The 63,212-nt window shown below is 33.3% G+C and overlaps 6 protein-coding genes and 2 pseudogenes across 6 annotated transcripts; 5 read left to right on the forward strand and 3 right to left on the reverse strand.

Annotated features, from left to right (window-relative positions):
• Positions 1-2,318: 2,318 nt before the first annotated feature.
• LOC110668168 (uncharacterized) lies at positions 2,319-7,658 on the forward strand. Its single transcript, XM_058144435.1, has 7 exons — positions 2,319-3,000; positions 3,123-3,209; positions 4,051-4,317; positions 4,806-4,976; positions 5,096-5,149; positions 6,677-6,823; positions 6,924-7,658. The coding sequence occupies exons 1-7, from the start codon at positions 2,806-2,808 to the stop codon at positions 7,299-7,301; spliced, it is 1,299 nt and encodes a 432-aa protein (XP_058000418.1). The 5' UTR covers positions 2,319-2,805; the 3' UTR covers positions 7,302-7,658.
• A 1,369-nt stretch (positions 7,659-9,027) lies between these two features.
• Positions 9,028-10,245, forward strand: LOC110668127 (G-type lectin S-receptor-like serine/threonine-protein kinase CES101). Its single transcript, XM_021829228.2, has one exon. It carries the CDS (start codon positions 9,028-9,030, stop codon positions 10,243-10,245), a length of 1,218 nt encoding a protein of 405 aa, XP_021684920.2.
• A 4,901-nt stretch (positions 10,246-15,146) lies between these two features.
• On the forward strand, positions 15,147-16,987 carry LOC110668165 (uncharacterized). Its single transcript, XM_021829304.2, has 3 exons — positions 15,147-15,555; positions 16,047-16,516; positions 16,621-16,987. The coding sequence occupies exons 1-3, from the start codon at positions 15,250-15,252 to the stop codon at positions 16,736-16,738; spliced, it is 894 nt and encodes a 297-aa protein (XP_021684996.2). The 5' UTR covers positions 15,147-15,249; the 3' UTR covers positions 16,739-16,987.
• Positions 16,988-17,822: 835 nt separating this feature from the next.
• Positions 17,823-19,127, reverse strand: LOC131178555 (putative B3 domain-containing protein At2g27410). The gene has a single exon (XM_058143509.1). The coding sequence runs from the start codon at positions 18,995-18,997 to the stop codon at positions 17,960-17,962; it is 1,038 nt and encodes a 345-aa protein (XP_057999492.1). The 5' UTR covers positions 18,998-19,127; the 3' UTR covers positions 17,823-17,959.
• A 1,327-nt stretch (positions 19,128-20,454) lies between these two features.
• Positions 20,455-37,739, forward strand: LOC131168921 (uncharacterized; annotated as a pseudogene).
• A 145-nt stretch (positions 37,740-37,884) lies between these two features.
• LOC110668166 (DNA-directed RNA polymerase II subunit 4-like) lies at positions 37,885-47,032 on the reverse strand (annotated as a pseudogene).
• Positions 47,033-48,686: 1,654 nt separating this feature from the next.
• LOC131178441 (putative B3 domain-containing protein At2g27410) lies at positions 48,687-49,730 on the reverse strand. Its single transcript, XM_058143397.1, has one exon. The coding sequence runs from the start codon at positions 49,722-49,724 to the stop codon at positions 48,687-48,689; it is 1,038 nt and encodes a 345-aa protein (XP_057999380.1). The 5' UTR covers positions 49,725-49,730.
• Positions 49,731-50,980: 1,250 nt separating this feature from the next.
• LOC110668173 (uncharacterized) lies at positions 50,981-54,040 on the forward strand. Its single transcript, XM_058143398.1, has 5 exons — positions 50,981-51,225; positions 51,813-51,887; positions 52,722-52,810; positions 53,051-53,135; positions 53,951-54,040. The coding sequence occupies exons 1-5, from the start codon at positions 50,992-50,994 to the stop codon at positions 54,038-54,040; spliced, it is 573 nt and encodes a 190-aa protein (XP_057999381.1). The 5' UTR covers positions 50,981-50,991.
• The last annotated feature ends 9,172 nt before the right edge of the window (positions 54,041-63,212 follow it).

The following is a 63,212-nucleotide window of genomic DNA, read 5'->3' on the forward strand; positions in this document are numbered from 1 at the left end:
TTAGTAATGTACTTAAAAATCTCAGTTGAATCTTGTTATTAAACTTTTGGTTGTTTAATTAAATGGTAGAACGTGCTGAGCAATTCTTCAAGGTTCAATAAGATTATTCCACTCATTATTTTGTAAGTTTCATAAAATTCAAGCATGGTTTGTTTAAGAAATTTCCCTTTATTTAAACGCATCGTCATAGCAGGGATTATATATATATATATATATGTTGGAGATTATTTCTGGGGAATTTTATTGGACATACTCAGATTGAAAATCCCATTATCATTTTCAATTCAATTTTTAGTGGTTGGTAACTTGGTGTTTCATGGTCAATGTAATCGGCTGTTTTTCTTTGGCAATTGAATGAGAGACATCCAGTTAGGTGATAGCATAATAAATATTTATCAACAAGTCACTGTTTGAGCCAAACTCTTGCCTTAGAAGCCAGTACAAACACTCTCACTCTGCAATCTCCTCTCCTTCAATAATACTCTCTCTTTACGCTGCAAAAAGTAAAATACATCCCAATACAGCCGCACCCACAATTGCCTCTGCCGCCCATATGACTATTCCCATGTTAGTCCATTCATCCCCTTTAAAGGGTAGAGAAATAGATGTAGGCAAGTTCAAGTCGTTTGCCTACTGTAGCTCAGTTCCGTTAATTAATGGCGGAACTCAAACCTGTGATAAGTGTTAGGTTTGAATCTCCCAATCCTCAATCCCCTATGCCTTGAAAAAAAAATCAAGTCATTTTATCCCCCATCAATTGATCGTAAATTTTTACTATTGTGAAAGAATTATTAAAAAGGAAAGAGACTATTTCCTATTAAGTAACTCATATGGGTTTATTTAGCCTTCTTCAGAAAAGATATAAATTAAAGGTACTGATGAAAAGGAATGGAATTACCTAGGATTGGCTCCACATTACTTGCAAGAGGTTATTCTTCTGTTCTTCCGTGTTTCTTAGCATTGAAGCTAGTTAGATCAATCAACAAGTATTAAGTGCAATAGTAAAGTTTATTATACTTTTAAAGGGAGAAGTTAAGTTTGATCATCGGAAAAGATATTGTTAAAAGAGATAGACAATAATTTCAAAGAAATTAATATTTTACAAATCATAAAACGAATATAGATATATATTCTAGCATATGAAAAAAAAAGAAAAAAAAAGCTAACTAGATCAAAGCAGTATCCCTTTGGGTTGAATTCAATTCCATTAAATCCTTTATGTAAACTGAAGATACAACAGTTCTTTAGTCGCCCTCAACCTTTTGAGGCTTTACACCTAAAATAAGGCAGGAATTCCGTTTTGATTTATGTCTATGAAACAACTAGTTATTAAATGGAACGGAACTGCCTTCATTATGACTTTGCATGCCACCTCTTTTATGGGTTCTTATCAACCAACATATTCTAGCCAAATTTATTTGTTATTAGAAAATTATTATTTAGTTGATATATTTTAAAAAGGATAATATTTAATTTAGTTTTTATATTCTCTTTCCGTTAAACTTTTCAATTTCTCTATTAAAATTTTTGCTAGTCAATTAATTTTAATTGAAAATAATAATAATTTCAATTATTATTATTTTGTTAGTAAAAAAAATGATTTTTTTTTTACAAACTATAATTTATAGATGATTGTGCCATATAAATGATCATAAGCAAATAATTAACTTTTTCATAAATCTTCCAAAAAATTATAGACAGTCATTGAATACTACAATGGTAAATAACGTAAACAATTAATTTGATACAATGATTAATTCATTATCATATATAAATTATTCAATTTTTTTAATTAAAATTTTAAATAAGAGGCTGCTCCCCCAATCTATAATCAGGACATACTCCAACTTCATTGAGAAATTACATAGGAATAGTTGTAAGTATTTTACAATAAAATTATGATTGTTGTTAAAAAATAGTTATTGATAATAATAATTATTCCTGAAAAAATTTTTAATGATAACAATAATTGTTTATATTATTACTGTATATTAACTTTATAAAGAATAAAATTAATGTTGCAGCAAAATTTTTATTGTTAATTTTACAGCTAATTGAAAAAAAAAAAGTTTTGGAAAGATGTTGGGCAAAAAAAATGCCAAGTGGGAACACAAAGCACAGAAAAAACACCAATTGAGTGGTACTTGGAGTTCAAAAAAAGGAAAAACAAGGGAATGGAGAGACTGGGAAGGAAAGAAAGCTGACAAGCCATAGCTCTATAGCTAAAGCAATAATAAATTTAATATTACTGATAATAATAGTTAAATAAATAAATAGAATATTAATGGCAAAGTTGTAAGATGGCAGATAACACATTGAAGGAGTGCAATAAAAGAGGACCTGCATAGTTGGGTAGGTTTGGGTTTTTATAGTGCTTTCAAGTCTTTGTTTGTTTCCTTTAATTTCTCTCTAATTGCCTTGGGTGCAATTCCAAAGGAACAAAATTTTAAACCTACTTATCTGATCTTCAATGTATTATATGAATCCAATGCAAGCAATCATGATCTTGATGGTGAATGCATAAGAGGGGGCCTCTCTTTGCAGGTTTAATTAACCTTCTTCACCCACCTTCCTTCCCACCATTAATACACACAGAAAGAGAGAGAGAGAGAGATAAACAAGTCCCTTTCTTTTACCTTTTCTTGCGTGTATGGGTGTTTGGTGCAAGTGATATCAAGAAAATTTCAGATTTGCTCTTCTGCTCTTTTGTTTTCTTTCTTTCTTTCCTTTGCTTTTGTTTTTTCTTGCTAACAATGATGTGTTAGTTTTCTCAGTTTCTTTCTTTTTCTTGAGACTGAATGAGAAATGGGTTTTGTAGAAAGGAAGAGAAGATTTCCTGTTCTTCTTCTTCCTCTTATTCTTGCCCTTCTTTTCCTAGAAAAATTTACTTTCATTTCTGGTCTAAATTACACAAATTATAGGCATGTGAGTAGCTTGAGACTTAAAAGGATTCAGAGACACTTGGACAAGATTAACAAGCCTAGTGTTATGACCATAGAGGTATATTTATGCAGTTTTCTTTCATTAAGCATCATAGTTTTCAGTATATATTGAATCTTTCTCCATGTTATCTCATGTGGGTTTTCTTTCATTGGTATGTTTTTGTCTTTGATCCTTTACAGAGCCCAGATGGAGACATCATAGATTGTGTTCATAAAAGAAAACAACCAGCTTTAGATCACCCTCTTTTAAAGAATCACAAGATTCAGGTACAAACCCTTCAGGATGGTTTTCTTCTTCTTCCCTTTTTTTTTTTTTAATATATATCACTCTTTTCTTAATAATTTCTTTTTTGGATTTAGTTATTCTAATCTGATTGATTAATTCAATAAATTTTAATTACATGGTATTTTTCCTTTTTCTTTTTCTTTTTCCCTTCATATAAATATCATTTTTCTTTTCAATCATAAAAAAAATGTGTTACTTAATTTTGTATAAAAAAATGCAAGATATCTTATTTAATATTTAAAAAATTTATAATTTAATCTTTGAATTTTATCATATATTATACTTTAGTCTCTAGATTTTGAAAATTTAATTATTTAGTCCTAGATTTTACACTATTTTATACTTTAATTTCTGAATTTTAAAAAATAAATTAGTTAGTCTTTTAATTTTAAAATATAGAATAATTTAGTCCTTAAAATTTTAATATTTATAATAATTTTATCAATTGATAAATAAACTAAATTATTTTATATATTAAAATTATAGAAACTATATTATGATACAATGTAAAATTTAAAGAATAAATAAATAATTTTTAAAATATAAAGATGAAAGAGTAATATAATGTAAAAACTCATAAATTAAATAATTAATTTTTTAAAATTTAGATATTAAAATATAATATAGGGTAAAATTTAGGAACCAAATTTTAAATTTCTCATTATTATTATTATTATTATTATACAATAATAAAGTTACTTATATGCATTAAGCTTAAGAGTAAAGAAGACTTTTTCTCTCTCCAAATAATAAGATGAGCAAAGAAATTAACTTTGGTGCTAATAAATAATCAATTAGTAATTATGATTATTGTAATTATAGAGAGTGCCATCACAAATGCCAAAAGTGAAAAAGATAAAGGAAGAAGAAATGGAGATGAGGAGCAACGAAGCAACGGAGAAAGGTGCATGGCAAATGTGGCATAGAAATGGGACAAGGTGCCCTAAGGGAACTGTTCCAATACGGCGGAGCACAGTCCATGATGTTTTAAGAGCCAAGTCATTGTTTGACTTTGGGAAAAAGCCGCCTCCTACCTCTCTTTTTCGACGCTCCGATCCACCCGCTGTAGTTAGTGGCAATGGACACGAGGTATTCTATCTTTTCTTCTTCTTACATTATAAGCTCAATCTTACGTTTAATAATTTTTAATTTAATTATATATATTTTAATTCAAATTATATATAAATTTTAATATAAAAATTTAAAAATATGCACCCTTTTCTCATTTAAAATTGAAAAAATGATTTAAAAAAAAAAAATGAATTAATTAATGAGGAAACCGCAGAGAAATGAATTCATTCACATGCATTAATTTCAATCATCTTCCTTTTCTTTGCAAATTGCAACCGAACGAATCCATTCTATTAATTGCCTTTGCATTCATTTCGTTATAAAGTCAAATTCTCCTAAACTCAAACAAAATCCTAGCCGCACGATCTTTATCTTTCCAATAAGGGTCCCACTGCAATTCTCGAAACTCCTTTTACTTTTATTTTCTACCTTTGACCGTTCGTTCTTTGATTTTTTTTTTTCCCTCAATAAATACGAGTTTTCTGAGGCGATCTTCACATTGGCAGCATGCGATCGCCTACACTGGATCATCACAAGAAGTGTACGGAGCAAAGGCAACTATAAACGTGTGGGATCCATCCATCCAAGTGGTCAACGAGTTCAGCTTATCGCAAATTTGGGTTCTTTCGGGATCATTCGACGGCTCAGATCTCAACAGCATAGAAGCTGGATGGCAGGTACTTCTTCCTTTCCCTGTCCTCGCATGCACGTAATTCAATAAATATTAAGATTATATAAAACAAAAAATTATGTTAAATATATAATTTTCTGAAGCTCTAATTATTCTACTAGTCAGGTTAGTCCGGAGCTTTATGGTGACAGCAGGCCCAGATTGTTTACATACTGGACAGTAAGATCTCCCTTTTTTATATATATTTTTTAAAATTAATGCATTAATTGCAATAAATTATAAAATTTCATCAAGATTCAATTAATGGTTTTATTTTTATTATTATTATTTTTTTTAATTTCAAGCCCTTTAAGTGCTCGATAATGGACAAGGGTTTCACCTACTAAAATGTGTTGGCAAAACCATCATAATTTTTACCTAAATGCAAATAATTATAGGTCCAAAACTAAAGAAAAACAAAAAGGGGGGCTAATTAGGGCATGTCATAATGGAAGAAGACAGCCACCCACATTTCATTATAGTTGCGGATTCTTAATAGGTTGATAGTTGAGAGGACAATCTCATGACCATTTGCCCTATAATAATTTATTCAAAAATTTAATCCAACCACCCTTTTGAGAAAATTATTTAGTGAAGTTATTATATAATATTTCATTCTATTATTAATTATAATAAATTTTAAATAAATTTAATATAACTTTTAATTTTATGTAAAAATGAGTTTTAATAATCATCAAATTAAATATTTATATATAATTAATTAAGTTATATATAATGAGTGTATGAATTTAAATATAAATATTTAATTTAATAATTATTAAATTTATTCACATATAAAATTAAACGTCTGTCTATTTTTATTATAGTTTAAGGTTTTTTTTTATAGAAATTAAAAAATAATTAAATCATTTAAATTATAATAAAATACTCTTTAGTTTGATAAAATTATCCTTTATCTCACTTAATTAAGAGAGATAGAGAGAGAAAGGTGATAAATTGGATTTTAGGAAAATATAGAAGTAGTTATTGTATTTAGCGGAGTTAAGGGTAAAATTGAAAAAAATTACTCTTTTCATCCACCTTCATTTGTTGCTTTTTAAAAGTTATTTTGTTTATAATTATTTGTTATTATGAGAAGAATAAACAGTATTAATTATTAACTCCATCTACTTTTATCTTCTTTTTAAGTTTTTATACGGTGATTAAAAAATTAATTAAATTACTTAAATTATAATAAATTCTTATTAATTTGATTAAATAGCTCTTTATCTCACTTGATTAAAAAAGAAAGAGACAATGTTAATATGAGTTTTAGAAAATTATATAAATAGTTTTTGTATTTAATAGGGATAATGCTACTAGCCAAGGGCAGACACAATAGGATACAACTAATTCTTGCAATGCACATTTCATAGCTTTTGAGTAGTAAATTTCAGTGCCAAACCAAGAATGATTCCTAACTTCTACAGGGTCAATTTTAGGATTTTACACAGCATTTGCTAGGGTCAGTTTCTTAAGCATGGGCTTGAGGATTTTTTTTAGGTCATATTGATAAGGTCATTTATGATTTGAGTATGGACTTTAATTAATTTTATCATTTTGTTACATTCTATTGCTTGGAAAAGATATGGGCTTCCCAAAAACACTCCTCTTGAAAGTAATGTGAATTAATATGATGATTATTGTGGTGGGTGTTGTGGGGACAGTGTCATCATCTAATATAACTCTGTTGGTCTTATTTTGCAGAGTGACTCATACCAGGCAACAGGATGTTACAACCTTCTCTGCGCAGGGTTTGTTCAAAGCAATAGCAGAATAGCCATTGGAGCTGCCATTTCTCCTGTATCATCATATGCAGGCAGCCAATATGACATTACCATTCTCATTTGGAAGGTAAAATAAAATAAAATAAAATAAAATTTTAATTTCAAATTACATAAAACTATTAACTTTAATTATTTAATACCATTGTAAATTAAAATTTTCATTATAGGATCCAAAAGTAGGGAATTGGTGGTTGGGATTTGGTGACAATACCCTAGTAGGGTATTGGCCAGCGGAGCTATTTACACATCTAGCAGACCATGCCACCATGGTGGAGTGGGGTGGTGAAGTGGTGAACTCTAGGGCCAATGGCCATCACACTTCAACCCAGATGGGCTCAGGCCACTTCGCCGAAGATGGGTTCGGAAAAGCAAGCTATTTTCGGAACTTGGAGATTGTTGACTCCGACAACAGCCTCAGCTCAGCCCATGCTATCTCTGTACTAGCTGAGAACACAAATTGCTACAATATCCAGAGTTCCTACAACAATGAATGGGGCACATATTTTTACTACGGAGGCCCTGGAAGCAATCCGCAGTGCCCGTAATCACATCTATATCATCACCACTACCATTATTATTATCATCATTGTATTTTAAAAAAATATAATTTCTTAGGAGTTCACCAGTAAATTTCTTATTATCAAATTCTTTAATCATGTAATTATAGTTTTGCTATTTCCGTTCTTGTTTCTGCTAGCTCTTCTAACATGTGAGAAAGGAATGTACCATGCCATTAACTAAACAAGCTAGACAAAAGTATAGCAAAAACAGGCATGAAAATAGCATGTTTTGGATAGATATCTCTTACGTTGATTGCTAGTTGCTTGGAATGTAGCTTCAATTGCAAAAGAAAAAGTTTGTGTCTTGATATCTCGTTCCATTTATTGGTTTATCCTTTCCAATTATGAGCAGATACCTTCTAATAATTGCTGTTTCTAGCAACGGATTATGCTTTGTCTTTTGTTAAAAGAATCAGTAACAAAAAATTTTCCCGATATAAGTCGGCAGATTATTGTATACATTAACTGTAATATTTTCTCACTGATTAAAATATGATTCCTAAAACAAGATATATTTCTTTTCTTATATTTCAGCTCATAAATAATATAATAATTTAAAAATTAAATATATTTTTTAAAATCTATTTGCATATATACTAAATCACTAACATTTTTGCATTAAACCAACTATAAATTGATGATTCTAGTTAACCAAATTAAGGAGATCAAAGACTTTTCAAGTCAATATCCAACAAAAGAGAAAAGGAAATCATCCAATATTCAAGCTCGGGAACCCCATTCCAACCCTTTGGCCATAAGGTCAATAAAGGTTAGATCAGCAGTCCAATCAACATGCATGTGGGGGTAGACTGACTCTTAAAGTACGGAACAATTGATTGATGGTCACAAGTCACAACCTAGAGATGACAATCAGTCGGTAATGCGAAAATTATCATATTTAAATATATTTTAAAATTAATTAAATTTTATTTTCAATTATGTAAATTTATTTTAAATTTAATTATTATTATTTAAAAAATATTTATTTAATATTATATATTTTAATTAATAATCATTTTTATTCATAATTTATATTTTAAACTTAATAATTCAATAAAATATTTTATTTATTTATTTATTTAAAAAATAATATATAAATAAATATATATTTATAAATATTATTATAAAAAATATTTTATATTTAATTAATTATTTATATAAATAAATTTAGGTAACATATTTTAATATATAAAATCTAAACTCGATATAAATATTATTTCTTAAAATTAAACTTGTACATCTATTACAAGGTAGAGCCCTGGGTATAAGTGGAAGCTTCAGATACCAAAAATGTAACTGAACTTTTGAATTGTGGTTTACAAAAATGGTAATTCATTCCCGCAAAGAAACAGGCTTCTGCCATATTCGTTTAAAAGAAGAAGTAAACGTTTCAGTAAATGAACAGTAAAGAAGATTAAAGTTCAAGGTGGTCCATTCCATTCCAATTCTCTTTTTCAAACTTGATCCAGCGTACAAAATAGTTTACTTTTCAAAGTAAACAAGTAGAATTTTCTGCTCCAATTCAATAAATGATACGAGGAAAAATCACCAAGTTTTAGGACCATTATATCCGACATCCATGAACGTATATATCAATGTTGTCCCCTTAGGATACCTTGAGAGGCTAAAGAGAGCATTTTCTTGGGTATAAATACAATCCAAGAACACACAATTCTCGCACCAAGCAACCATTTTCTTGCACATTGTACTCATGGCCTGTGCAAGTATCATTATCCTTATTACCATTCCTTGTCTTTTTAGTCTAAACTGCATATCCTATGCTGAAACTAATACACTCAAACAAGGGCAGATGCTCCGGGACTGGGAGCAGCTAATTTCTGCTTCAGGGGTCTTCAGGTTGGGATTCTTTAGTCCCAACCCATCATATTCAGCTCAGCTTGGCCCTTCAGGTCCTCGACACTTGGGAATATGGTTTGATCGCATACCATTTTATTCAGTGTGGGTGGCCAACCGAGAAGATCCTGTTCCTGATTCCTCTGGTGCTCTAACCATAGATGGGGATGGAAAACTGAAGATTACATATCAAGGAGGCCAGCCAATAGTTATAAATTCCAATAGGGCTGTAATGACTGGCAATAATATTATTGCCACCCTATTAGATTCAGGAAACCTTGTCATTCAACAAGTTGATTCCAGTGGTATTGTAGGACCTATTTTATGGCAAAGTTTTGACTATCCCCATAATATGTTACTGCCTGGAATGAAACTAGGCATGAATCTCAAGACTGGACAGAACTGGTCACTCACTTCATGGTTAGGTGAAAAAGTTCCTGCTCCAGGGGCTTTCAGGCTAGGCCTGGATCCAAGTGGTGCTAATCAGCTACTTGTTTGGCGGCGAGACGACATTTATTGGTCAAGTGGGGTGTGGCAGAATGAGAGTTTTCAATCAGCACCTGAATTGAGAAAAAGAAACAACATATATGACTTCAGGTTTGTAGCAAATGAGGAGGAAATGTGCTTCTCATATACTATCAAAACCAAGTCTGTTTTATCCAGGTGGGACTTGGACACTCTAGGACAAATTACAGTGTTCACTCTGGAACAGAGCGATAATTCTAGTACTTGGATATTTGAAACTAGTGGTCCATGTAAGTACAGTTCCAAGAATTCAACCGCAGTTTGCCTAACTGAAAAGCCTACCAATTGCAGGAATGGTTCTGAGATTTTCATGCCGAAAAGAGGGTATATCGATTTCAATGAATATAATACATATTTTGATTCTGATATGAACTCTGCTCTTAGTGATTGTCATGCCAAATGCTGGAAAAATTGTACTTGTGTGGCCTATAACTCTGTATCTGGTGATGGAATTGGATGCCAGTTTTGGAGCAAAGGATCCAAGTTCACCGCAAACGATAACTTTGACTTTATTTACCTTCTTACTCGTGAAAATAGCGAAGGTAATTGAGTTTAAGATGTTGTGTGTGTGTGGAAAGATTAAAAGAAAAAAAAAAAAGAAATTATTGTAAAAATAAAGGCATAATTAGCCTGTTCTTGAGCTCTGTAAGCTTTTCTTGATCGTATGATGTTTTATTTTAATCAACTACTTATAAGTTTAAGAGAAGAAATTTCTGAATAGATGAAGAACAACTCCAAGCCAACTGATGTACAACAGTTTGATTATTACTTTGCAATTAGAATAGCCAAGACCAAAGACTTCTATGCTTTTTCAAGTTCTTTTTCTTTTATTTTTTTATTATACGATAAATAATTTTAAAACAGATAAATAAAAAAATTTGAATTTATAAGAAATTATTATATACATTTAGTGTATGTACAACATCTCTCATAATAATGTGAGATTCATTCTCTATCTTTTAGAAATGATTCACTTTTATGTGAAAAAAAAAATATATATTTTAATACTCTTAGTGTATCTAATAATTAATCTAAATTTATTTGTTTTATTACGTTGACTGATCGTATGGTGTAAAAAGCTAAGTAAAAAGTCCACGTCCCTTGTACCAAACAGTTAAATAGCCTTTAATAAGACACGATGCCGTATCAATGAATTTTGAATAAGTCATAAATTCTTAACTACGAAATTAACATCGATTAATTATCATAATTAGATAATTTTACGCTAATTTTACTTATGAAAAACGCTCAATTTAATAAAAAAGCCTAAGCCTCAAAGTTTCTGCGTATTCAGAAGCCTAAGCTCACTCGGTTTTTGAAGGCCCAAAGATTTATATTAACTAGACGCTTAAGTTATTAATAGAATAAAAAAATAAAAATACAGTATTTAAATTTAGAAAAATACTAAAAAAATGTTAAAAAAATTAAAATTTTAAAATATACTATTGTAAATATTCATAGAAACTCTTGTTCATCTTACTGTAATTTTCAAAATGTGATAATAGAAATTTATAATGATTTAAATTTATATAAGTTTTTTTCATTAAAATTTATTGAAATTATTTTTTTAATAGTAATTTTATTTGGTATTGGTTTGTTAAAATTAATCTATTTATCTTTTTATAATAACTTAATTTTATATTATGGTCTTATTTCGTAATTTAGTTTTATAATATTTATATAAACATTAATTATATTAAGAATTAAAAAATCAAAAAGTCACACTAACAAGCGACTAGTAATAATAATATGACCATAAATTTAATGATAAATAAATTTTATTTAATATATACATATGAGTTATTAACAATTAATAATAAAATATGCTAACTCTATTTACTTTTATTTATTATTTAAGATTTTTAAACAGTGATTCAGAAAGTAATTAAATCACTTAAATTATAATAAAATATTATTTACTTTGATTAAATTACCTTTTATTTCATTTAATTAAAAAATAAAAGTAGAGATATTAATTTAAATTTTAGCAAATTGTACAAATAGTTTTGTGTTTAATAGAAATCAAGATAAAATTAAAAAAAGTTAATACTCTTTAATTTTTTCAAAACGATAAATAACTCATAAATATAGATGTATATTAATTTTAATTAAATTTTAATATTATTTTTAAAGAAACTAAAAAGTTATATATTATAATGGTAATAATAAGATCAATTAATTATTATTAAAGATAAAAAAAATACGTATTTAATTATTATTAATAACTTTATTTAAATTAATATATACATATTAGAAATTAATTATTAATATATAATTAAAAAATAAATTATTTTTGTCAATACTTAAAATTTTTAATAATATTATTATTTTGATGAAAAACCTTAAAACAATAATAATAATAATTAAGTGATTGTCTTACGAGATAATGTCAAAAATTAAAAATTTAAAAATCTCATCATCCTTTTTGTAATTTTTTTTTTTACATTTTAAAAATTAAATCTACCATTAAGATTTATTAACAACAATTACTTTATATTTCAATGAATTTGAATTAACAATTATTAACTAAAAATACTAAACATCAACTTCTTTGGAAGCGGCATAAGATAATTTTTTTTTTAATTCAAAAAATATAAAAATGTTTGCAGAAAAAGGAAAAATTGCTCCAAAATAGAAACATGCTCCTTACTGGGAAAAAGATCAATTTTGCCCCTAAAGTTTTGAAGCATGTCCCAAAAAATCCAAAATAAACTTTTGAATCCAATAAACCCATAACTTTGGATTAAGAGCAATTTAACCCAAATCTTGAAAGAAAATTAGGCGTGATTGATGCGCGCCTATGAACAAAATAAAAAGGTTTTTTTTTTTTTTTTTACTAATAAAAAAAAAATTCAAGATCTCAAAAGCAAAACAGAATTAGCAAATATAGATCAAATTAATCAACAATAGTACAACAAATTTTCAAACAATTTCTTTATTGTAAAGTGCATCTCGTCTTCAATTAATCAATTTGAGCCTCCTCTTTTTTAATTAATTTGAGCAACCAGTGTGTTGTTTAAGCCTCCTCTTTTTCAATTAATTTGAACAATCAGAGTATGTTGATACCTCTTCTTCAAAATCACAGAGGACTTTCATCAAATAGCTTCAGAGTGTGTTGGCAATGGATGATGGTAATTGAAACTTGGCCATTCGTCTCCTCTTCCCCCATCATCATCAGAATCAAAAAGAGATGCAACAGTAGCAGCCATTGAGAACCATGAAAGAATCTAGCTTATCCCTGCAATCACCTACGCCTTATGTAACCCAACAAATGTAGACTCCCGTAGAAGTAAACTCCCAGTCCGTGACACTTACCACGAGGAGACCCATCAGTCGCGGCCATCAATGACACCTCACCATGAAGTGCTCCCCTTCACTATCAAGAACCATAAAAAAAACCTAGCTTACCATTGCCATCAAATGCCATGTAGAGATCCTTCACAAGCCACCATGAACCCATCAACCGCCATCGCATGTCGGAAAGGAATCCATACTATCGCCATTGCTATCAGCAACAAGCCCTTGGGATGGCAGGTTAAGTGAGTGATGAGACTGTTGAAGAAAAGACTAAGATTGAGTGAATGGAAGATAACGAGTAAAAAATTAAGCATTTGATATTGATTGAGTTTGCAAAAATTATTTGTTTTGGAGAAGAAGACCGTGTTATTTTTTTAATTCTCACCCTTACATATACGAAGTGTGCAGAATAATTTGTAAGACGGCAAGAGTGATCAAAGGTTTGTATTTTCCTCACTTTAATTTCTGGCAGGCAACTAAATCTCGGAAAAGTTCTTGAATTTGGAAGAGTTTGCTTGAGGGGAGAGATGTGCTAAAGCAAGGCTTCCAGTATAATATCGGTGATGGGCAGAGTACTCTAATTTGGGAAGATCCTTGGGTTCCAAACCTCCTGGGTTTTAAAGCATCTAGACCTGCCCATTGTCCTCTGCAAGTGAATTGGGTTGCAAATATTATTGATCATGAAGCTTTGGAGTGGCGGCATGATGTTGTTTGCCAATTATTCAACCCAGAGGAAGCTCGGGCTATTCTTCAGATCCTTGTAGGCCCTCGAGGGTGTGAGGATTCTTCTTGTTGGCGCTTTGAGCATTTAGGTAGCTATATTGTGAGATCTGGATGTAAACTTCTAGTATCTAGAAGCACTGCAAATGGAGCTAATAGGCCTGCTCGTTCACATTAAATTTCTGTTATAGTCTGGAAAAGAACGTGAAACTTGCCTTTACTCCCGAAGATAAAAGTCTTTATCTAGAGAGCTATGCTTACTGCTCTTCAAGTTAAATCACAGGGGAATACAGATCCTACATGTTCTATTTGTAACATGAGCAATGAATCAGTGGAGCATGCTATGTTTTGGTGTGATTATGCACGTGCATCTTAGTTTATCAGTCTTGTTGGTTTTGAACTAAGTTCTATTGGGTTTCCGTCTTTTGCAAGATGGTGGTCTTGTGTTATGGAAAGTATGGCAGAAGGGAAAATATCTCAGGAGGTAGGGATATCTGTGGCTATAACATGCTGATGCATATGGAAATCTAGAAATAAAGCAGTGTTTGATCATATTCAGCCCAATCCTAAAATTACAGGCCATCAATTCTATTTTTCGTCAGCAGAATTGAGAACTGTTAATATGTCTTAAATGTAAGTTGTAAGAGACAGTAGTCCTACAATTGGTCAATTACAGGAGGATAGGTGGCGATCTCCCCCATGAGGTTGGTTGAAGTTCAACGTTGATGTTGCTTGGAAAGAAGGGATGCCTGAGCCAGTGGCAACTATCATTGTGAGAAATTATCAAGGTAGAGTGGTTGATGTTTTGACTACAAGAATTTTGAGCTCTTCTCCTTTGGCGGTTGAGGCAATAGCGATGCTGCAAGCAGTCCTTTTAGCCAAAGATATGGGTATAGAATCAATTATTTTAGAATCTGATTCAGCTACTTTAATTTCAGCTTTAACAAATGGGAAGACTGGGTGTAATTGGGAAATTCGAGCTACTGTTCACGCCATTCAATCTCTTATTGTGCATTTTTCTCAAGTCAGGTTTTCTTTTGTTAAGAGGAAGGCTAATGCAACAGCTCATTTGTTGGCCAGCCTTAGGTACATTCATAAGTTACCTTGTAATTAGATAGCAGTTTTTCCTCATTCCCTTAAGGTTGTTTGTGATGCTGATGCCCATGGGGTCTTGTAATGTTATTGCAGTTAAAAAAAAAAAAAAAACTAGTATTCAAAGAAGAAAAATAAAAAAAAAAATAATTACTTACACCCAAATATAATTTTATACACTCAATTAATCTGAAATTAGAATAATATTATATTTATAAGTGAGCTGTATCACATTTTTAAAAAGATCTGCGATGATTTGAATAACATATTAATTTCTGATTTGATGAGTGCATAAATTACCAGAATTTCTCATAAATAAAATGAAAAATTAATTGCAGAATCTGATTTTGAATCTGGAGAAACGCTGTGTCGTTCGGTGCTTTTAAGGCCAATAATCCAAAAGCTTTCAACATAGAACATGATCGATTAAACAATAATCCCACAAATGGGAACTTACCTCCTCCTTCAGCTCTCCTTCACTACGCCACCATCACAGCCACTTCTAAACCCTAACAAATTCGCTGATACTACTTGGCCAATTGCCACTACTGTCCCCAAGAACTCGTGGTGTACTTCATCATCAGCTGGCCGCGTCAAAATTAATCTCCAAGATGAGCTTTACACCGACGGTGATGATGACTACGATGAGTTTGGGTTCAGTGGTGGTGAGAAGCAGAGAATCTGGTGGTCTAATGACGACGAGGATATATGGGTCGATGATGATGAGGAGGATGGCTTCTGGATTTTCAAGGTGACAGCTTTTCCTTCATATCCTTGATAATTTTTCAAGCTAGGTTATTTAAACTAATTATGGTAATGTTATAATTGGATGTTGATTTTCTTTTACCCCTTACTTCTGGATTAGTTTCATGGCTTGAATAGGTAGAGTTTGAGAAATCTGAATTGTAACGACAAATTTCAGTGATTAATCTGACAATAAGCTAACGTTAGCTTGGATTTGAACTATAGCTTCAAATTCACAGTAATTTGCTAAACCCGAAGTAAACATGACTTGTGGAGCTTTGTAGTTTTAAGAGAAATCTATAATTTAGCAATTTTTTTTTTATTCCAGGTATGATCCTGTGACCATCAAAAGTGAAAGAATAGGATAATTCTTGAAGCTATGAGTGGAAATGAAATCAATTTGAGGCTTCTGCTTATTGATTTGAAACGTTGATAATTCGAGATTATGTTTGGCGTAATTGACTAGACAATGTCATGATATTTTTTCCTTTAATGCAGGTGATTAGAGCTTTTGGTTGGATGGTTCCCGCCATTGGTATATCATTGCTGCTGGGAACGGGCCCTAGTGCTTTCTTAATGGCATTAGCTGTTCCACTAGGACAGACAGCACTCTCTGCACTGATGGATAAGGTCAGCAGGCCTAGACCCAAAACTGAAACCGGAAGGACTAAGAAGAAAACATTTGTTAGATCATCCAAATTCAAAAGGGGAGAAACAAGCAGGAGACGAGAAGAAAATAAGTCTCAAGAGGAAAAAGGAAGTTATCAATCGTGGATGGCAGCTGATGGTGTTTCATATAAAAACAGTGGCAAAAGAGTGCGTAAGTTTGGTGGATGGGATGAGCTAGATGCCACTTATAAGGTTCCCCGGGAGACGCCAAGACAAAAGGCAGATGAGCTCCCAAAGCAACAAACCAAAGGCAAAATGAGTCGGACGAGAATAATAAGGGATACACCACTTCTGCTTAGGTTGTTGATTGCTGTTTTTCCATTTTTGGGCTCTTGGACTAAATTCCTATTTTGATTCTGTTTCTCCTTGACTTGTGGAAATTATACAACTTGTTTGCTTACAGAGAAAATGATAAGGGGATTGACAAAGAGCCAGACCCTAGAGCATTTAAAGTCTATTCCAGAAGAGGGAAAATGAGCTCTAACAGAATGGAAGGGGAAGAAACGATAGTCTGTTACTAACAGAAGATTTGTGAAGATGGTTGATAGAGGAAGACTTGGAAATTAGTGTAAGAAGGCGTGTGGAGATATTAGGTTATAAAAGGGGTAGAGGAATGACAATATGGGATATGGAGAGAATTTCTTTTCAATAAAGGGGAAGAGTTTCTTCTGCAAGGGGATTGAATCCAGGGGGCTTCACAAATTTTATTTCCTTGTTTCCTTTCAATTTCTTCAATGAGAATGTTGAGTTGTAGAGAGTTTGTTGGATCATTGTAAATGTTGTTCTGTCAAAACTCCCACCATCATCATATCAGCAAGAACTCTCGCCATCTTAATTAATTTCTCTCTTCTCTAGCAAAAATGTCAAGAACTGTAGCAATAAGATTGGCATCTGGGGTCAGTTAAACAAGAATTAGATAGAGAAAGATTGTAACTTGATTCTCAAGGTATTAACTTTGACAACTATTTTCTTGAGAGGAAGGAAAGACAAGGACAAGATTAGGGGTATTTTTAGTTGCGATTAATGACACTAACTACAATGGAAATTCAGTGGATTTGGTATTGGATTTCTTCAAAATTAGGATTTATTAATAATGATACTGAAGTCACTGCAAATCTTTTACTATTTTGATTTTAATTTAGCTACTAATTAAATTAATCAGTCATATAAAAATTTCTTAATTCACTTTCCATCTAACCTCTTCACTTGCTCACAACAGGAATTTTACTTAAAAAGACTGAAAAGGAGATCAAATAGTGCAGTTATGTTTTTTCAAGCTATATAAACTGGAAACTATTTAAAAGGTCATATATGACAAACTAATTGGTAAATTTTTTTAGTTATGTAACGAATTCATCATATAGTAAAATTTATATAAAAATTAATATAAATTGATTGTTAAAATTAACTCATTGTACAAAGAATGCAACTTAAAAATTTTCCTGTAAAAATTCAATTTATCTATATCCTCTACAGTGATTAAAAAATATCAATGCAATAGAATTACTTCATAAATGAGATCATAGATGTATAATTGTAGAAACTTAATAAAAATATTATTAGGAAAGGTACAAGATTAAAAAGAAAGAAGACAAAACTCCCAATTACACGCCATATTTGCTTAAACTAAACAAAAAATTAATACTACTTAACGACAATTAAATGTAAATAAAGCAACTAGATAAGTATTAACCTTCATAAGCAAGCAAAACTACGATGAAAATTTGAAACCCTCTAATTAATTAATCTTGTTCTTGGTTCTCCACATTAATATGACTTGCACTTGCACCGGCACCATCTTGGTTCTCCATAATATTGTGACTTGCACCAGCAGTAGCAGCAGCACCATCACCATCTTGGTTCTCCGTGATACTGTGACTTGCACCTGCACTTGCAGTAGCACCAACACCAGCACCATCACCATCACCATTATTCCCTCCATCCAAGGCAACCTTAATGAGTGCCAAATGGAGTTCTTCTTGGACCCTAAATGACCAAAGCTGGATGACGTCGTTTTGCTTGAACTCCTTCCTCGCCAAAACTTTATTCCAACTAGTCAACACATAGGAACTGGTAATTGCCAAATTCCACTTCCTAAGACACAATTGAGACTCTTCACCACAAGGTTCCATGACTGTAACAGATATGTTCTCTTGCTTTTCTAACTTCTTCTTCTCCTTCTCATTAAGAAAATCAGAATTTTTTATCTGGTTGAAGGGGATTGAGAGACGATCATGGTGAGTGTTTAAATCTGTAGGAAACATCTGTTTCATTATCACCAACTTAATATCAATGCCTCCTTTGTTTTCAATTTTAGCTCTCCATTCACGAGACAAATCCGGTGGTGGATCTAAGTGCAGTTTTTTAAAATCGAGTCTCTCAGGCCTCTTGCTGTAGGTTTTCTTCAGCGATTTCCTTTTCTTTTGTTGATGAACTTCAGTAGTAGTATTGACACTTTCAAAGGATCGCTTCTTTTTCTTGTTCTCGATCAAGCTTTGAGAAGCCTTTACATGGGCAAGTAAAGAAGAAGAAGAAGAAAAAAAAGGAGGACGAGATATGTTGATAACTCTGCGCACTCCATGGGAGCCCCTCCTTCCTTTGGGTACATAAGCAGCAAGCAGGTCCTTACTTCTCATGGTTTCTTCTCTAAGGCGTTGCATAAAAGCAAACATAATATCTTCTGCAAGCAACTTGATTGCAGCAGACTCAACTTTAGCCTTTTCCACCATTCTATCGAAATACCCATCATCATCAAAATCATAAGGAAAAGCTCTCGCCATCTTAGGTTTTTTCTCTTCTCTACAAGGGAAAAAAAAATCAAAACTTTCAACCAGTAATGAGGCATAAACATCTATATAATATACTCAATTCAGATAGGTCATGCTGGGATAGAATGCAATTGCTGTTCTCAACAAAGTTTGAAGAGGGCGGATGAATTTCTTCTTTCCGAGACGTTTCTCTATGCTCAACTTCCTAAGCTCCAACAAGCCTCACTCAACACTATATATAGTTTACAACGGACCCATTAATGTAATTAATGTATATTAATATAATCTGTTTGATTTGACAACTATATATTCTAATTAAAATAGGAAAGAAATAAATATATTTTAATTAGTTAATGATTCTTATGGTAAATTAATAATCAATGTAGAAACTTTAACTATATCACAATCCCTTCAAGATTAGGATTTTATTTGATTGTATCTTTTACTTAGCTTTTATTCTTCTTCTTAGTTCCAAACTTACTAAACGCAGATAAGAATTAACGTCACAAAGTCCGTAAAGTTCATCCTACCTATAAATTAATAATAAAAACATTTAATAATTTAATTTTTAATTTTAGACTATGTGTTTTTATTTGTAATATGCATAATATCATTTAATACTGTTTGTTATGTGCGTGTATATACATATAAAATACTTTTTAAAAATTATAATTTATACGTAAAATATAATTTAATAATCAATGTAAGAGTTTTAATTGATATGGGATTTTATAATCCTTTCAATATTAGGATTTTATTTGAATAAATTTATTGATATCTATCTATAAATTTACTAAACATAGTAATAATAGCCCTAGACAATGTGAATAGTGAATTCTTGTTCAAATAGGTTAATATAAATATATTATAAATTAATTAATGATTAATTTACAATTAAAAAAATAAATTACTTTTCTCTCACTTAAAATTTTTTTATAATATTATTATTTTAATAGAAAACCTTAAAATAATAATTAAATAATTGTCTTATGAAATAATGTCATATTTTTAAAAATTTAAAAATCTCATCATCGTTTTTGTAAAAAAAAAAATGATAACTTTTTTTTTCACATTTTTAAATTAGATTGAAATTGAAAATATTTGTATGTAGAGTTTAAAGGAAGGGGTGAGGAATTCGTGGAGGAAGCTTGGATAAAACAAAAAATACAAGTGTAGTGAGCAATTAATGTTAGTTAATATAATATGTTTGATTTGATAATTATGTATTTGTAATTAGAATAGAAATAAGTTAAAAGGTATTTTAATTAGTTAATAATTCTAATGCTAAATTAATAAGGTATTTTCACGAGTAACCTGCCTACCCGTTTCCATCTAGAAGAGAATCAGACAGAGACAGAATCAGAGAGAATGCAAGACGAAGAACAAGAAGAAGAGATGGCGACACCAGGAGTCAGGAGAGGTGTTAGGGAGAGCAGCTGAAGTGAAACCAGGGAAAGGTGCCTACTTGACACCCTATCGTAACACTGAAATCCTCTACGTCTACTCCTCCCTCACTGGTCTCCGCCGCACTCTATCACCTCCCCCGGACTCTCCCGACCAGGTCTCTAATCACTCTGTCCCTTGCTAACAAGGGTTTTCTTGCTTTTTACGTTATTTCATTTACTTTATCGTAGGTTCAATGCTGCTAACTTCTTTGTGTTCCTATCATTATGTTATTGTTTTTAACTTCAATGTTCAATTGAGCTATTTGGGTGATGAGTGAAATGGGGAAAATCAGATAAATTCAAATCTTCTTTGCATTTTTGTGCACTCGCTTCTGTGGTTTATGTGAATTGAAAGAGAATTTTGTTTTGGTTTTGCTTTTTTGATGTTTGAATCTTTTCTCTGTTCTTAATTCATGGTAAAGTTTTTTGGGGTTGCTTGGAGTGACGAGTAAGAAGGGAGTTGTTTTTGGGGGTGGGGGGGTCGGTGGGGTTCGGTGGGGTGGGTGCGGTGGCGGGGTTAAATGCCCTAAAATTCGGGTCCCTTATGCATTAGTCGGTTGCTTAGAACAACGCAAGAGAAGACGAAATCTTTTTTTTTTTAAATCAGCCTTGGAATGAAAATTTTTAAATGCAGGAATGTGGAAATAAAAGCAAAATTTTGTGCCTTTTTGCTTTCTTTGGTTATTGAGAAGTTGGAGAAAATAAATTAATAATATAATGAAAATTAAGGTCTGCTGTGAAAGCAGACACAAATTCTCAAGTTTTTGAACTTTATACTTTAATTTAACTGAAGTGTACGCCTTAGTGTATTTTGCATTATTATTGTTGATGATTCTAATAATTTCACAGATCAATTGTGGAAGTAATTGGACACAAGGCTCAGGGTGCTGTTCCAGAGCCTGGTTATGTTGTCATTGCCCGAGTGAGTTTCTTATTATGTCTTAACTCTTTAAGGTTATTCATCTTTTGCATCTGAAAGACCCATGAACAGTGGCGGATCCAGAAAATTTATTCACTGGGGGCAATATGCGTTAAGTATATAACACTATACACATGTATTCAAATCAAAATAAATATGAAAAATATCAAGAATAAAACTAATAAAGCTTATTAGAATTTTTTATATATTTTATGAATTGTTGAATTTCCATTTTTTTTTATTCCATCATCTAATAAGCCATTTATTATTCTGTAATTAACTATTTGAATTTTCACGTGAGAGTGAATTTAATTCTTTAGGGAAAGTTTTTTTGTTGGAAAGATAATTGAGAAAAAAACTAATATGTAATAAATATAAAGATTTTATAATATGCATAGAAAAATTTTTTTTTCTTTAGTTTAAGGATGAAGATTGACACATATAAGTTTGAACCTGGCAAAAATATATATTGCAATGAATAAATTAATCTAATTTAGTGGTAATTCTATTTATTTTCTAATTTTTACTAGCATTCTAACTAAAATTAAAATAATGATTTGTATTTAGTCTAAGTATAATAAATAAACAACTTAAAAGAATAAGTGAACTATGGGCCATAATTGATAAATTTAGTGGGGGCAAAATTAATAAATTTTATGGGGACAATTTTTAAATTTAGTTGAAAATATTAAAAATATTCTACCTATACAAACCCCCATTGTAAATCCGCCCCTGCCCATGAAGGTTCATGTAGAAATAAATTGTTAATGAGATTACTTCACCTTATAAGGTTCATTTAGAAATAAATAAATCTTATTTTGGTCCTTACAATTTGGATGGGTTACTGAAGTGATGGCTAAAATGGCTTCAGCTGACATTATGTGTGTTGGTCCCAAGTCTGTGCGAGAAAAGTTTACTGGCATAATAAGGTATTTAGTTCAGTTTCATCTGTTAAGTAAAACATTATCATGTTGAGTTGATGCCTTGTGGAAATAAAAAACTGTAGTTTGTATAGGACTCCTAGTAATCTTCATACCATTAACACAATAGAATAATTGTATTATTCCGTCTTGCATTTGCACTAATCCTCCTTTTCGTTAGAATTACAACAGGATGCGTTATTTTGGGAGCTTAGTTGTATGTGATCTCAAACTCATTATTTTAACAGGCAACAAGATGTAAGAGCTATTGAGATTGACAAAGTGGATATGCACTTATCATTTCGCCCTGGTGACATTGTCAGAGCTCTATTGGTATCCTTTTCACTTGAAGTTCTGCTATTGTTTCGCAAAAGATAGATGTAAATATACATTTATTATCACGGTATTACAACAGATCATTGTGCAGGCTAACCATGATACACTTAAATAAATCATGCAATTTTATTTTATTTTTTTCTGTGTGTGTGTGGTTTAAATGCTTGGACAAGTTGGTTCCAAATAAAAAAATTTATTGAATTATAATAGTTATTGACAGTTTTAATAATTGAGGTGGAATAATTAAGAGTATACATGTGACACTCTTGATATCCTATATCACAAACTAATATTACTGGATTATAACAACATTATGACTGGGGACATATGGACATGTCACAGCTGGAAAGGGCAATGGTTTATCCATGATGTCAATGGGTTCTTGCAGACATCCATATCAATGGTTTTACGTAGAGTTTAGAGGAAGGGAGGAGGAATTCGTGGAGGAAACTTGGATAAAACAAAAATAGAGTTTTTAATCTTGGGAATTAGGTACATCCTGGCATGCTAGCTTTATTGACTGCATAGGAGTGAAATGTCTTGGTGGACCATACTAGTTGCTCTTAGTTCAAGCGCATAACCAGGGAATTGTTGAATTGAGCATATGTGGCAGAAAAAGGGTCTATTCTGTGGATTATCCCAAATTAGAAGTTTGGCCCCTCTACCCCTCCCCCTCCTTTTTATTCTCTCTCTCATTCTCATCTGATTGCATTTTATGATTGTTCTTAAATTCTTTATGTTATTACATCAATTTGTATTTACTCTGACTTTTAAAGTTAGTCGTTACCGTATAAAGTTTTCTTTGATACTAAATAGCTGTCCCTTGGAGATGCACGGGCTTATCACCTTTCTACTGCCAAGAATTAGTTAGGTGTTGTATCTGCAGAGAGCACAGCAGGTAAATAATTGTTCCATTTTGGATTATTGAACTGATTCAGCCAAATAAAAAACATCAGCAAGCATGTTTTTTTGCTCGAATGTACGAATCACAAGTATTTATGTCATTACCATGTTTTCTGGAAATAGTCGAAGAAGAGTAAAAAATTGGGTTTTAATTGTCTCATTATATATGAGTTCCTTTTTCTTTATTTTTTATATAGAGGTTTTCCCTGTCAACATAGTGATATTGTGTCCTATTATTTGAAAGTCCAAGTCTAAATACTCGCAGGCTTAGAATTGCTTTAATTCTATAGATGTTTATGCTTTTATTTCTTTTACATTTCAATAGAATAGAGAGCACAATTTTTAAAGATTTGAAAAAAAAAATGCAGTTTTGCTTTTGAGTTCACATAATACAATTTCAACCCCAAGTGCCAAAGGGATGATAAGGCTGATACTGAAGAAATTGCGAAGCTTAGAATATTTTATTTGCTCTTTTTTTTTTTTTTTTTTTTTTTTTTTTTTTTTTTTTGTTTCCCTACTCCTTTTAAACTAGGTGAAACAATAAAGACAACCACTTACATGAATTAAAGCGATGATCAAGAATAAATCTCTGAACTCGTAGTAGGTTTATGATGCTGCAACAAAGTTTAAAGAGGGCGGATGGATTTCTTTTTTCCTATGCTCAACTTCTTAAGCTCTAACAAGCCTCACTCAACACTATATATAGTTTACAGTCGATCCATTAATGTAATTAATGTATATTAATATAATCTGTTTGATTTGACAATTATATGTTCTAGTTAAAATAGGAAAGAAATAAAGGTATTTTAATTAGTTAATGATTCTTATGGTAAATTAATAAAGAACCCTACCCAATCCGAATTGCATTTTGTTTCCACTCATTCAAACACATCACAATTGGTCCCAATTGACCATTTCTAACCTCAATTAAGGTCATTTGCATCAATTGACCATTTTCTCCAATTTTTCTCCCAATTTCAACACTCAAGAACCCTAATTCTAATTTTTATTCACTTTAATGAAATCAAAGTGTAGATCTTTAATCTGCATACTTCATTCAACCTAATTAACACTTCAATTTCATCAAATCATGAAATTTCTACCCCCCCTATTGCTGGCCGAATTTCACTATGAGTCCTCCCACTTGATTTATTTCATTTCTTTCATCAATTCTAAGTTGCATTTACTAGAAACACATAAATTAAACTAGAGATTACAAGTTTAGCTCACTAACCTTTGTTTGATTTTCCAATTCCTCAATTCTTCCCTTTTCTCCTTTCTTTTTCCTCTTCAATCTTCTTCTCAAGTGAAGATAGCAAGGATTTATAGAGTAATTATGGGGAATTTAGGGCTAATTTATGGGATTAAAAGCTTGCATCAAGCTTTAATGGAGGATGGAAATGGAGGTGGGAGTGAGGGAGGAGTTGGCCGAAACTCTTGGGGTAAGACAAGTGATTTTTCCTTTAATTTTTATGTATTTTATGTCTAATTTAAGTTAATTTTGACTTGGTCAAAAATTCCAATAATTAAAATTTCATTTTGACATCATACATGATGTCACCTAAATGATGTAATAAAATCAATTTTCATTGTTTTTCCTTTTCCCTTAATTTTTCTATTGTTCTTTAATTTAATTCTAGATTCTGAAATTTTCGTTTCTTTAATTTTATTGGACAGTTAGGTAAGGAGTCACCTCTAGGGGTGAACTGACCAATTTGCCCCTTGCCGGTCTGATTCGGTTTGTAAATAATTTGATACTTCTTCCGAATTTCTGACCTAATTATTTGACCTATTTATCAGCTCTTTTCTGTGAGTTTCTCTTTTCTGCTAGGTTCGCAATAGTCCTTAGGATCGCGGCGTCACATTTTCCGGTTCAAAAGTAGGGTTAGGACTGACATCGTAGTCACTTTTCGGTAAGGTCACCCATCGCTGTGACCCTTGGCTCATTTAACCTTTTATGCTCTGTTTTTCTTATTTATACTTAACTATCTGGCAATCACTATTTATTTTCATTCAGAATTTTTCTAAGTGTCTTAAATGTGGTTCTAATCCCCTTAATTGTCCGGACCGACACCTATCTCCGAAACAGTGTAATATGCCAGACTATGCATATAGGGGTGTTATAATTCTTCCCCCCTTAAAATAAATTTCGTCTTGAAATTTTACCTGGTATTAGTCTCTGAATAGCTGTGGGTACTATTTCCTCATGTCCGCTTCTCGTTCCCAAGTAGCTTCCTGGCCTAAGTGATGGTTCCACAGCACTTTTACCTGCGGTATCTGCTTGTTCCTCAGCTGCTTCACCTCATAAGCTAGAATCTCTATGGGTTCTTCCTCATATGTGAGGTATGGATTTACTTCAATCTCTGCTACTGGTAGTACATGAGATGGGTCTGATCTATACCTCCTCAACATGGATACATGGAAGACGTTATGTATCTTCTCTAACTCTGGAGGTAGTGCCAAACGATATGCCAAAGGACTCACTCTTTCCAGAACCTCATATGGTCCGATAAAACGAGGACTTAGTTTTCCTTTTCTGCCAAATCTCATAATTTTCTTCCAAGGGAAAACCTTGAGGAATACTTTTTCACCCACTGCATATTCAATATCTCTCTTCTTCAGATTAATGTAGGACTTTTGATGGTCTGCTGCAGCCTTGAGTCAATCTTTGATCAATCTAATTTTCTCCTCTGTTTGCTGAACAATTTCTGGCCCAATCATCTTTCTTTCGCCCACTTCATCCCAACACAAAGGAGTTCTGCACTTTCTGCCATACAAAGCTTCATATGGAGGCATCCCAATGCTTGATTGGTAGTTGTTGTTATAAGCAAACTCAATCAGAGGCAAGTGTGTATCCCAATTACCTTCAAACTCAATTACACAAGCCCTTAGCATATCCTCTAATATCTGTATTACCCTCTCAGACTGACCATCTGTCTGTGGGTGGAATGCCGTGCTGAAGTTCAACCTAGTTCCTAGGGCTTTCTGAAGACTACCACAGAATCTAGAAGTGAACATAAGATCTCTATCAGATACAATTGATACTAGCACTCCATGTAACCTTACAACCTTATCTATGTACAATTTGGCCAATCTCTCCAGGCTATAGTCCATTCGGACTGACAGAAAATGAGCAGACTTGGTCAGTCTGTCAACTATGACCCATACTGCATCATGGTTCTTCTGTGTCCTCGGAAGTCCCATCACAAAATCCATAGTTATCTATTCCCATTTCTACTCAGATATTGGCAATGGATGTAACAAACCAGCTGGTACTTGATGCTCTGCCTTCACTTACTGACAAGTTAGGCATTTGGAGACAAAATCAGCTACATCCCTTTTCATACCCATCCATCAGTAATATGAAAAATATCAAGAATAAAACTAATAAAGCTTATTAGAATTTTTTATATATTTTATGAATTGTTGAATTTCCATTTTTTTTGAATCCATCATCTGATAAGCCATTTATTATTGTGTAATTAACTATTTGAATTTTCACGTGAGAGTGAATTTAATTCTTTAGGGAAAGTTTTTTTGTTGGAAAGATAATTGAGAAAAAAACTAATATGTAATAAATATAAAGATTTTATAATATGCATAGAAAAATTTTTTTTCTTTAGTTTAAGGATGAAGATTGACACATATAAGTTTGAACCTGGCAAAAATATATATTGCAATGAATAAATTAATCTAATTTAGTGGTAATTCTATTTATTTTCTAATTTTTTCTAGCATTCTAACTAAAATTAAAATAATGATTTGTATTTAGTCTAAGTACAATAAATAAACAACTTAAAAGAATAAGTGAACTATGGGCCATAATTGATAAATTTAGTGGGGGCAAAATTAATAAATTTTATGGGGACAAAATTTTTAAATTTAGTTGAAAATATTAAAAATATTCTACCTATACAAACCCCCATTGTAAATCCACCGCTGCCCATGAAGGTTCATGTAGAAATAAATTGTTAATGAGATTACTTCACCTTATAAGGTTCATTTAGAAATAAATAAATCTTATTTTGGTCCTTACAATTTGGATAGGTTACTAAAGTGATGGCTAAAATGGCTTCAGCTGACATTATGTGTCTTGGTCCCAAGTCTGTGTGAGAAAAGTTTACTGGCATAATAAGGTATGTAGTTCAGTTTCATCTGTTAAGTAAAACATTATCATGTTGAGTTGATGCCTTGTGGAAATAAAAAACTGTAGTTTGTATAGGACTCCTAGTAATCTTCATACCATTAACACAATAGAATAATTGTATTATTCCGTCTTGCATTTGCACTAATCCTCCGTTTCATTAGAATTACAATAGGATGCGTTATTTTGGGAGCTTAGTTGTATGTGATCTCAAACTCTTTATTTTAACAGGCAACAAGATGTAAGAGCTACTGAGATTGGCAAAGTGGATATGCACTTATCATTTCGCCCTGGTGACATTGTCAGAGCTCTAGTGGTATCCTTTTCACTTGAAGTTCTGCTATTGTTTCGCGAAAGATAGACGTAAATATACATTTATTATCACGGTATTACAACAGATCATTGTGCATGCTAACCATGATACACTTAAATAAATCAATTCAACTCAACTCAACTAAGCCTTTATCCCAAAAATTTGGGGTCGGCTATATGGATTCGCTTTTTCCACTCTGAACGATTTTGGGTTAAATCCTCAGAAATGTGTAATGCTTCTAAGTCATGTTGTACTACTCTCCTCCAAGTTAATTTAGGTCTACCCCTTTTTTTCTTTCTATCCTCTAACCTAATGTGCTCTACTTGTCTAACTGGAGCCTCCGTATGTCTACGCTTCACATGACCAAACCACCTCAATTTCCCTTCTCTCAATTTATCTTCAATTGACACCACTCATACCTTTTCTCTGATACTCTCATTACGGACTTTATCTAGTCTAGTATGGCCACTCATCCACCTTAACATTCTCATCTCTGCAACTCTTATCTTAGATGCATACGACTCTTTCAAAGGCCCAACACTCACTACCATATAACATAGCCGGTCGTATGGTACATGCGGTAAAATTTTCCTTTTAATTTATTGGGAATCTTACGATCACATAAAACTCCCGTGGCACGTCTCCACTTCAACCATCCGGCTTTAATCCTATGACTAACATCCTCCTCACATCCCCCATCTACTTGAAGGACTGAGCCTAGATATTTAAAGTGATTACTTTGGGACAGTACCACCCCACTCAAACTAACTCCTTCCCTATCACCAGTTTGGCTTTCACAGAACTTACAATGCATGTATTCTGTCTTCGTTCTACTTAACTTAAAACCCTTTGACTCTAGAGTACTTCTCCAAAGTTCTAGCTTCCTATTGACTCCTTCTCGTGTCTCATCTATCAGAACAATATCATCCGCAAACATCATGCACCAAGGAATACTCTCTTGTATATGTTTCGTCAGTTCATCTAAAACTAATGTAAAAAGGTAAGGGCTTATGGCTGATCCTTGGTGTAATCCAATTGAGATCGGAAAATCACTTGTGTCCCCTCCCACTGTGCGCACAATAGTAGTTGCTCCTTCATACATATTGTTATGGAAAGTCAATCACTATATTATTTCTCTGTATATTCTGTATTCTGTATTCCTATTTAGGATTTATTATTTATGATTTCTTCCTAATTAGTAGAACACAATTATAGGAATCAATTGTATATATATACCCATGTACAGATTAATTGATATTAAGGAGAATCATCTCGTTCTACATGGTATCAGAGCAGGTCATCTATCTAGGGTGACTATTTGTTCTCACCACCCAGCTCAGGAGAGACCTTAGCCGCCGACCGGCCGTTTCGACTCCGATCAATATCGCCAGCGTCGCCTCAACCCTCCTGAGGTTTGGCTCTCAGATCCTATTTCGGTATTTACTTGATTTGTGATTTTGGGTTATTTTGCTGCTGTAAGCACTTTGGATTAGCGTTTCGGTTAGTTTTCTCTGTCTCAACAAATGGCAGACAATAAGAATATTATTTCTGATGTGATTCCGGTGATGACTAAGATCACGGAACACAAACTTAATGGTTCGAATTACCTGGAGTGGAGTAAGACTGTTAGGGTCTATTTGCGTAGCATTGATAAGGATGATCACCTTACTAAAGATCCACCTACGGATGATACACGACAAACCCGCTAAGAGAGGATGCTCGGTTGTTTTTGCAGCTTCGGAACTCGATTCACAGTGAGGTAATTAGTTTAATTAATCACTGTGAATTTGTTAAGGAATTGATGGATTACTTAGATTTTTTGTATTCTGGTAAAGGGAATATCTCCCGTATTTATGATGTTTGTAAGGCATTCTACCGTGCTGAGAAAGAGGATAAGTCTCTCACGGCTTATTTTATGGATTTTAAACGGGTATATGAGGAACTTAATGTATTGTTGCCTTTTAATCCTGATGTGAAAGTTCAAAGAGCCCAACGGAGCAACTGGTCATATGAGTTTTCTTGCAGGCCTTCCTTCAGAGTATGAGACTGCTAAATCTCAGATTCTCTCCAGTTCTGAGATTTCCTCTTTGCATGAAACGTTTACACGGGTCCTTCGTACAGAGAGTACCCAATCTTCACAGCCTGCAAGTAGTGCTCTTATTAGCCGTAATCCAAATGGACAACAGGGTAATAGAAGAGGAAGTAGAGGAGGAATTACAGGCAACAGAAGTAATCAGCGTAATGGAGAGGCTAGTTCTAATCAGGACTCAAGAGGAGTCATTTGTTATTATTGCCATGAGCCTGGCCATACAAAATATAATTGTCCGCAACTTCAAAGGAAAAATCAGCGATCACAGATGGCAAATATGGCAGCAGAGGATTCTACAATATCTTCCTCTGAGAAAACTATTTTGGTATCTGCAGAGGATTTTGCACAGTTTTCCCAGTATCAGGCATCTCTAAAGCCTACCAGTTCCCCTATCACTGCAATCGCTGAGTCAGGTAAATCCACTACATGTCTTGTGTCTTCCTCATCCAAATGGGTTATTGATTCTGGTGCGACAGATCACATGACAGGTAATTCTAGTCTTCTATCTACTTTTCAGCCTAATCTCAATTCCTCTACTGTTACTTTAGCTGATGGTTCTACTTCTTGTGTCATGGGTTGTGGAACTGCGAACCCGACTTCGTCAATTTCTTTGTCATCTGTTTTGTGTCTACCAAAATTCTCTTTTAATCTACTTTCTGTTAGTAAACTTACTCGTACCTTAAATTGTTCTGTTTCCTTTTTTCCTGACCAGTGTTTGTTTCAGGATCTTACGACGAAGCAGATTATTGGTAGAGGACGTGAGTCAGGTGGTCTCTACATTCTGGAAAATCATGTACCGCGGTCGCTTGTTTGCTCCAGTACCTTAACACCTCTTGAAGCTCATTATAGATTGGGTCATCCTTCTTTGTCTATCATGAAGAAGCTATGTCCTCGATTTGATCTTTATCAGTACTAGAATGTGAGTCGTGTCAGTTTGCAAAACATCATCGTTTGCCTTCTGTGTCTAGAGTCAATAAACGGGCTTCATCCCCTTTTGAGTTAGTTCATTCTGATGTTTGGGGTCCTTGTTCTGTTACTTCTAAAACTGGATTTCGTTATTTTGTTACTTTTGTTGATGATTACTCTCGTGTTACTTGGTTATATTTAATGAAGAATCGTTCTGAGTTGTTTTCTATCTTTTGTGCCTTTTGTAATGAAATCAAAACTCAATTTAATATTTCTGTGCGCATATTAAGAAGTGACAATGCCAAAGAATACTTTACAGCACAATTTCAGTCTTATATGACACAAAATGGCATTCTTCATCAGTCTTCCTGTGTGGATACCCCATCCCAAAATGGTGTGGCCGAAAGGAAAAATCGGCATCTTCTTGAGGTAACTCGTGCTCTTCTTTTTCAGATGAAAGTTCCTAAACACTTTTGGGCGGATGCAGTTTCTACGGCATGTTTTTTGATCAATCGTATGCCGTCTTCTGTCCTTAATGGGGATATTCCTTATACTGCTTTGTTTCCTACAAAATCTTTGTTCCCTATTGAACCCCGTATTTTTTGTTGTACCTGCTTTGTGCGTGATGTTCATCCACAGGTTACTAAATTGGATCCAAAGTCTCTCAAATGTGTCTTCCTTGGGTACTCTCGGCTACAAAAAGGGTACCGTTGTTTCTCTCCTACTCTTAATCGTTATCTTGTTTCTGCAGATGTCACATTTTTTGAGTCCACTCCATTTTTTCCTCAATCATCTGTGTATGAGAGTCAGGGGGAGGAGGATGATCTCTTAATATATACTGTCCAACCAATGTCTAGTCCTCTCCCACGTCTTGTTCCTTCTGTCTCTAGACCTACTTGACCTCCCGTTGTTCATGTTTATTCCAGGAGATCGGAGATTCCTGACTCAGATCCTCCACCAGCTACTTCGTTGAGAGATCCAGTACCTCATTCTGATCATGATTCTGATCTAGACTTACCCATTGCTCTTCGTAAAGGTAAACGTTCATGTACTTACCCTATCTCTTCTTTTGTTTCTTATAATCAATTGTCTTCTTGTTCTCGGTGTTTTGTTACTTCTTTAGACTCTGTTCCTATCCCTAATACTGTTGGTGAGGCACTGTCTCATCCTGGCTGGTGTGATGCTATGAAAGAGGAAATGGAGGCTTTAGATGCTAATGGTACATGGGAACTGTTGCCTTTGCCCACTGGTAAGAAAGCTATTGGTTGCAAATGGGTATTTACAGTAAAGGTACATCCTGATGGTTCTGTGGCTAGGTTAAAAGCACGCCTTGTAGCAAAAGGATATGCTCAGACATATGGGGTTGATTACTCTGACACTTTTTCTCCTGTAGCTAAACTTACTTCTATTCGCTTGTTTATCTCTTTAGCAGCTACATATAATTGGCCCCTGCATCAATTGGATATCAAGAATGCTTTCCTTCATGGTGATCTTCAGGAGGAGGTGTATATGGAGCAACCACCTGGGTTTGTTGCTCAGGGGGAGTTGGGTAAAGTTTGTAGGCTTCGGAAGTCTCTTTATGGCTTGAAACAAAGTCCTAGGGCATGGTTTGGGAGATTCAGTGAAGCAGTACAGGAATTTGGTATGCAAAAGAGTAAGTGTGATCACTCAGTATTTTATAGGCAATCTGAGGCTGGTCTAATCCTCCTGGTAGTCTATGTGGATGACATTGTCATCACTGGGAGTGACTCTGCAGGTATTTCATCTCTTAAAACCTTCCTCCAAACTCAGTTTCAGACCAAAGACTTGGGATTGTTAAAGTATTTCTTGGGTATCGAAGTTATGAGAAGTAAGAAGGGTATTTTCTTGTCTCAAAGAAAATATGTCCTCGATCTATTGACAGAGACAGGAAAATTAGGTGCTAAGCCTTGTAGTGCACCAATGACTCCAAATTTACAACTGTTAGCAGGGGATAGTGAGTTGTTTGAAGATCCAGAGAGATACAGGAGATTGGTAGGAAAATTGAACTACCTTACAGTCACTCGTCCTGACATTGCTTATGCCGTTAGTGTGGTAAGTCAGTTTATGTCTTCCCCAACTGTTACTCATTGGGAAGCCTTGGAACAAATCTTGTGTTATCTGAAGGGCGCTCCAGGAAGAGGTTTGCTATATGGTAATCATGGGCATTTGAATATTGAATGTTTTTCAGATGCCGACTGGGCTGGATCTAAGGTTGACAGGAGGTCAACTACTGGATATTGCGTTTTTGTTGGAGGAAATTTGGTGTCTTGGAGAAGTAAGAAACAGAGTGTAGTTTCTCGATCTAGTGCTGAATCCGAATACAGAGCCATGGCACAATCAATATGTGAGGTAATGTGGATACTTCAATTACTAGATGAGACAGGTTTTAAGACCTCCCTGCCTGCGAAATTGTGGTGTGATAATCAAGCTGCTCTCCATATTGCTTCTAATCCGGTATTTTATGAGCGGACCAAACATATTGAGATTGATTGTCACTTTATTCGTGAGAAGATTCAACAACAGATCATCTCAACAGGACACATCAAAACTGGAGAGCAGTTAGGAGATATTTTCACAAAAGCTCTGAATGGAGCTAGGATTGACTACATTTGTAACAAGTTGGGCATGATTAACATCTATGCTCCAACTTGAGGGGGAGTGTTATGGAAAGTCAATCACTATATTATTTCTCTGTATATTCTGTATTCTGTATTCCTATTTAGGATTTATTATTTAGAATTTCTTCCTAATTAGTAGAACACAATTATAGGAATCAATTGTATATATATACCCATGTACAGATTAATTGATATTAAGGAGAATCATCTCGTTCTACACATATCTTTCAATACTTGTATGTACCTAATAGATACCCTCTTTTGTTCTAACACATTCCATAAGATCTCTCTTGGAACACTATCATAAGCCTTCTCCAAATCAATAAAATCAATGTGTAGATCTTTCTTCACATCTCTATATTTCTCTATCAAGCTTCTAATGAGAAAGATCGCTTCCATAGTTGAACGACCGGGCATGAAACCAAATTGATTGAGAGAGATAGAAGTATCATGACGTAGTTGATGCTCCACAACCCTCTCCCACAACTTCATAGTATGGCTCATGAGTTTAATTCCCCTATAGTTTGAGCAACTCTGTATGTCTCCCTTATTTTTAAAAATAGGTACTAAAATACTCTTCCTCCATTCATCAGGCATTTTCTTTGAGTTTAGAATCTTATTAAATAATTTAGTTAACCATGCCACTCCCATATCTTCCAAATACTTCCACACTTCAATTGGTATTTCATCGGGTCCACAGGCTTTACCCACCTTCATTCTCTTAAGTGCTTCCTTTACTTCTAAAGATCGAATCCTTCTAGTATAATTTACATTCTTTTCTATTGTTCTATAATCTATATTCACGCTATTACCATTTTGACTATTATTAAAGAGATCATTAAAATAATTTCTCCATCTTTCTTTAATGTCCTCATCTTTCACCAACACTTTTCCTTCTTTATCCTTAATGCACCTAACTTGATTGAGATCTTGACATTTCCTTTCTCTACTCCTTGCTAATCTATAAATATCTTTCTCCCCTTCTTTAGTTCCAAGTTTCTCATATAACTTTTCAAAGGCCTGTGCTCTTGCTTGACTAACTGCCTTTTTTGCCTCTTTCTTTGCTATCTTGTACTGTTCATATGCCTCATTATTATTACATTTAGGTAATTTCTTATACTATTCCCTTTTTCTCTTCACTGCCTTTTGTACTTCCTCATTCCACCACCATCTCTCTTTTGAGGGTGGTCCATGTCCTTTAGACTCTCCAAGTACTTTTCTAGCTACTTCTCTAATCTTTGATGCCATCTGTATCCACATATCATTGGCCTCCATATCTAGCTTCCATACCTTAGACTCGAGAAGCTCATTTTGAACTTCACTTGCTTTACTCCTTTGAACTCCCACCACTTTGTTCGAGCTACACTATTTCTTCTGACCTTACTTGAATTGTTCCTAAACTTGATATCCAAGACCACCAACCTATGTTGACTTGTTAAAGCCTCTCTGGAATGACCTTTCAATCCTTTCATAGAGCTCTATTTGTCTTACTGGTTAAGAGGAAGTCGATTTGGCTTCTATGTTGCCCACTTTTGAAAGTCACTAAATGTGACTCTCTTTTTATAAAGTAGGTATTTGCTAGTATTAGGTCGTATACCATAGCAAAATCCAGGATGCTTTTTCCTCCTCATTTCGACTGCCAAAACCAAAACCTCCATGAACATTCTCATAACCTTGCCTATCACTTCCTACATGTCCATTCAAATCTCCACCAATGAAAACATTCTCTTCATTCGGTATGCTTTGCATTAAATCATCCATATCTTCCCAAAACCTTTGTTTACTCTCACTGTCTAGTCCTATTTGTGGGGCATAAGCACTAACTATATTTATTGTTTCTCCTTCTAGTACTAGCTTTACTAGTATAATTCTATCTCCTACTCTTTTCACAGCTACTACTGCGTCTTTCAATATTCTGTCTATGATTATACCCACTCCGTTCTTATTTCTCTCCTTTCCAGTAAACCACAGTTTGTACCCTGAATTACCCACTTCCTTACTTTTCTCTCCTACCCATTTAGTCTCCTGAATGCAAGCAATATTCACCCTTCTCCTTTCCAAGGTATCCACAAGCTCCATCAATTTTCCTGTAAGTGATCTAACATTCCAAGTACCAACCCTAATCCTCCTCCTATCCTGCTCCTTCCTAATTGGTCTCCTTCTATGATATCTTCTATTGTTTTCTATATCTATCTTGTGTTCTGTTCCACTATTTATTTTACTATCTGTCCTATGGACTAACTTCTTTACCCACACCCGTCCATGATGTGGGAACCCTTGCTCACTTAACACCACACCCGGGCGCCGGCATGGCGCGTCGCTTTCGGTGAACGCCCTACACCCTTGCATATTTATCACTACACCCGAGCTCCGATGTAGCGCGTCGTTAGTAGAGGACGCCCCAACGTTTATATCATTTGAATCCATATCATAGGGTGTGACGAAAATTTTACGCTGGTTGTCACCTACTGCAACCCTCCTCCTTTACCCGGGCTTGGGACCGGCTAAGCGCAAACTACTTAGGCGGAGTTACTTAAATAAATCATGCAATTTTATTTTATTTTTTTGTGTGTGTGTGTGGTTTCAATGCTTGGACAAGTTGGTTCCAAATAAAAAAATTTATTGAATTATAATAGTTATTGACAATTTTAATAACTGAGGTGGAATAATTAAGAGTATACTTGTGACACTCTTGATATCCTATATCACAAACTAATATTACTGGATTATAACAACATTATGACTGGGGACATATGGACATGTCACAGCTGGAAAGGGCAATGGTTTATCCATGATGTCAATGGGTTCTTGCGGATATCCATATCAATGGTTTTATGTAGAGTTTAGAGGAAAGGAGAAGGAATTCGTGGAGGAAACTTGGATAAAACAAAAATAGAGTTTTTAATCTTGGGAATTAGGTACATCCTGGCATGCTAGCTTTATTGACTGCATAGGAGTGAAATGTCTTGGTGGACAATACTAGTTGCTCTTAGTTCAAGCGCATAACCAGGGAATTGTTGAATTGAGCATATGTGGCAGAAAAAGGGTCTATTCTGTGGATTATCCCAAATTAGAAGTTTGGCCCCTCTACCCCTCCCCCTCCTTTTTATTCTCTCTCTCATTCTCATCTGATTGCATTTTATGATTGTTCTTAAATTCTTTATGTGATTACATCAATTTGTATTTACCCTGACTTTTAAAGTTAGTCGTTACCGTATAAAGTTTTCTTTGATACTAAATAGCTGTCCCTTGGAGATGCACGGGCTTATCACCTTTCTACTGCCAAGAATGAGTTAGGTGTTGTATCTGCAGAGAGCACAGCAGGTAAATAATTGTTCCATTTTGGGTTATTGAACTGATTCAGCCAAATAAAAAAGATCAGCAAGCATGTTTTTTTGCTCGAATGTACAAGTCACAAGTATTTATGTCATTACCATGTTTTCTGGAAATAGGCGAAGAAGAGTCAAAAATTGGGTTTTAATTGTCTCATTATATATGAGTTCCTTTTTCTTTATTTTTTATATAGAGGTTTTCCCTGTCAACATAGTGATATTGTGTCCTATTATTTGAAAGTCCAAGTCTAAATACTCGCAGGCTTAGAATTGCTTTAATTCTATAGATGTTTATGCTTTTATTTCTTTTACATTTCAATAGAATAGAGAGCACAATTTTTAAAGATTTGAAAAAAAAAAAATGCAGTTTTGCTTTTGAGTTCACATGATACAATTTCAACCCCAAGTGCCAAAGGGATAATAAGGCTGATACTGAAGAAATTGCGAAGCTTAGAATATTTTATTTGCTCTCTTTTTTTTTTTTTTTCTTCTCCTTTTAATCTTTTTAGGAGCAAATTTTGATAGAATTCAGATTGAAACTTGTTTGTGTTTGATTGCTTTACACATTCTTCTCAAGCTTGGGTTTACACTGTCAAACATGATCTGCTTTGTATGACGCATCAATTTATCTGTGTTTGGTGTTTTGGTATAGGTGCAACAATGATTCCCATAAGCTGGACAGAGATGCAATGTTCATTGACCGGCCAAATTGAGCGTAGAAAGGTTGCTAAGGTCGGAATTTGACCCTAATGTAAAATCAAGCCACAGCAAGAGACACTTCCTCACATGCATCGTCCTGATATTTATACAGGAAGAGCACTTAGAAGTGACAAACTTAAATTTATAATTTTATAGAACTTGGCTAAAAAAACAAACTAATGCATTCAGAAGCAGAAGAGCGATGGCTGTTTATTTTGAAATCAGAAAGTAGCAAACAGGTCCTTTCTTTCCCAATTCAGTTAAATCCAGTGATGTCATTGTTTACTAAAGTGCTTGATTTTAATCTGGATTTATTGATCATTCCATGTTCTAGAATTATAAATCATCCCTGCTAACCCATGAATGCAGATTAGAAAAACAAATTGGCACCAAGTCTAAAACTAGCATGTCATCCATATTCTCATGTTGCAGTTATATCAAAGTAGTATTATAAATCAGCATTTCCATAGCCACACAAGTGAATGTATTAATTGGTATGATCACAACATGAAATCCCATTTAAAACGGATATCAACAGAAGATTTTGCTTCCACTATTCGAATTTCTTGATCAATGACAGGTCGTTCAACATTTTCTCAATTGCCTGCCTCATCATCATGAGCCCTTCCTTTTGTCTGCATAACAAAGGCATTCAGGCAAAAACAAAGAAATTTCCATTTGAAGGGCTGTAACAAAAACTACACATGGCATAGTATTAGGCATTCCAATTTGTTTCCATAGATTATGCCACGGTAATAAGGATTCTAAAAATAGTTGCCTTCAACATCAAGGAAGCCCCGAGTCCCCGACAGAACACCTAAAGTTATTATCAATTTTTTTTAAGGACACAGACAGATAATCATGGGGCTGAGCTTCGCCTATTTTGCTAGCAAATGAACAGGCTCAGATGCATCCTGTAGCTTATATTTTATTTGTTTTCAGCAATGTCTATTCTAATACTATAGATCAATTTAAGCATGAGTAATCAAAGTAGAAAGGCCGGATTTTGAGCAAGTAATACCTTGATAGAAGGCACCATGGCAATAGCTTCCTCCACAGTTTCAGGGCAAAGGTTGCCAAGAACACATAGCTGGACAAAAAGGTAGTAAAAGGTCAGTGGTTATCAATTCAACAATGTCTGACAGCATCAGGATTTTTATAACGGCTAAAGCGCTTCACATACTGTAGTGATTTCTCAAATACCCTGCAAAAAAGAAAAACCAAATTTTGAACTAATTTGGATGTATGGTTTTGAGGCATCCAAATTTTGTGAATCCCGAGTCTTTTTTGCACCATGCATTTTCACTAACTTGCTTATTTTTCATATTCTGAACATAATGCTAGGGCATATTACAAAACCTGAAAGAAAACACTGCATAAAAGTCCTCCCATTGATAGACTCATCATGGTTGTGTACAAAGTGGAATTAGAAATAGCCAGGGGAAAATGACTATAAACTTCTTATATTGCATAGACGATCACATATTCACGGAAACTTCAACAATGTGAGTTTAGTGGTTAATGAAATTATTGCTTTGTCCTTTTCCTATTAGGGAACAGAAATAAGACAGTTTGCAGGATAACAGATTGTTTCCCATTTTAAATCTTATAGTTCATTGAATTTAAGCCATTCAACTTTAACAGATACCAGAAAGTCAGCCTGCCAAGTGCCAATACAGGTTACACCAAAATGTTTCAGTTACTTTTGTTAAGTTTTCACCTAAGCAATATGATCTCACATACTACAAAACACTAGCACAATAAACTTGAAAGTGTAATCTTGCGACTGGCTAGTCGCTACTAGCAAACCAAATCCAAATAGCTAAACTTCAGCAAGGGGTATGAAGCATACTTGGCACATGTGATAGACCCAGCACTAAGGGACATCCCTACTATATGTGACTTTTCGGATGTATTTCCTGATGAATTGCCAGGATTACCTCCAGAAAGAGAGGTGCAGTTTGAGATTGATGTTATGCCTGGTGTGGACCCAATCTCCATAACGCCACATAGAATGGCACCTGCAGAATTGAAAGAGTTGAAAGTGCAGTTGCAAGAATTGCTTGACAAGGGCTTTATCCGCCCTAGTGTGTCACCTTGGGGAGCGCCAGTGCTGTTTGTTAAGAAGAAGGATGGCACCCTCCGCTTGTGTATTGATTATCGGCAGTTGAATAAGGTGACAATAAAAAATAGATACCCGTTGCCCCGTATTGATGACTTGTTTGATCAGTTGAGGGGTGCAGCTGTGTTCTCCAAAATTGACCTGAGATCAGGTTATTATCAGCTAAAAGTACAAGAGCAGAGTATTCCTAAAACTGCTTTCAGAACTCGTTATGGCCATTATGAGTTTTTGGTTATATATTCGGGTTAACTAATGCTCCGGCTGCTTTTATGGATCTGAAGAACACTATCTTCAGACCATACCTCGACCAGCTTGTTGTGGTATTCATAGATGATATATTGGTCTATTCGAGGAATGCATAAGAGCATGATAGACATCTGCGGACTGTACTGCAGACTTTGAGGGAGAAACAACTATATGCCAAATTGTCGAAATGTGAATTTTGGCTGAAGGAAATATCTTTCTTGGGGCATGTGGTATCAGAAGAGGGCATCAAGGTAGATCCAAGTAAGATTGAAGCTGTCCTTAATTGGAGGCCACCCAGAAATGTCACAGAAATTCGTAGTTTTCTGGGTTTAGCTGGATACTACCGTCGATTTGTGAAGGGATTATCCATGTTGGCATCTCCATTGACTAAGCTGCTTAGAAAAGATGTGAAATTTTTCAGTGGACGGATAAATGCCAACAGAGTTTTGATGAATTGAAAAGATGTTTGACTAAAGCTCCAGTCCTGACTTTACCTACACCGGGTAAAGAATACACCGTTTATAGTGATGCTTCTCACAATGGGTTAGGCTGTGTATTGATGCAAGATCGAAATATCATTGCCTATGCATCACGCCAGCTAAAATCGCATGAGAGGAACTATCCAACACATGATTTGGAGCTTGCAGCTATTGTGTTTGCTCTTAAGATCTGGAGACACTATTTGTATGGGGAAAAGTGTTACATCTATACAGATCATAAGAGTTTGAAGTATTTGGGCACCCAGAAAGAGTTGAATTTGAGACAGAGGAGATGGTTAGAGTTGATAAAAGACTATGATTATTTGATAGACTATCAGCCAGGGAAAGCTAATGTTGTGGTTGATGCCTTAAGTCGCAAGACTATGGCAAGTCTACGGGTTACTCCTTTGTCTTTGGTTCACGAGTTGAGATTATTACATGCCAGCTTAGAGATTAATGATGATGGGCAGACAGCAGTTGCATGGCATGTACAACCAGTGTTGATTGATCAGATTAGAATGGCTGCTCAGAATGATCAGAAGTATCAGAAGCTGATGGAAGAAGTCCGAAAGAGCAAGAAACCAGAATTCTCAATCAGAGATGATGGTCTACTGCTACACCAAGGCAGAATATGTGTTCCTAATGATGTTGAATTGAGGAAGATCATTTTGAAGGAAGCACATGAGTCTCCTTTTGCCATGCACCCTGGTGGCACAAAAATGTATAGAGGGCTAAAGGAGCATTACTGGTGGATGGGTATGAAAAGGAATGTGCGAGTTTGTTTGTATCCAAATGCCTAACTTGTCAGCAAGTGAAGGCAGAGCATCAAGTACCCGCTGGGTTGTTACATCCACTACCAGTACCAGAATGGAAATGGGAAAGAATAACGATGGATTTTGTGATGGGACTTCCGAGGACACAGAAGAGTCATGATGCAATATGGGTCATTGTTGACAGACTAACTAAATCCGCTCATTTTCTGCCAGTTCGGATGGACTACAGTTTAGAAAGATTGGCCAAGTTATACATTGATGAGATTGTGAGACTGCATGGAGTGCCAGTATCCATCGTGTCAGACAGAGATCCTAGGTTCACTTCTAGATTCTGGGATAGTCTTCAGAGAGCCCTAAGAACTAGATTGAACTTCAGTACGTCATTCCACCCACAGACAGATGGCCAATCTGAGAGGGTAATTCAGATCTTGGAGGACATGCTACGGGCTTGTGTGATTGAATTTGAGGGCAGTTGGGATACACACTTGCCTTTGATTGAGTTTGCTTAGAACAATAGCTACCAATCAAGCATTGGAATGCCTCCATATGAAGCTTTGTATGGCAGAAAATGTAGAACCCCGTTGTGTTGGGATGACGTGGGTGAAAGAAAGATGATTGGACCCGAAATTGTTCGTAGATCGAGGAGAAGATCGGGTGATCAGAGATCGACTTAAGACTGCATCAGACCGTCAGAAGTCCTACATTGATCTGAAGAGAAGGGATATTGAGTATGCAGTGGGTGAGAAAGTTTTCCTCAAAGTTTCTCCTTGGAAGAGAATTATGAGATTCGGCAGAAAGGGGAAACTGAGTCCTCGTTTCATTGGGCCATATGAGGTTCTGGAAAGAGTGGGTCCTTTGGCATATCGGTTGGCACTACCTCCAGAGTTGGAAAAAATACATAATGTCTTCCATGTATCTATGTTGAGGAGGTATCGATCAGACCCATCTCATGTACTACCAGTAGAGGAAATTGAAGTGAATCCAGACCTCACATATGAGAAAGAACCCATAGTGATTCTGGCTTATAAGGTGAAGCAGCTACGGAACAAGCAGATACCGTTGGTAAAAGTGCTGTGGAGCCATCATTCGGGCCAGGAGGCTACTTGGGAACGAGAGGAGGACATGAGGAGACAGCACCCACAGCTGTTCAGAAATTGATACCAGGTAAAATTTCGAGACTAAATTTATTTAAGGGGGGGAGAATTGTAACACCCCTGTTTGCATAGCCTGGTATATTTCACTGTTCCGGTGACCGGTGTCGGTCCGGACAATTAAGGGGATTAGAACCACACTTAAGATAACTAGATAAACCATAAACACAAATAATTAGTAATGTTCAATTAGTTAAGTATAAATAAGAAAAACAGAACATAAGAGGTTAAACGAGCCGAGAGTCACAGCGATGGGTGACCTTCTCGGGAACGACTGCGAAGCCGTTTTAAACTCAAATTTCGAACCGTAAAAAGTGACGCTGCGGTCCTTAGGACCCTTATGGACATAGTGGAAAAGAGAAAATCACGAAAAAGAACTGTTAAGCCAGTCAAATAATTAGGTCAGGGAGCCGAAAGAAATATGGAATTATTTACAAATCGGGATGAACCGGCGAGGGGCAATTTGGTCAATTGACCCCGAGAGCTGACTCCTGACCTAACTGTCAAATAAAATCGGAGAAAAGAAAATTTCGGAATCGAGAATTAAATTAAAGAACTAATAGAAAAATAGAAAAAAAAAAGAGAAAAATGAAAAAGTAAAAAGGGTGATGACATCATGCATGATATCATGCATGATGCCATAAAAGGTATAATTAATAAATTAATTAATTAGGTTTTTGTGGTCTTCCATAAGCCAAAATGCTTAAAGAAAAGAAAAGAAAAAAAAATTTAACTAGTTATCTTCTTCTTCACCCAATTGCCGCCCCATCTTCCTCCATAAACTCCCATGAAAAATCCTTCATCTAAGCTTAAATTCCTTCACCCAATTTACATAACTCCCCTAAAAACCTCACTAGACCTTGCAATCTCAACTTAAGAACAAGAAAGAAAGAAGAAAGAAAGAGAACAATTGAAGATTTGGTGTTTAAGTTGAGGTTAGTATGTTAACTTGTTATTTTTCCATTTTAAATGCATATGTGATGGTTGAAATGAGCTTAGAATTAATGAAATGAAATGAAAATATGGGGGAAGGACCATTATTGAATTTTCGGCCAGCCATGGATGTATGAGAGTGGATGTATTTTAAATGAATTAAAGGTGTTAGTAAACTTGCATGAGTATGGTAGTAAGATGGAAATGCATAAATGTGATTAATTGTAACAATTAAGTGAGATTAGGGTTTGGAGGCCTAGGGTTTTAAGGCAAATTTTGGAGAAATGCATAAATGATGACCTTGACCTATTGGAAAGTGAAAAATGGTCAATAATGACCAAAAGAGATGTGTGGGAATTGTTAGAATGGAAGTCAAATTCGTAGGGTAAATGATCATGCTGCTGGCAGCATGACCAAGCCAACTTTGAAGGACCAAAACAGAAATTTTACAAGTCCAATTGAAGATGAAAATAGACATAAAATAACACAATTTTCATTAAGGAACTATGCCCAAAAACTGACCAAAACCTAGTGAACCAATTAACCAAAGTTGGTTAAGAGCAGTCTGCCACTGCACAAACTGACCAAATAAACAGTATTTGTTCATTTGTCATAACTCGAGCTAGGCAGGTCAAAATGACCTAAAATTTTACCAGTGGTTAGATGAGATATATGCCTAAAACTTTCATGAAGAACACCAATCCAAATTATGCCATTAACCCAATCAAATTACTGAGCCAAGTTGGGTCACTGAATCTACAGACTGCAGATTTGCCATTTGAACAGCAAAGTTTCAATGTCTATAACTCTCTCTAGAAAACTCCGATTTAGGCGATTCTTGAACCGATGGAAATCTAAGACATGGTAGAACATTTCATATGAAGAAAATTAGACCAAATTATGAACTTAACTTGATCAAATTACTGAATGGAGTTGGATCAACAAATCTGCAGAACCAAATTCTGCAGCATGAACAGTAAACGTAATTTGCTTATAACTTGAGCTACAAAACTCCAATTGGGATGATTCAAAAAGGAGAATAAACTTAAGACAATAGGGAACATTTTCTATGAAGAAAGTTTTGCCAAATTCCAACAGTAAAAGGACCAATGGAACAGTGCAACCGAGACACCAAAAACTGAAAATTAACAATTTTGCCTAAAAGACTTAAGTGTTGAGAAAATGACCAAAACCAACAAGTTTGGTGACCAAAATGTGGTATGTGGGTGAATTTGGAATTCCCATACCCATTAAGCCTTAGAAAGTCAGCAATTTGACTTGAATAGTGTAGTGAATAGTAACCCGAAACACAAAATTTCAAGAACGTCGAGTTTAGCACGTTAGAGCTAGATAAAAATGAGGCTAAATTTATTTTTAGATTTATGCTAAGTTATGGTACTGAAACACTGTAAAATTGTGTGTTTCAGTTGAAAAGAATACCGGGAAAGAACCCGAGGAACCGAGTCAAGTTCAAGAGGCGACTCGCTTGAGGTTTGTGCACAACGTATACTTTTTATAATTATCTTCTGCATACTATTTTGAATAATGTGAAATATTGAATTATGGCATTCTTATGATGTTTGATTTAAATTGTGAAAGTTATTGTGTATATTTGAAATGACAATGTTTAGCAAATTGTTAAGATAAGTTTTGAAACCACAGTGTCATGACCATATATTTGAACACCTCACTAGCACGACTAGTGGGGGTAATTAGTTTCAAATTTTGATTCCTTCTCTGGAGAAGCGTTGAGGTGTGCCAGTTAAAGAGGATGTGAATGGATATCCATATATTTGAACTAGCTAGCCTTGTGATGTGATTTCTCTTTAGCCTCTGGCTATTGAGATTCTATTTGTTTCGAATGGCATGATCTAACGCGGGTTTTATGAAATGTGTTTTGATACTTCGAAATGAACTTGGTTTGCATTAAAATCTTATAATTCATGTTTTGTGTTTAATGCTCATGTTTAGTCAAATTTTTTTGAATAAATGTGATTTAAGTTTTGCATAAAGATTATTTTAGTATGTTGTGCACCACTGAGTCCTAGTACTCACGACACTTTCTATCATTGCCGCAGATACAGAGACTAGAGGAGCAGCAGACTGAGCTGCTAAAGATTGAGGATCATTCAGCTTGAAGTCTTCGGGTATAATTTATACCCTAACTGTAAATATTTCTTTTGATGTATATATTGCACATAAATGCATGAACATATAAAAATGGGTCTTGAGCAGTTTATATAAAATTTGTATAAAGTTGTAATATATATTGTAGTTTGAAATTCTCTTAATGTAAATTTTGTAATGATGTGTTTTGTTTCTAATGAAATATGAATGGAACTATTTTATTTAATTTGAATGAAATGGATTGCTAGTATTTTGATGATCATTGGATAGTGGATTTGAAATTTGAAAGTTGATAAATGTGTTGAGAAATTGATTGAGATTGAGTATGAAATTGAAGCAGTTGTTGAGAAAAATTTTTAGAAGTGCTTTTTACAGGTATTCGAAGAACTGTTTTCTCAAAATACAGAGGGAACTCTGTCAAAATTTTTATAAAATTTGCGTAAAAATAAAATGGGCCAAAAATATTAACTAGTTTTAATTTTAACTAAATGTTTTAAATACTTATTAGAAAATGCTTACCACTTGTCAAAAGTAAGAAAATTGTTTAAAATCCCTTGTAGGGTACTTAATGAGTTATCGGTAGGTGAAGTTCGGTAGTTCATTAGGTATTCTACGGGATCATGTTATGCCTTACAGAGGGGTAAGGTGTGACAAAAGCGCTTCACATACTGTAGTGATTTCTCAAATACCCTGCAAAAAAGAAAAACCAAATTTTGAACTAATTTGGATGTATGGTTTTGAGGCATCCAAATTTTGTGAATCCCGAGTCTTTTTTGCACCATCCATTCTCACTAACTTGCTTATTTTTCATATTCTGAACATAATGCTAGGGCATATTACAAAACCTGAAAGAAAGCACTGCATAAAAGTCCTCCCATTGATAGACTCATCATGGTTGTGTACAAAGTGGAATTAGAAATAGCCAGGGGAAAATGACTATAAACTTCTTATATTGCATAGACGATCACATATTCACGGAAACTTCAACAATGTGAGTTTAGTGGTTAATGAAATTATTGCATTATCCTTTTCCTATTAGGGAACAGAAATAAGACAGTTTGCAGGATAACAGATTGTTTCCCATTTTAAATCTTATAGTTCATTGAATTTAAGCCATTCAACTTTAACAGATACCAGAAAGTCAGCCTGCTAAGTGCCAATATAGTTTACACGAAAATGTTTCAGTTACTTTTGTTAAGTTTTCACCTAAGCAATATGATCTCACATACTACAAAACACTGGCATCATAAACTTGAAAGTGTAATCTTGCGACTGGCTAGTCGCTACTAGCAAACCAAATCCAAATAGCTAAACTTCAGCCAATATTCTCAATGCATTCTCTGTAATACAGAGCAAGGAAAAGCGAAGTGGTCTATTACTTACTGAGAGATTTGCTTCATTGGATCATCAGACATTTGCTGAAGCTGCTCATATTTAGGATCAAGAATTAATGCTACTTCACAATTCATTAGGCACTTGGCCTTCAAAAACTCTGGCATAAGGGGAAAAACAACCACAATTGTTATTTGGCACTTCAAGTATGAGTACGAAATAAAAAATGAAAAATAAAAAATAAAAATGTTCTATTCCATTTGGCTTGAAGCAATATATTTAAACACTTCTAAACCAGAGAACAAATTTAATTTGTCTGCCTTTGAAAGTTTAATCAGTTTCTCATATACATTCAATACACACCATTAGCAAGCATGGTTGGTTGAATTGCTAACCCCTAGTGTCACTTTGTTATAGGGTTAAGGGGGGTTATTATTACTAGTAAAGGACTTACACGCATCTTTCATTTAACCTTATAAGTAAATGCAAACAAGTCAAACACTTAAAAATGTAACCAATACTCCTTTGATCATTACCCTATCAACAAGAACTCCTGCAACTCATGGGGATTGACAAAGAGCCAGACCATAGAGCATTTAAAGTCTATTCCAGAAGAGGGAAAATGAGCTCTAACAGAATGGAAGGGGAAGAAACAAAACTCTGTTACTAATAGAAGATTTGTGAAAGATGGTTGATAGAGGAAGACTTGGAAATTAGTGTAAGAAGGCATATGGAGAAATTAGGTTATAAAAGGAGTAGAGGAATGACAATATGTGATATGGAGAGAATTTCTTTTCAATAAAGGGGAAGAGTTTCTTCTGCAAGGGGATTGAATCCAGGGGGCTTCACAAATTTTATTTCCTTGTTTCCTTTCAATTTCTTCAATGAGAATGTTTTGAGTTGTAGAGAGTTTGTTGGATCATTGTAAATGTTGTTCTGTCAAAACTCCCACCATCATCAAATCAGCAAGAACTCTCGCCATCTTAATTAATTTCTCTCTTCTCTAGCAAAAATGTCAAGAACTGTAGCAATAAGATTGGCATCTGGGGTCAGTTAAACAAGAATTAGATAGAGAAAGATTGTAACTTGATTCTCAAGGTATTAACTTTGACAACTATTTTCTTGAGAGGAAGGAAAGACGAGGACAGGATTAGGGGTATTTTAGTTGCGATTAATGACACTAACCACAATGGAAATTCAGTGGATTTGGTATTGGATTTCTTCAAAATTAGGATTTATTAACAATGATACTGAAGTCACTGCAAATCTTTTACTATTTTGGTTTTAATTTAGCGACCAACAAAATTAATCAGTCATATAAAAATTTCTTAATTCACTTTCCATCTAACCTCTTCACTTGCTCACAACAGGAATTTTACTTAAAAAGACTGAAAAGGAGATCAAATGGTGAAGTTATGTTTTTTCAAGCTATATAAACTGGAAACTATTTAAAAGGTCATATATGACAAACTAATTGGTAAATTTTTTTAGTTATGTAACGAATTCATCATATGGTAATATTTATATAAAAATTAATATAAATTGATTGTTAAAATTAACTCATTGTACAAAGAATGCAACTTAAAAATTTTCATGTAAAAATTTAATTTATCTATATCTTCTACAGTGATTAAAAAATATCAATGGAATAGAATTACTTCATAAATGACATTATAGATGTATAATTGTAGAAACTTAATAAAAATATTATTAGGAAAGGTACAAGATTAAAAAGAAAGAAGACAAAACTCCCAATTACACACCATACTTGCTTAAACTAAACAAAAAATTAATACTACTTAACGACAATTAAATGTAAATAAAGCAACTAGATAAGTATTAACCTTCATAAGCAAGCAAAACTACAATGAAAATTTAAAACCCTCTAATTAATTAATCTTGTTCTTGGTTCTCCACATTAATATGACTTGCACTTGCACCGGCACCATCTTGGTTCTCCATAATATTGTGACTTGCACCAGCAGCAGCAGCACCATCACCATCTTGGTTCTCCGTGATACTGTGACTTGCACCTGCACTTGCAGTAGCACCAACACCAGCACCAACACCAGCACCATTATTCCCTCCATCCAAGGCAACCTTAATGAGTGCCAAATGGAGTTCTTCTTGGACCCTAAATGACCAAAGCTGGATGACGTCATTTTGCTTGAACTCCTTCCTCGCCAAAACTTTATTCCAACTAGTCAACACATAGGAACTGGTAATTGCCAAATTCCACTTCCTAAGACACAATTGAGACTCTTCACCACAAGGTTCCATGACTGTAACAGATATGTTCTCTTGCTTTTCTAACTTCTTCTTCTCCTTCTCATTAAGAAAATCAGAATTTTTTATCTGGTTGAAGGGGATTGAGAGACGATCATGGTGAGTGTTTAAATCTGTAGGAAACATCTGTTTCATTATCACCAACTTAATATCAATGCCTCCTTTGTTTTCAATTTTAGCTCTCCATTCACGAGACAAATCCGGTGGTGGATCTAAGTGCAGTTTTTTAAAATCGAGTCTCTCAGGCCTCTTGCTGTAGGTTTTCTTCAGCGATTTCCTTTTCTTTTGTTGATGAACTTCAGTAGTAGTATTGACACTTTCAAAGGATCGCTTCTTTTTCTTGTTCTCGATCAAGCTTTGAGAAGCCTTTACATGGGCAAGTAAAGAAGAAGAAGAAGAAGAAAAAAAAGGAGGACGAGATATGTTGATAACTCTGCGCACTCCATGGGAGCCCCTCCTTCCTTTGGGTACATAAGCAGCAAGCAGGTCCTTACTTCTTATGGTTTCTTCTCTAAGGCGTTGCATAAAAGCAAACATAATATCTTCTGCAAGCAACTTGATTGCAGCAGACTCAACTTTAGCCTTTTCCACCATTCTATCGAAATACCCATCATCATCAAAATCATAAGGAAAAGCTCTCGCCATCTTAGGTTTTTTCTCTTCTCTACAAGGAAAAAAAAAATCAACACTTTCAACCAGTAATGAGGCATAAACATCTATATAATATACTCAATTCAGATAGGTCATGCTGGGATAGAATGCAATTGCTGTCCTTAACAAAATTGCTTTCCAAGAAGAAAGGGTGATTAGCATACCAATAATACCAGGGAAACGTATATTCTTATTGTAACAACTATTTATTCTAATTAAAATAGGAAAGAAATAAGGGTATTTTAATTAGTTAATGATTCTTATGGTAAATTAATAATCAATGTAAAAACTTTAACTATATCACAATCCCTATAAAATTAGGATTTTATTTGAATGTATCTTTTACTTAGTTTTTCTTCTTTTTACTTCCAAACTCACTGAACACAGACAAAAATTAACGTCACAAAGTCCGTAAAGTTCAAACCATCTATTGATTCTTATCTATAAATTAATAATCAAAACATTTAATAATTTAATTTTTAATTTTAGACTATGTATTTTTATTTGTAATATGCATAATATGATTTAATATTGTTTGTTAAGTGTGTGTATATACATGAAAAATACTTTTTACATTTTATAATTTATACATAAAATATAATTTAATAATCAATGTAAGAGCTTTAATTGATATGAGATTTTACAATCCTCTCAAGATTAGAATTTTATTTGAATAAATCTATTGATATTTATCTATAAATTCACTAAACAGACCAATAATAGCCCTATAATATGTGGACAGTGAATCTTGTTTAAATTTAAATGGGTTAATATAAATATATTATAAATTAATTTATAATTAAAAAAATAAATTACTTTTCACTCAATGCTTAAATTTTTTTTATAATATTATTATTTTAATAGAAAACTTTAAAATAATAATTAAACGATTGTCTTATGAAATAATGTTAAAAATTAAAAATATAATAATCTCATTATCTTTTCTGTAAAAAAAAAATGATAACTTTTTTTTTCACATTTTTTAAATTAAATTAAGTATCAAATTGGATTGAAATTGAAAGTGCTTTTATGTAAAGTTTAGAGGAAGATGGGAGAAATTCGTGGAGAAAGTGTAGTGAGTAATAAATGTTAGTTAATATAATCTTTTTGATTTTGTAATTATATATTTTAATTAGAATAGAAATAAGTTAAATGGTATTTTAATTAGTTAATAATTCTAATACTAAATTAATAAGGTATTTTCACGAGTAACCTGCCTACCCGTTTCCATCTAGAAGAGATAGAGACAGAGTCAGAGAGAATGCAAGACGAAGAACAAGAAGAAGAGATGGTGACACCGGGAGAGGTGTTAGGGAGAGCAGCTGAAGTGAAACCAGGGAAAGGCGCCTACTTGACACCCTATCGTAACACTGAAATCCTCTACGTCTACTCCTCCCTCACTGGTCACCGCCGCACTCTATCATCTCCCCAGGACTCTCCGACCAGGTCTCTAATCACTCTGTCCCTTGCTAACAAGGGTTTTCTTGCTTTTTACGTTATTTCATTTACTTTATCGTAGGTTCAATGCTGCTAACTTCTTTGTGTTCCTATCATTATGTTATTGTTTTTAACTTCAATGTTCAATTGAGCTATTTGGGTGATGAGTGAAATGGGGAAAATCAGATAAATTCAAATCTTCTTTGCATTTTTGTGCACTCGCTTCTGTGGTTTATGTGAATTGAAAGGGAATTTTGTTTTGGTTTTGCTTTTTTGACGTTTGAATCTTTTGCTTAAATTCGGGTACCTTATGCATTAGTCGGTTGCTTAGAAAAACGCAAGAGAAGACGAAATTTTTTTTTTTTTTTAAATCAGCCTTGGAAGGAAAAATTTTTAAATGCAGGAATGTGGAAATAAAAGCAAAATTTTGTGCCTTTTTGCTTTCTTTGGTTGTTGAGAAGTGGGAGAAAATAAATTATTTGAGTAATAAATTAATAATGTAATGAAAATTAAGGTCTGCTGTGAAAGCAGACACAAATTCTCAAGTTTTTGAACTTTATACTTTAATTTAACTGAAGTGTATGTACACTTTGTACGCCTTAGTGTATTTTGCATTATTATTGTTGATGATTCTAATAATTTCAGAGAGCAATTGTGGAAGTAATTGGACACAAGGCTCAGGGTGCTGTTCCAGAGCCTGGTTATGTTGTCATTGCCCGAGTGAGTTTCTTATTTATGTCTTAACTCTTTAAGGTTATTCATCTTTTGCATCTGAAAGACCCATGAACAGTGGCGGATCCAGAAAATTTATTCACTGGGGGCAATATGCGTTGAGTATATAACACTATACACATGTATTCAAATCAAAATAAATATGAAAAATATCAAGAATAAAACTAATAAAGCTTATTAGAATTTTTTATATATTTTATGAATTGTTGAATTTCCATTTTTTTTGATTCCATCATCTAATAAGCCATTTATTAGTAATTAACTATTTGAATTTTCATGTGAGAGTGAATTTAATTCTTTAAGGAAAGTTTTTTTGTTGGAAAGATAATTGAGAAAAAAACTCTTATGTAATAAATATAAAGATTTTATAATATGCATAGAAAAAATGTTTTTTCTTTAGTTTAAGGATGAAGATTGACACATAAGTTTGAACCTGGCAAAAGTATATATTGCAATCAATAAATTAATCTAATTTAGTGGTAATTCTATTTATTTTCTAATTTTTACTAGCATTCTAACTAAAATTAAAATAATGATTTGTATTTAGTCTAAGTACAATAAATAAACAACTTAAAAGAATAAGTGAACTATGGGCCATAATTGATAAATTTAGTGGGGGCAAAATTAATAAATTTTATGGGGACAAAATTTTTAAATTTAGTTGAAAATATTAAAAATATTCTACCTATACAAACCCCCATTGTAAATCCGCCCCTGCCCATGAAGGTTCATGTAGAAATAAATTGTTAATGAGATTACTTCACCTTATAAGGTTCATTTAGAAATAAATAAATCTTATTTTGGCCCTTACAATTTGGATAGGTTACTAAAGTGATGGCTAAAATGGCTTCAGCAGACATTATGTGTGTTGGTCCCAAGTCTGTGCGAGAAAAGTTTACTGGCATAATAAGGTATGTAGTTCTGTTTCATCTGTTAAGTAAAACATTATCATGTTGAGTTGATGCCTTGTGGAAATAAAAAACTGTAGTTTGTATAGGACTCCTAGTAATCTTCATACCATTAACACAATAGAATAATTGTATTATTCCGTCTTGCATTTGCACTTATCCTCCTTTTCATTAGAATTACAATAGCATGCGTTATCTTAGGAGCTTAGTTGTATGTGATCTCAAACTCTTTTTTTTTAACAGGCAAAAAGATGTAAGAGCTACTGAGATTGACAAAGTGAATATGCATTTATCATTTCGCCCTGGTGACATTGTCAGAGCTCTAGTGGTATCCTTTTCACTTGAAGTTCTGCAATTGTTTCCCGAAAGATAGATGTAAATATACATTTATTATCATGGTATTACAACAGATCATTGTGCATGCTAACCATGATATACTTAAACAAATCATGCAATTTTATTTTATTTTTTTCTGTGTGTGTGGTTTAAATGCTTGGACAAGTTGGTTCCAAATAAAAAAATTTATTGAATTATAATAGTTATTGACAATTTTAATAATTGAGGTGGAATAATTAAGAGTATACATGTGACACTGTTGATATCCTATATCACAAACTAATATTACTGGATTATAACAACATTATGACTGGGGACATATGGACATGTCACAGCTGCAAAGGGCAATGGTTTATCCATGATGTCAATGGGTTCTTGCGGATATCCATATCAATGGTTTTACGTAGAGTTTAGAGGAAGGGAGGAGGAATTCGTGGAGGAAACTTGGATAAAACAAAAATAGAGTTTTTAATCTTGGGAATTAGGTACATCCTGGCATGCTAGCTTTATTGACTGCATAGGAGTGAAATGTCTTGGTGGACCATACTAGTTGCTCTTAGTTCAAGCGCATAACCAGGGAATTGTTGAATTGAGCATATGTGGCAGAAAAAGGGTCTATTCTGTGGATTATTCCAAATTAGAAGTTTGGCCCCTCTATCCCTCCCCCTCCTTTTTATTCTCTCTCATTCTCATCTGATTGCATTTTATGATTGTTCTTAAATTCTTTATGTTATTACATCAATTTGTATTTACTCTGACTTTTAAAGTTAGTCGATACCATATAAAGTTTTCTTTGATACTAAATAGCTGTCCCTTGGAGATGCACGGGCTTATTACCTTTCTACTGCCAAGAATGAGTTAGGTGTTGTATCTGCAGATAGCACAGCAGGTAAATAATTGTTCCATTTTGGATTATTGAACTGATTCAGCCAAATAAAAAACATCAGCAAGCATGTTTTTTTGCTCGAATGTACGAGTCACAAGTATTTATTTGATTACCATGTTTTCTGGAAATAGTCGAAGAAGAGTCAAAAATTGGGTTTTAATTGTCTCATTATATATGGGTTCCTTTTTCTTTATTTTTTATATAGAGGTTTTCCCTGTCAACATAGTGATATTGTGTCCTATTATTTGAAAGTCCAAGTCTAAATACTCGCAGGCTTAGAATTGCTTTAATTCTATAGATGTTTATGCTTTTATTTCTTTTACATTTCAATAGAATAGAGAGCACAATTTTTAAAGATTTTAAAAAAAAAAATGCAGTTTTGCTTTTGAGTTCACATGATACAATTTCAACCCCAAGTTCCAAAGGGATAATAAGGCTGATACTGAAGAAATTGCGAAGCTTAGAATATTTTATTTGCTCTGTTTTTTTTTTTTTTTTTTTCCTACTCTTTTTAAACTAGGTGAAACAACGAAGACAGCCTCTTACCTGGATTAAAGTGATGATCAAGAATAAATCTCTAAACCCGCAGTAGGTTTATGATGCTGCAACAAAGTTTGAAGAGGGCGGATGAATTTCTTCTTTATGTATATATAGTTTACAGTCGACCTATTAATGTAATTAATGTATATTAATATAATCTGTTTGATTTGAAAACTATATGTTCTAGTTAAAATAGGAAAGAAATAAAGGTATTTTAATTAGTTAATGATTCTTATGGTAAATTAATAATCAATGTAGAAACTTTAACTATATCACAATCCCTTCAAGATTAGAATTTTATTTGAATGTATTTTTTACTTAGTTTTTCTTCTTCTTAGTTCCAAACTCACTAAACTCACTAAATGCAGACAAGAATTAATGTCACAAAGTACGTAAAGTTCAAACCATCTATTAATTCTTATCCATAAATTAATAATCAAAACATTTAATAATTTAATTTTTAATTTTAGGCTATGTATTTTTATTTGTAATATGCATAATATGATTTAATATTGTTTGTTATGTGTGTGTATATACATAGAAAATACTTTTTAAATTTTATAATTTATACGTAAAATATAATTTAATAATCAATGTAAGAGCTTTAATTGATATAGGATTTTATAATCCTCTCAATATTAGAATTTTATTTGAATGAATCTATTGATATCTATCTATAAATTTACTAAATAAACCAATAATAGCCCTAGACCATGTGGATAGTGAATCTTTGTTCAAATGGGTTAATATAAATATATTATAAATTAATTAATGATTAATTTACAATTAAAAAAATAAATTACTTTTCTCTCAATACTTAAAATTTTTTTATAATATTATTATTTTAATAGAAAACCTTAAAATAATAATTAAACGATTGTCTTATGAAATAATGTCAAAAATTAAACATTTAAAAATCCCATCACCTTTTTGTAAAAAAAAAAATAATTTTTTATTCACATTTTCAAAATTAAATTAACTATCGAATTGGATTGAAATTGAAAGTGCTTTTATGTAGAGTTTAGAGGAAGGGAGGAGGAATTCACGGAGGAAGCTTGAATAAATACAAATGTAGTGAGCAATTAATGCTAGGTAATATAATCTGTTTGATTTGATAACTATATAAATTCTAGTTAGAATAGAAAATAGCTAAAGGTATTTTAATTAGTTAATGATTCTAATAGTAAATTAATAATGAATATATAAACTTTAATTATATCGCAATCCTTTCAAGATTATAATTTTATTTGAATATATCTTTTACTTAGTTTACTTTTTGTTAGCATTAAATGCAGATAAAAATTAATACCACAAAATCCTTAAAGTTTAAATTCAAAGCATGTAGCATTTTAAAGTTTAAATGTTTAAGAATTTAATTTTTAATTTTAAATCATGTATTTTTATTTTTAATATGCATGATATTATTTAAAATTGTTTATTATATCTATAAATTGATGAATGGCCAGCAGAGCTACTTGCACATCCAGCAGACCATGCCACCGTGGTGGATTGGGGTGGTGAAGTGGTCAACTCTAGGGCCAATGGCCGTCACACTTCAACCCAGATGGGCTCAGGCCACTTTGCCGAAGATGGGTTCGGAATAGCAAGCTATTTTCGGAACCTCGAGATTGTCGACTCCTACAACAGGCCCAGCTTAGCCCAAGCTATCTCTATACTTGCCGAGAACACAAATTGCTACAATATCCAGAGTTCCTACAACAATGAATGGGACACATATTTTTACTATGGGGCCCTGGGAACAATCCACAGTATTCGTGATCCACAGTATTCGTGATCACATCTATATCATCACCTTTATCATTATCATTACTATTATTATTATTATTGTTATTATTATTATTATTATATTTTAAAAAAATATAATTTCTTAGAAGTTCACAGTAGATTTCCTATTATCAAATTCCTTTAAATTGATGAGTAAAACTTTCAACAAATGAATAGTTAAATAAGGGCACAATTTCTAATTTTTTCAGTCTAAACTGCATTTCCTATGTTGAAACCGATACACTCAAGCAATAGTAGATGCTTCGCGACTTGGAGTAGCTAATTTCTGCTTCCAGAGTCATCAGGTTGGGATTCTGTAGTCTCAACCCAATATATTCAGCTTAGGTTGGCCCTTCAGGTCCCTGCCACTTGGGAATATGGTTTGATCGCATACCATTTTATTCAGTGGAGGTGGCCAACCAAGAAGATCCTGTTCCTGATTCCTCTAGTGCTCTAACCATAGATGGGGATGGAAAACTGAAGATCACATATCAAGGAGGCCTGCCAATAGTTATAAATTCCAATATGGCCGTAAAGACTGGCAATAATATTATTGTCACCCTATTCGATTCTAGAAACCTTGTCATTCAACAAGTTGATTCCAGTGGAATTGCAGGACCTGTTTTATGGCATAGTTTTGATTGTCCCCTTAACATGTTACTGCCTGGAATAAAACTAGGCATGAATCTCAAGACTGGGCAGAACTAGTCACTCACTTCATGGTTAAGTGAAGAAGCTCCTGCTCCAGGGGCTTTTCAGGCTAGGCCTGGATCCAAGTGGCATAAACATCTATATAATATACTCAATTCAGTTAGGTCATGCTGGGATAGAATGCAATTTATATTAGCAAACCAATAATAATAGAGAAACGTATGTATTTTACTCAATATAATACTGATCGCTGTAGCATTCCAATGTTGAAAAGAAGAACAAAAACTGACCGATATTATTGTCAACAGGTACAAAGCAACTTAACTTAAAAAAAAAAAAAAGGTGAAACAACGAAGACAATCACTTACCTGAATTAAAGTGAATAAGTCTCTGAACTCGCAATAGATTTATGATGCTGCAACAAAGTTTGAAGAGGGCGAATGAATTTATTCTTTCTGAGACGTTGCTCTATGCTCAACTTCCTAAGCTCCAACAAGCCTCACTCAACACTATATACAGTTTACAGCCGACCCATTAATGTATATTAATGTAATCTGTTTGATTTGACAACTATATATTCTGGTTAATATAGAAAAGAAATAAAGGTATTTTAATTAGTTAATAATTCTTATGGTAAATTAATAATCAATGTAGAAACTTTAATCATATCACAATCCCTTCAATATTAGGATTTTATTTGAATGTATATTTTACTTAGCTTTTATTCTTCTTAGTTCCGAACTCACTAAACGCAGACAAGAATTAACATCACAAAGTCAGTAAAGTTCAAACCATCTATTGATTCATACCTATAAATTAATAATCAAAACATTTAATAATTTAATTTTTAATTTTAGACTATGTATTTTTATTTGTAATATGCATAATATTATTTAATAATGTTTGCTATGTGTGTGTATATACATAGAAAATACTTTTTAAATTTTATAATTTATACGTAAAATATAATTTAATAATCAATGTAAGAGCTTTAATTGATATGGGATTTTACAATCCTTTCAAGATTAGGATTTTATTTAAATGAATTTATTGATATCTATCTATAAATTCACCAAACAGACCAATAATAGCCCTGGACCATGTGGATAGTGAATCCTTGTTCAAATGGGTTAATATAAATATATTATAAATTAATTAATGATTAATTTACAATTAAAAAAATAAATTACTTTTCTCTCATTACTTAAAATTTTTTTATAATATTATTATTTTAATAGAAAACCTTAAAATAATAATTAAATGATTATCTTATGAAATAATGTCAAAAATTAAAAATTTAAAAATCTCATCACCCTTTTTGTAATTATTTTTTTTTCACATTTTCAAAATTAAAGTAACTATCGAATTGGATTGAAATTGAAAGTGCTTTTATGTAGAGTTTAGAGGAAGGGAGGAGGAATTCGTGGAGGAAGCTTGGATAAAACAAAAAGTACAAGTGCAGTGAGTAATTAATGCTAGTTAATATAATCTGTTTGTTTTGATAACTATATAAATTCTAGTTAGAATAAAAAAGAGTCAAAGGTTTTTTAATTAGTTAATGATTATAGTGGTAAATTAATAATCACTATAGAAACTTTAATTATATCACAATCCCATTAAGATTATGATTTTATTTGAATATATCTTTTACTTAGTTTATTTTCTGTTAGTATTAAATGCAGACAAGAATTAATATAATAAAATCCTTAAAGTTCAAATTCAAATCATTCAGCATTTTATTTGAATATCTAGTGTCTTATCTATAAATTAATAATTAAAATGTTTAATAATTTAATTTTTAATTTTAAAACATGTATTTTTATTTTTAATATGCATAATATTATTTAAAATTGTTTATTATATCTATGAATTGATGAATTGCCAGTAGAGCTACTTGCACATCCAGCAGATCATGCCACCATGGTGGATTGGGGTGGCGAAGTGGTCAACTCTAGGGCCAATGGCCATCACACTTCAACCCAGATGGGCTCAGGCCACTTTGCTGAAGATGGGTTCGGAAAAGCAAGCTATTTTCAGAACCTGGAGATTGTCGACTCCGACAACAGGGCCAGCTTAGCCCAAGCTATCTCTATACTTGCCGAGAGCACAAATTGCTACAAAATCCAGAGTTCCTACAACAATGAATGGAACACATATTTTTACTATGGGGCCCTGGGAACAATCTGCAGTGCTTGTGATCACATCTATATCATCACCACTATCATTATTATTATTATTATATTTTAAAAAAATATAATTTCTTAAAAGTTTACCATAGATTTCCTATTATCAAATACCTTTAAAATGAGGAGTAAAACTTTCAATAAATGAACAGTCAAACAAGGGTACCATTCCTTATCTTTTCAGTCTAAACTGCACTTCCTATGCTGAAATTGATACACTCCAATAAGGGCAGATACTCCGGGACTAGGAGTAGCTAATTTCTGCTTCGGAGATCTTCAGGTTGGGATTCTGTAGTCCCAAACCCAACATATTCAGCTTAGCATGGCCCTTCAGGTCCCCCCGCCACTTGGGAATATGGTTTGATCGCATACCATTTTATTCAGTGTGGGTAGCCAACAAAGAAGATCATGTTCTTAATTCCTCTGGTGCTCTAACCATAGATGGGGATGAAAAACTGAAGATCACATATCAAGGAGGCTAGCCAATAGTTATAAATTCCAATATGGCTGTAAAGATTGGCAATAATATTACTGCCACCCTATTCGATTCTAGAAACCTTGTCATTCAACAAGTTGATTCCAGTGAAATTGCAGGACCTGTTTTATGGCAGAGTTTTGACTATAGGACCTATTTTATTGCAGAGTTTTGACTGTCTCCTTAACATGTTACTATCTGGAATGAAGCTAGGTATGAATCTCAAGACTGGGCAGAACTGGTCACTCACTTCATGGTTTAGTGAAAAAGCTCCTGCTTTAGGGGCTTTCAGGCTAGGCCTGGATCCAAGTGGCGCTAACTAGCTACTTGTTTGGCGGCGAGGTGACATTTACTGGTCAAGTGGGGTGTGGCAAAATCGGAGTTTTCTATCCGCACCTGAGCTGACAAAAAGAAACGTTATATATGACTTCGAGTTTGTAGCAAATGAGGGGGAGAAGTACTTCTCATATTCTATCAAAACTAAGTTCGTATTATCCAGGTGGGACTTTGACACATTAGGCCAAATTACAGTGTTCATTCTGGAACAGAGAGATAATTTTAGTACTTGGATATTTGAAACTACTGGTCCATGCAAGTACAATTCCAAGAATTCAACCACAGTTTGCCTAACTGAAAAGTGTATCAATTGCATAAATGGTTTAGAGATTTTGGTGCCAAAGAGAGGGTATTTTGATTTGAATGAATATAATATATATTTTGATTTTTATATGAACTCTTCTCCTAGTGATTGTCATGCCAAATGATGGAAAAATTGCACTTGTGTGGCTTAGAAGTCTGCATCTAGTGATGGAATTGGAAGCCAGTTTTGGAGCTAAGGATAAAAGTTCACCCCAGAAGATAACTTGGACTTTATTTACCTTCTTACTCATGAGAAAAGTGAAGGTAATAGAATTTAAGGTATTATTTGAATGTGGACAAATTAAAAAAAAAATTAAAACTATTCTAGAAATAAAGGCATAATTAGCCTCTTAGTGAAATCTGTAAGCTTTTTCTTGATTATACAGTATGATGTTTTATTTTTATAAACTATTAATAAGTTAAGAGGTGAAAAGCACCTATATTTATCAGAATATCTCAGAATTGATGAATAATAGCTCCAAGCCAATTGTCTTATTATTGCTTGCAATTAAGAATAGCCAAGACCAAAGATTTCCATGCTTTTCCAAGCCTGCCTGCTTCTTCTTCTTCTTCTTTTATTGCTGACTTTAATGTTACTTTGAAATATAAAGCCATGAAGTCTGGGTGTAGGATGTTTTATTTGGGAAATTCTTTTCTCTAGTATACATTCCTTTCCTCTGGTATAGATTTAAAATACAAATATATGATATTTATGTATTTAATAAATAAATTTTATTTTATATTTTATGTTTTAAATTTATAATAAACTAAACATAAAAAAAAATTCTATTTTATTATGTAGGTTATTATATGACCTCTAGTTGTACGGTATGAGAGAAAAGTAAAATGTTCATGTACTTAAAACAATTAAATAGCCTTTTATAAGACACTAACACCATGCCAATGAATTTTAAATAAACTAACTTATTAGCTTTGAATTTGAATGTCACACCTTACCCCTCTGTAATGCATAACATGATCCCGTAGTATACCTAATGAATTACCGATTCCGTCTACCGATAACCCATTAAATACACTACAAGAGATTTTAAAACAATTTTCTTACTTTTTGAAAGTGGTGAGCATTTCTAGCAAGCATTAAAAACATTTAATTGAAGTTTAAAAGTTATATAAAATTTTTGTCCATTTTTATTTTTCCACAAATTTTGAAAAAATTTCAGCAGAGTGCCGGCTATAATTGAGAAAAATAAAAAATTTTCACCTGTAGAAAACACTTTCAATTTATGCACTTCATTAAAATCAACCACCATCATAGCTCAATACATCACAATTTTTCCCAAACTCTACAATTCAAGCCAATTTTCAACTCAAATATCTTCAAAAATAATGCTAAATAATTTCATTCACATTCCATTAAAGAAAAATTAATTTACATTCATCAATATAAATTTACAGTAAAAAATCAAAAAATAATATTATTACAGTTCATGTACAAACTGCTCAAGACTAATTTACAATGTACATACAGTCATTTACACCAAAATAAAGATATACAATAAGGGTATAATATAATACCCGACAAAAGATCGAAGGTAGTACTATGATCCTCAGCAGCTCACTCGGCTGCTTTACTAGTTTCTCTACTTGCGACAGCAATAAAAGGCCATCGCTAAGTACAATGACTCAGTGGTGCACAACATACTAAAAATACTCATTTATGCATAATTAAATCACAAATATCCAATTATAATGATGAAGTCAGTAAATAGATGCAAAACACAATTTTAAATTTTAATCAAAGCATTTTCGTTTCAGAAGTCACAAAACAAACTTTATAAAAACACAAAGTCATATAATGCCATCAATATAGTGTTCATCTCAATAGCCAGAGGCTTATGAGGCATACCAAGGCTAACTAGCTCAAACTAAGGATACCCATTTAAATTTCTTCCTCTACTGGCACACACCTCAACACTTCAGCCAGAGAAGGAATTTAAAATTATTTCCTCCCACTAGTAATGCTAGTGAGGTATTCAGATATATGGTCATGACACTGTAGTTTCAAAACTATTTTAACAATTTTCTAAACATTTATTTGCAATTCATCACATACCACTAAATTTTTCAACAATTTAGGTCAAAAGCATATTGTTCCATTAAATCACAATTTCTAATACAAATAAGTCACAATTTATTCATTCAAACAATTTGCCAAAGAAAATTTACAGAAAAATTCTATGTTGCGCACAAACCTCGTGCGAGTCGCCTCTAAGCCTTGACTCGGTGATTTATGTTCTTTTCCCGTATTCTTTTCAACTGAAACACACAATTTGCAGTGTTTCAGTATCACAACTTATAATAAATTCAATAATAAATAAATTCATGTCTACTTAATTCTAATCTTAATATGCTTAAAATCATGTTCTTAAAAATTTGCATTTCGGGGTTACTATTCATAGTACTATTCAAGTCAAAATGTTAACTTTCTCATGCTTAATAGGTATGTAAATTCCAATTACATCCACACACCACATTTTGGGTACTTAATTTGTTAGTTTTGGTTGCCCCTTCATTTTTTAGGTCTCCTAATAACAATTTCAAATTTTTAGTTTTTGTGCCCTGTTTTATACTGTTCTATTGGCCTGTTTACTGTGAGAATTTGGTTAAGTGTCCTTCATCAAAGTTGTTCCTTATTGTCTTATCTTTAATTTCCTTTTTGAATCACTTCATTTAGAGTTTTGTAGCCCAAAATATGGTCATTTGAATAAGGCTAGCCGGATTGGTTCTTAACCCAGAATTCTGGGCTTGTTTAGGTTCTGGCAGTATTGGACAACTAAATTTGGGTGGCAAAATGACTTGGTTATGCGCAGAATTTGGGTTGTGTCCTTCATGAAAGTTGTAGTGCTATGTCATACATTTTCAATGCCACAAAAATCAGGTCATTTGGAC

This window comes from Hevea brasiliensis, chromosome 3 (genome assembly GCF_030052815.1).
Source record: "Hevea brasiliensis isolate MT/VB/25A 57/8 chromosome 3, ASM3005281v1, whole genome shotgun sequence".
NCBI lineage: Eukaryota > Viridiplantae > Streptophyta > Magnoliopsida > Malpighiales > Euphorbiaceae > Hevea > Hevea brasiliensis.

Bases quoted from the DNA above. Each gene is read 5' to 3' on its own strand.
- LOC110668168 (XM_058144435.1), top strand. From the start codon at position 2,806: ATGGGTTTTGTAGAAAGGAAGAGAAGATTTCCTGTTCTTCTTCTTCCT. The intron at 3,210-4,050 runs GTACAAACCCTT...TTGTAATTATAG, and splicing joins TAAAGAATCACAAGATTCAG to AGAGTGCCATCACAAATGCC. The intron at 5,150-6,676 runs GTAAGATCTCCC...CTTATTTTGCAG, and splicing joins GATTGTTTACATACTGGACA to AGTGACTCATACCAGGCAAC.
- LOC110668127 (XM_021829228.2), top strand. From the start codon at position 9,028: ATGGCCTGTGCAAGTATCATTATCCTTATTACCATTCCTTGTCTTTTT.
- LOC110668165 (XM_021829304.2), top strand. From the start codon at position 15,250: ATGGGAACTTACCTCCTCCTTCAGCTCTCCTTCACTACGCCACCATCA. The intron at 15,556-16,046 runs GTGACAGCTTTT...CCTTTAATGCAG, and splicing joins ATGGCTTCTGGATTTTCAAG to GTGATTAGAGCTTTTGGTTG. The intron at 16,517-16,620 runs GTTGTTGATTGC...GTTTGCTTACAG, and splicing joins GATACACCACTTCTGCTTAG to AGAAAATGATAAGGGGATTG.
- LOC131178555 (XM_058143509.1), bottom strand. From the start codon at position 18,997: ATGGCGAGAGCTTTTCCTTATGATTTTGATGATGATGGGTATTTCGAT.
- LOC131178441 (XM_058143397.1), bottom strand. From the start codon at position 49,724: ATGGCGAGAGCTTTTCCTTATGATTTTGATGATGATGGGTATTTCGAT.
- LOC110668173 (XM_058143398.1), top strand. From the start codon at position 50,992: ATGCAAGACGAAGAACAAGAAGAAGAGATGGTGACACCGGGAGAGGTG. The intron at 51,226-51,812 runs GTTATTTCATTT...TAATAATTTCAG, and splicing joins AGGGTTTTCTTGCTTTTTAC to AGAGCAATTGTGGAAGTAAT. The intron at 52,811-53,050 runs GTATGTAGTTCT...TTTTTTTAACAG, and splicing joins AAGTTTACTGGCATAATAAG to GCAAAAAGATGTAAGAGCTA.